This window comes from Leucopleurus acutus (genome assembly GCF_964270905.1).
Source record: "Leucopleurus acutus genome assembly, chromosome: 8".
NCBI classification, from domain to species: Eukaryota; Metazoa; Chordata; class Mammalia; order Artiodactyla; family Delphinidae; genus Leucopleurus; species Leucopleurus acutus.
In genome coordinates this window covers 102209964-102277301 of record NC_139151.1, presented here as the reverse complement: position 1 = coordinate 102277301, position 67338 = coordinate 102209964, and the positions used below count along the sequence as shown (strand labels likewise).

Genomic DNA, 67338 nt, shown 5'->3' with positions numbered 1-67338 from the left:
CTTGCGTAGTAGGAGACCACCCCCTGGAAACATCCATTAGGATGTCTAACAGGCCTCTCACACTTAACCAAAACAGAACAGAAAGAGAATGGCAAATCTTTTTCTCCAGAATCCTTCCCCATCTCAGTAAAGTATGTGTACCATTACCTTCTAATAGCAGCGGCCAAAATCAAGAGCCATCCTTGATTCCCACATCTAGTCCATCAGTCTAAAATATACCCCAAATCTAACTAGTCACTAACTACTAAGACCTCAAAGTCCAAATCAGAAGCGTCTTTCTGCTGGACTACTACAAATCGTCCTAACTAGTCTCCCTGCTTCTACTCTTGTACTCTTAACTACAGTTCATCTTCTTCTTGGCAGTCAGAGTGCTATTTTAAAGCATAAATCAAATAATTTCACTTCTTTTTATAAAACCCTTAGCATAAAATCTGAACTCTTTACAGTGACCTACAGGCCTTATATGATCTAGCTCCTGCCTATCTCTCAGACTTCATTTCTTTCTACTCTGTCTTCATTCTCTGTGATCCAGTCACACTGACCTTTCTGCCCATTAAACCGGGGGTCCCCAGCCCCCAGGCCACGGACCGGTAGTGGTCTGTGGCCTGTTAGGAACCGGGCCGCACAGTAGGAGGTGAGCAGCAGGCCTGTGAGCGAAGCTTCATCTGTATTTACAGCCGCTCCGGATCGCTCACGTTACCGCCTGAGCTCCGCCTCCTGTCAGCATTATGGTGAGTTATATAATTATTTCATTATATATTACAATGTAATAATAATAGAAATAAAGTGCACAATAAATTTAATGTGCTTGAATCACCCTGAAACCATTCTCCCCCACCCCCGTCCGTGGAAAAATTGTCTTCCACGAAACCGGTCCCTGGTGCCAAAAAGGTTTGAGACCGCTGCGTTAAACTACCATCATCACAGGACGTCTGTGCTTGCTGTTTTTTCCTGCTTGGAATGCTTTTCCCCTTGACTTTGTTGTTTCACTTTCCACTGAGGCCTTAATTCAGTTGTGATCTCTTCTGAAAGGCCTTCGCTGGCCACACTAGCTAAAGCAGCCTCCCAGTCACTCTCTACTACAAAACCCTGTTTTACTTTCTTCATAATACTTACAGTACTTCAAATTACATTTATTTATTTATATGTTTATTATTGCTCCCCAAACCTCCTGAAATCTAAGCTCGTAAAGACAAGGAAACATGTCTTTCTTGTTACCCACTCTTCTCAGTACTCAGAACAATGCCTGATGCATAGTAGGCTCTCAAATGTGTGCTGACTCACTGCTTATCTTTGTAGCCTTAGTTCGTAGCACGGTCCTTGCCGACTGTGTTCTGAAGTACTATACTTCTCTCTCTTGAAATTACCACACTCTCTTTCAACTGAGGACTCTTGTATCTGCTATTTCCTGTACCCACATCAGACCCCACACCCACTCTCCATGTGTGTCTCCCCAACTCATACTCATCCTTCAGATATGAGTCACTTACTTAGAGTTCCCTGACCTCCATTCTAAGTTAGGATTCTCTGTCATGTTCCTACATCATCCTATCCTTTTTTTTTTTTTTTGCCGTACGCGGGCCTCTCACTGTTGTGGCCTCTCCCGTTGCGGAGCACAGGCTCCGGACGCGCAGGCTCAGCGGCCATGGCTCATGGCCCAGCCACTCCGCGGCATGTGGGATCTTCCCGGACCGGGACAAGAACCCACGTCCCCTGCATCGGCAGGCGGACTCTCAACCACTGCGCCACCAGGGAAGCCCCATCCTATCCTTTTTTGTAGCAGTCATCACACTTAAAATTATTTGTAAGCTCTTTGTAGGCAGTGACCAAGTTCTTATTCTTCTGCACTTTATCTCCAGCACTTAAGTTTCTGGAACATAGGAGGCATGCAGATATTTGTGAACTGAATGAATGAATACTGAGTGAACATAAGATTGAGAGGATCAAATCAGGTAAAAATTAGGAGAGCAGTTAGCATGGAGTGTAAGTTAGCTGAATCTGCCCTGCCTACTTCAATAGATGTTTTTGAATCTTGTGAGATAAGGATAGGAAAGCACTGTATAAACTGAGAGTGCTTTTATAAATATAAGATTTTTTTTCATCAGATCCCTGTGGTCTGATGGTCTTTCAAAGTACAAAGCTTTATGTTTCTTAACAATAATGCCTGATTCTGTTACTTTGGAGCTATGCTTAGGTGGTAAAATATAAAGAATTGAGGCTAATGTTGAGTCTAGGCTAACTCATAAGGTAACTGTGTTCTTGACACCCTTAATTCAGCCGGACCATCTTGCTTTAGCAGTATGTCTGAGTTTTAGTCTTGCCCTTGATGTGTGACCTTGGTCAAATTAGATGATATCCTCAAGTCACGTTTAATCTTTTTGTAAACCTAGTGAATACAATTCTTATCTCCCCAGTATCTCACCAGAGTTAGATTAAAGTCAGTAAAAGTGTTGCAGGTTTCCTGTGTGAAATTTGCTCTCTTTATATAAAAAGTAATATAGTTTTTTATTAACTCAATTTCTTCAGAATCTGCCATTGTTTCATGCCAAGAACAAAGCTATATTTTAGAAGCTTTCTTTTCACACTTTCCTATATCTGTCTTCTGTCACTAAGACCCTTGAGATATGTACATCAAGAACTCAGAGTTTGTAGCTCAAAATTGTAAAAGATGTTCCTTTCTCTCTAGCTAAGGATATTCTCTCCACCATTTGCCCTTCTGAAACTACTGATGCTTTTTCATCATTTTTAATCTTCTTTCTTACATTTACTGCTTCAGGGCAATCACCCAGTGGTGTAACCAAAAAATAAAATGTCCCTCATTGCCTGCAATTTTACATCCAAATGCTTTTAGGGCTCCTGGGATTAGTAGGATTTTTAGAGTGCTGCAGTGAATTCAGTGTGATGTGAATGCTAATAGGCTGATCATCATGTAACAAGCCACAGCTAATGGGCAGGTGGTGAGATGAGATACCATTCTGTTGCTTTTCTAGAATAAGGAGTACAGTCCTGGACCTATTGACCAAAGATAGCTTTGCTATTAACTTTTAGGATGGTTAAAATGGAAGTGGAAGAGCCATTTAGGTATAAAGAGTAACTTAAGAGGTTGACTTAATCTCCTTTCTGGCCTATTGAGTTGTTCACTAAGGCCTTTTGATTTCATTTCAGGGCATCTTCCTACCGCTCTGTTAGAAGATTTAGTTATTCCTCCCCTCCCAAACAAAACAAAACAAAATCTGACACAGTTCCAATTGCAAATATATTTCTGAATAAATACCAGTGGTGTTTTAAAGATTGTGTCTTACCAGAAAGAGTAGGTAGAAATCTAATGAGAAAGAGAATGATATCAATAAGCATGGGAGTATCTTGAGTAGTCTTAGATCAGCCTCTTCTTGTCCTGTATCTTAACACTTGGATTTGTTTTGCTTTTAAAAACGCTATTCTTGGGACTTCCCTGGTGGTGCAGTGGTTAAGAATCTGCCTGCCAATGCAGGGGATACGGGTTCGAGCCCTGGTCTGAGAAGATCCCACATGCTGTGGAACAACTAAGCCGGTGCGCCACAACTACCGAGCCTATGCTCTAGAGCCCGCGAGTCACAACAGCTGAAACCACGCACCATAACTACTGAAGCCTGCACGCGTAGAGTCCGTGCTCTGCAGCAAGAGAAGCCACTGCATGAGAAGCCCGCGCACTGCAACAAAGAGTAGCCCCCGCCTGCCACAACTAGAGAAAGCCTGCGCGCAGCAACGAAGACGCAATGCAGCCAAAAATAAATTTTAAAAAAAAGTAATAGAAAATAGTAGCTGCTTATCAATGTGAGAAAATATTGACACATTAAAAAAAGTGCTATTCTTGTGGGATAAGGAGGGTGGGAGGGAGACGCAAGAGGGAGAGGATATGGGGATATACGTATGCATATAGCTGATTCACTTTGTTATACAGCAGAAGCTAACACAACACTGTAAAGCAATTATACTCCAATAAAGATTTTTTTTAAAAAAAGGCTATTTTTTTAAAATTTAATTTAATTTTTATTTATTTATTTTTGGTTGCATTGGGTCTTCGTTGCTGCACGTGGGCTTTCTCTAGTTGTGGCGAGCGGGGGCTACTTTTTGTTGTGCGTGGGTTTCTCATTGCAGTGGCTTCTCTTGTTGCGGAGCCTGGGCTCTAGGCCCACGGGCTTCAGTAGTCATGGCACATGGGCTCAGTAGTTGTGGCTTGCGGGCTCTAGAGCGCAGGCTCAGTAGTTGTGGTGCATGGGCTTAGTTGCTCCGCGGCGCGTGGGATCTTCCAGGAGCAGGGCTTGAACCCGTGTCCCCTGCATTGGCAGGCGGATTCTTAACCACCGCGCCACCAGGGAAGTCTAAAAAGGCTATTCATTATTGAGTAACCTATGCATGGAGCACTACAATAGCAATTATACATGCATTATTTCATTAATCATCCTAGTCACCCTGCAAGTGAGGAAACTGAGAAGAGTTCCTTTTGAAAATAGAGCTTGAAGACAAACATGTGACTGTAACCCCTGCACCCCAAGATATAACCCTAAGAAGCTTTAATCAGGAAATCTTCCATTTTGGCTTGATGGCTTTGTACCCAAATTGAGTTTGCCTTGAGTCATCCAGAGTTATGAGAGTGACCAGGGTTACAGTTTAATAAAATGACCAGTCGATGTGTTATAATGGAAAATGTATGGGCCAAAGGAGTCAACAATCTCAGGGGTGCTAATCCTGGTTCCATACTGAGTTATGTGACCTATAGGAGTCGTTTCCTTCTTTGATGAATCTACTTCCTTTTCGTCCCCTCTAAAATGAAAGGCATTTCCAGCCATAGGCAAGCGTGAATCTCATTAGGAATATAGATTTTCAGAGAGTCTGGATCTACTTCAGAAAAGGCAGACAGACCGACAGACCTCTGAAACTAGCCAGGGACTTTTGAAGGTAGAAGGAGGAGCTGAGCGTCTGTCCTCAAACTCAGTTCTAAAACTTGGGTGTTGGATTCATAGCATCAGTGGGATTTCCCTGGTTTTTTGCCCACGCTCATTAGTGGTCAGAGAGCCTGACATGTTAGATTTGCTCAGTAAATGTATTTTTATTAAATGCTTATGAAAGCTCTTTTATTCTTTAACACTGTGGAGGGTTTTCCCATCAAATATCACCAGATATATTTAGTGACAGTACTTCTGTATGATCTTCTCCTTCAGCTTCAGTAGTCAATATCATTATCCTCATATCACATTCAGCCTTGCTTCAGGTTCTGTGCATTGACCCAGATGTTTCTTTCCGTGAGACAAATTACTAAAACCTTGAAAAATCTTTCCCTTTCTAACATCAGTGCCTATGTGTCATTTAAATCTATTACTGGGGATTTTCAAGGAAAGATTCTTAATTGAGATTTGTCAGATTTTGTACTGCTATTAAAGCTAATCAGTTTTCTTCTCTTGAATTTGCTTTTCTAGTAAAGCATTAAGAAACACTTCAAATCTATCAAAATGGCTAATGTTAACATAATAATCCAGAGTTTATGAAGTGCTTTTTACAGCTTTATCTCATTTAATCCTCACGACAATTCCAGGGGTAGGTGTAATCCCTATTTATAGATGTAGAAACTGAGAAATGAAAAGGCTAAGTGACTTGATCAGGGTCTAATGACTGATAAGACACAGAGCTAAGACTCAAGCCTTGGTCCTCCAATTCCAAATCCTGTGTCTTTCCCACTATACCATATTGCCTATAACTTCTCTTCTTTTGTCTTAAAGGCATCATGTTTTATGATCACCTAAAATTGGTTGAGAGTCTAACCCTTCATCTGCAAGATCTCATCAACTTAATGATAGTCCCTGGGACAGTGTCACCATGACTGCAGTACTCGTGTTGGAAAATAACCTTGTGAAATCTTTGAACCACTACTACTATGTGGTTGTTTGGGATTGTGCTGTCTAATCTTTATTTTCAAATAGGGTAATTAGTGTGTAGTGTTTGTTTCCGAAGCAGGCAGCCAGCAATTAACAGGAACAGGCCCCAGCTAGAAGAGGGTTGTTTTTACTTCTTTCAGCCATCCAGCTGTGGCACAGCACATGAAGTTTCCTCTCTGGATCGTCATTTCCAGCAAATGTTCTTCATTTCCTTTGCTCTGATGCCCCCAGTCCTCAGTCTGTGGGGAAAGGTGACTGCATTTTTGAAGAACCCTCTGAATAATTAAGGGCTCAATTTTTGTGACAGCACCCTAAGTTTTACCAAATGGACTCCCCGCTTACTTAGTAAAGTCATCTAGGACCAAAAACACCATCAAATCTGGCGTAGGTTCCTGCCATGCCTAGGACATGGGGAATCTGCAAGTTTTTCTCAGGATATGAACGGTATTTCCTCTCTGGTAACTTTGCAGTTGGCACCAACTATTTCTTTTCACTTTTGACTGTAGTTCTAGTCTAAATAGTCTCGGGCTCTGGCTCCAGCCTCCTGTGATTCTAATCCCAAGCAGCCAAGATCAGACCCTGGGATATCTCTTTACTGGCAGCCCCAGACTTAAGCTTTGGAAATTGTGGGAAATTTCATTCTTTGGGCACATAGATCTTCTGATTCTACTATACTAGAGTTCTCCCTTCTGAGTAGACATGGAATCAAGGTAATATGAAGGAAAGAATAATGAAAATAGTCCTTTATGTGTGTATAATATTGTAGTACTTACAAAATGATTTTATATTCATTATCTCATTTTTTTCTTCCTAATAACCCCAGGAAAAGTGATTAAGACCATCGAGTCTGGATTTACACTGCCTCAGTTTGAATCCCAATTCCAACATTCATAGCCATGGGAAACTTGATCTCTCAGTGCCTCAATTTCCTAATCTATCAAATTTAGACTACTTATTTCATAGGCTTTTTGTGAGGATTAAGTGAGATATATTTATAAGGCACTTAGAATAGGGTATTACAAAAAGTTGTTGTTGTTGTTAGTTGTTGTATAAATAAGTTGTTATTATTGTATAAATATCAACAAGAAAACCAAGGCCCAGAGAAACTAGGTAGGGACAATGGAGCTGAAATTAAAACACAAATTATTCTTACTTTATGCCTGTTCTATCTACCCCATCTCAGCTGCCTCTGAAGTCAATACCTTGCATTGTATGTAGGTAGATTTGATCCTAGGAACTCTGGACATTTTACTCTCATTGTTTATTATTTAAACTTCCATATGAAGAGACAGAAAGTACAGGGTTTATTATCTATACAAATAAAAAGAGGCTTAGAAAAGTCCTAGTGACTTAGAAAATCACAGTGTGCTTGATTCTTACTTCTGAGTGCATATCAAATGCTCTCTTGGAGTAGAAGAGACATGCTGTACTTCTTTTTCCATTTCTTCCTCTCCTGAGTTTCCAGCAGAGAGGACCTTAAGTGAGCAGAGATTCTGGAACAGGAAAAGTAAAACTAGTAAGTGCTAGGAGAAGAGTGGGCACTCTTATGGCACAGGGCACTCTCATAAGTGGTGAGGAAGAAGAGTAGTCGAGAGGTAGGGAAGATAAGGCATTCCTTGGCAACACTGGAAAACATTAGTGTACATCCTTATTTACTGCATTGGCTGTAGCAGGGAGGTGTGCTAATTCCTAAACTTCATCTAAAATTAATAGCAGAGGTGTTCCCAATTGTGCCTCTTATTGGTGCATCCTGTTTCATTATTTGATTTGAGCCCTCTTCACCTTGACATAGGTTCCAGGGAAAGTGGGGGCAAGGGACAAGAACAGATTCAAGAGATATTTGGGAGATAGATTTAATCCTAACAAAAACCTTGTTAGTCATCAGATGTTAGTATCATTAGTCTCATGGGAGAGAAGTAATTTGCACAAGGTCATAAGGTAAACAGCAAAACTTCAACTCAGGTCTTTTGACTTCAAGTATAGAGATTGTCCCAGAATATCATGTATCCTCCCCATTGCAGGTGGGGAAATGGTCCAGGTAATTAATATCAGAACTGAGCCTGGGACATAGGCAGTGTCACTGAGAATTGGACATTATACTGATGAAGAGATGCTACAGATTAGGCAGGCTCTCTTTCCTGTACATAAGGAACCATATTTAGCTTTTTAATAATTCTCTAATATTTCTATTTTCTTTAGGTTATTGTTTAGAAGCAATGAGTTTAAAACCTTTCACCTACCCATTTCCGGAGACGAGGTTTCTTCATGCAGGATCCAATGTGTACAAATTCAAAATTAGATATGGCAACAACATCAGGTAATTTTAAAACCAGGAGGGTAGTCTTTGCAAACACAGGTTAGTACCTTCCCACAGGTCATTCCTTCTCTGCCTTCACCCAGTCCAGGAGACTGGCTGAAGCAGCACCTTGTAGGACTCTTTCCCAGGTATTTTGTGTTCTATATATTTATTATTCATGTAAGTTTTTAAATTAGCAATGGCATACCTTTGGGGCAGTGGTTCTCAAATTTTTTTATCTCAGGACCCCTTTGCACTCTTAAAATTGAGGATCCCAAAGAGTTTTTGATTAAGAGGGTTATACCTGTCAATATTCATCATATAAAATTGAAACAGAAAAACTAAAATAATTACTTATTAATTTAAAAATAATATAACATTTTATTAAAATAACTATATTTTTGAAAAATTAATGAGAAGATTGACATTGTTTATATTCCCAGGACTTACCCTAGGAATGCAAGGATAGTTCAACATACAAAAATCAATCAACATAATACACCACATTATTAGAAAAAAAGAGAAAAAGAAACACATGATCATCTCAATTGACGCAGAAAAGGCATTTGACCAAATCCAGCACCCTTTCGTGATAAAAATACTCAAACTAGGAATAGAAGGGAACTTCCCCAACATAAAGGCCATATATGAAAAACCCACAGCTAACATCATGCTCAGTGGTGAAAAACTTAAACTTTTTCCTTAAGATCGGGAACAAGATAAGGGTGCTCACTTTCATCACTTCTACTCAACATAGTACTGGAGTTCTACCCAGAGCAATTAGCCAAGAAAAAGAAATAAAATGCATACAAATTGGAAAGGAAGAAGTGAAACTTCTCTGTTTGCAGAGGACATGGTCTTTTTTTTTTTCTTCTTTTTTGGCTGTGCTACGTGGCTTTGCGGGATCTTAGTTCCCTGACTGGAGATTGAACCCACGCCCTCAGCAGTGAAAGCACAAAGTCCTAACCCCTGGACCGCCAGGGAATTCCCGACATGATCTTATATGTGGAAAAACCTAAAGAATCCACACAAACTAACAGAAAGTTGTTAGACCTTATCAATGAATTCAGCAAAGTTACAGGACACTAAATCAACATCAGCTGACTTATACACACTAGCAACGAGCACTCTGCAAAGAAGATTACGAAAACAATTCTGTTTACAATAATATCAAAAAGAAAAAATACTTGGCAATAAATTTAACCGATGAGGTGCAAGACTTGCACACTGGAAACTACAAAAAAAATATATTTCTGAGTGAAATTAAAGGAGACCTAAATAGAAATGGATCTGTGGGAATTCCCTGAGTGGATAGGACTCAGCACTTTCCTGCCAGGGCCGGGTCTAATCCCTGGTCAGGGAACTAAGATCCCACAAGCTGCGCAGCGAGGCCACTTGATTTTGTAACCTGAAGTGTTTCGTTGGTCATTTGGAAAATATTGGTTCACTGGCTTATGCAGATTGTTCAAATGTCAACACATTTCATTATATAATATCAAAAAATCATATTTGCTAATATCACTACCAAACTTGTCAGAAAAATGTCTAAGTATTTGGAAGCTGTCAACCCCACAGTGGTGGATAGAAGTTTTCCAAAGTTCAAAATTTTGCTTGAAATCCCAAAATTTATCCTTGACAACAAATACTGTCAGTTGTTTTCCTTAAATTGATGAGCTCACTGTTCATTTTTGAGAAAATGTCTGTCACATTCCCAAATGTCATAGTTTATCTGTCAGCTGATCACTCAAGTAAAATATGAAAAAGCAAGTGGTTCAGTTTGCAACTTAAAGCGTTGTACAGGTGCTTTTTCTCAAGACAACCATCATCTTCTGGTATGCAGCAGAAATGCTTTATGCATGCTTCCTGTTTTATCACATAATATTAAAAAGACATGTATTCAAGGCTTGAGATGTATAAAATTATTAATTTTTCACTGTTTCCTCTAGGATATTAAATGAAACTGGATTTTTTTTCCTGTGTGGTGGTAAAGATGACTACAACTGCTAGTACAGTTTAGTGCAACTGGCTAGATTTGTGCCAAGGCACCAGCAGTTTTGCCCACCATTGATTGTGCACTACAGATTATAAATGTTAACATAGTGAAAAAGGCAAATAACATCTTAATATTATTATGAAACTAGTTTTGCCCTTGGAGACTCCGTGAAAGGGTCTTGAGGACCCCTAGAGGTCCACAGACTGCACTTGTACAACGGGTCTAACAAATTATTAACTTTCACAGTGGAAATTTCAGGTCTTGGCAGGTTAATGGAGAAGATATTTTGGTACAGCCTTGTACCAATTCTCAGACCACACCACCTAGGTGATCACTTCTTCCCTTGAGCACTGGGTCAGCACACACAATTGTTATTTAGTTATGTTTCCTTAGCTCAATGGAAGTTTCATTTTTGCTCTAGTAGAGTCTGTTGTCTCCAGAGCTTTCCTTCTTGGCTTGCTTATCTCTTGTCTGTTTACCTTCTAGAGGGGAAGAGGTAGAAAACAAGGAAGCCATCGTCCAGGAGCTAGAGGTAGGGAAAGAAGCAGACAAAGTCTGGGAATGTTATTCTTTGAACTGAGGATGAGTCCATATTCAGATTTTAGTTATTTCCTGCAAACTGAGTCACAACCTCCACTCGATTACTTGGCTTCTCCCTGCCACATTTCCTCTGCAAAGAAACTTTACTGTTTTTTCAGGGAAATTAAAGCCTATACTCTTTCTCAATTCTCCTAGTTGAAATGTCAGCACCTTTGAGGCCAGGAGTTATTTTGTTTCCACTAGAGTTCCCAGCCATGGGGAGCTCTCTTTTGTGGCAGCTGGCACAGAGAAAGCTTCCGGAGGACTGCAGCCTTCCAGGGCTCTGGGAAACCTCACCATCCCAACCACTGCCCGGTACTTGACGTTCAGGAAACTCAACTGTAAATACACAGACAAGGCTGCTGTGTCTTCATTTTAATTGGAAACATTTGCAATTGCCTTATTCCCACTTCATTTTCATTCCTTTGCTACCCAGCTCCTCTAGCTTTAGATTCTCCCACAAGAAGACAGAGAAGGTGGGCAAATTCGCAGATTGGTGAAAGCATTGGAAAAGAAATTAGAGTTCTGGGGGATGGCCCTGGATTCCAGTCCTGACTGAACCACTAATTAGCTGTGTGAGCCTTGGCAAATCATTTATCTCTCTGGGTCTTAATCGCCTCATTCATAAAATGAGAGTTTTAAACTAGCGTATTCTCTTCTAACTTCACAACTGAGTGATCTATGACTGTTGTGATTTATGAAGACATATGTTGCCACATTTCAAGGAATTTGAATGTGAAAACTCTGTGAAACCAAAGTCTTAAAGGTACCTGTGGCTCTTCAGCTGTGTGTTTTAAGATACATTAGGATCTTTGAGGACTTCAGAGGCATCAGTATAAATAAAAATTATTTTAATATAGGACCATGACAGTTTTCTGCTTATTTTAATTATGAGCAGAGCAGAATTTACTTCATTTTGCTTCACTTAATATGGGCAGAGAAAAGCTCAAGGCAGCATAGTAGAGTGGAGAGAGCTTAGACTTCAGGGCCAGTGAAACCTGGATTTGAACTCTAGTTCTGCCTTCACAGTGTGACTCTGGGAAATCTGTCTGCCATCTCTGAGTCTGTTTCCTTACCTGTCAGTGATATTGATAAATAATATCAGTTTTCAAGGTTGTGGTGAGGATTAGAAATAGATGTATGCAATGCCTGCCACACAGTAGTTCAACTAAGAGTAGCTAGAGAGCACTTATATCCATTTATAATCATACTTAAAGTTTTTGAAATGCTTTTTATATGTTCTTTTTCTTACTCTCATTAGTTCTGAGGCAGATGTTATCATCCTTTTTCACTCATTTCGAAAACATTTATTGACAGGCAGTTTAGTCTAATGGTCAGGAGTGTAAGCTCTGGAGCCCCACTGCCTGGGTTCATATCTTAACTCCATCCTTACTACCTGTGTAGCCTTCCATGAGTCATTTTACCTCTTTGTCTTAGTTTCCTCATGGGTAAAATGGGGATAATAGAAGTGTTTATCTTATAGGGTTTTATGAGTGTTAAATTCATTAATGTGTATAAAAACAAAAATATTTGCCATAATGATTACTCAATAAATACTAGCTATTAAAATTATAAGCTAGATACTATGCTAATAGAGATCATACAAAGATGAACATGACACAGTTTCCGTTTTCTGTGAGCCCAAATATGAGGAAAATAAGGCTTAGAGAGATGAAATGACAAAACTGAGACTGAGGGCTTCCCTGGTGGCGCAGTGGTTGAGAGTCCGCCTGCCGATGCAGGGGACACATGTTCGTGCCCTGGTCCGGGAGGATCCCACATGCGGCGGAGCAGCTGGACCCGTGAGCCGTGGCCGCTCAGCCTGCGCGTCCAGAGCCTGTGCTCCGCAACGGGAGAGGCCACAACAGTGAGAGGCCCGCGTACCGCACAAAAAAAAAAAAAAAAGAGACTGAAATTCAAATTTTTTTTCCCATAGAAATTTAATAGTCTTTTCATGATACCAATTGTTTAACTAGTGTATACTAATAAGCATAGGTTAATTAGAGACTAATCAATTCAGATTTAAAGAGAGTAGAAGAAAAGATTTGATTTAAGCAAAAGCAAAGTAAGTATATGTAAATAAATACCAGTATTATTCACTAATCCAGTATATGTTTGTTGAGGACCTGTTATGCTTCATCCACTAATGGTAGACACCATAGAAGGGATGCTAAGATAAATCAGGTGTATATTCTACTTCAAGAAGATTTCTCAGTAAGGAAAATAAAAATATGTACATGGAGGGAATTCCCTGGCAGTCCAGTGGCTAGGACTCAGCCCTTTCACTGCCGGGGCCAGGGTTCACTCCCTAATCAGGGAACTAAGGTCCTGCAAGCCATGGGGCATGACAGGAAAAAAAAAAAAAAGTACATGGAATATAGTAAAAGCCCAAGGCTAACTGCTCTGAAATTTGAGACTAATAGTTAATAAAACTCGGGAAATCAGGGAAAACTTTCTGGAGGAGGTGGCTTTTGAACTGTATCATAAAAGGATAGGTCGAATTTGGTCATATACTGATGTGTTGAAAGGGTATTTCAGGCAAGAGCATAGAAATAGAGAAGCAGAAGGCATATTCAGGGAACAGCAAGTAGTTCAACTTTAAAAGTGTATAGAGTATGTGAAGAGCAGTGATAAGGATAAATTGATAGATTGACTGAGATTAGATTAAAGTCATTTCAAATTTTTTTTTTTCAGGATTCTATTCGTGTAGTCTTGGGAAACCTGGATAATCTGCAGCCGTTTGCTACAGAACACTTCATTGTATTTCCCTGTATCCTTTACTGGGTGGAAATGAACTACAATTCACACTGTATATTCAAATGGAAGCAGCAAACCCATAGGCAGTTTGGAGGGTAGGTCAGGGAAACCAGAGGGAGTCTTTTCCCTAAAATAGTACTCAGGGATTTGTACTGGCTTCTTTCCTTACTCCTTAGCACATTTCCCAGATAAAAGCAAATGGGAGAGAGTGTCCCACCTGAAATTCAAACAAGGAGAGATTGTCTTGGTCCCTTATCCATTTGTTTTCACTCTGTACGTGGAGATGAAATGGCTTCATGAAAACCTGTCAACTGGTAAGTAGAATGATAGAAGTGTAGGTGGTGGAGAAGAAAAAAGGGAAGGTTGAACATCCATGGGTTAGCAGTGCAAGCTGAATATGGTGGAACAGTCAGCCAGATTGGGCGCCAGCACTGACAGTGCAGAAGTCAGGAGCATGTGTCCAAACTAGACTGCCTGCTTCAAATCTTGGTGGCTTTGCCACTTAATAGCTCTGTGACCTTAGATAAATTACTCATTCTATGCCACCTTTGTGAAATGGTGAAAAATAATAATAGTAACTATCTCACTGAGTTGTTAAAAAGATTAAATGTATAAATACCGGAAGATGGAAAGTACAGTGTGACTTAGAATAATCACTCAATGAAAGATACTTATTATATAAATAATTCCTCCATTTTAGAGTATTTAATGACTTTCACCTTAGTAGTATCTTAAAGATATCTCCCAATTTTTAATCTCTGGGGGCCACCGCTATTTTTACAAATAGAGGGATAAGGAGACACCTGCCACTTTGATTTGAAAAAAGGTACAAAGGCCTTACCTCAAAAGATCTCCTCAATTCATTTGTCACTGCTGCTGAAAGTTCCACTTTTTTTCTTTCATAATAGGGATCATCCCCTTTTAAGTGACATATAGTTAGAATATAGTACGAATCAAACTATTTTTAGCTTGTAGATGGCAGTAGTTCTAAAATAAGGGAGGAAAAAGTTTGAGGACACAGTATTTGTAGGAAAAGTGGTACTGGGCGGTAGGGAAAAGGGTACGCACCAAAGTTTTGTCTAGGACCAGTTCTAAAATGTCAATGATAGTCAGAAAGTCTTGATTTTCTGTTGCAGGAAAACCAATAAACAGCAGTCCTCCTGGGTTGGTAAGTTTGCCTTTTCTGTAAGAAATGAAAATGGCCTTATTGCCTTCTGTTGTCCCAAAAGTCCTGCTCTTGTCTCGTCTTTTATGCCCCTTGGTCGTTGCCCAAGTCCAATCAGAACTGTATACGTGAGACATTCTTTTTCCCCTTGGCTAGATTTCTGAGACTATGTCTATCCTTACTTGCAAAGCTGGTGCTAAAAGTTGCCTTTGGCAATTTAAAGATGGGAAGTTCTCTTCACTGTGCCCTCATGTGAGCAACTCTGGAAAAGGAAGAGTCACAGGAAATGTGGTTCCTCTCTATAGGTCCCGGCAGAGAGGAAAGCAGCAGGAGCCATGATGAGGAAACGAAAACACGCAGAAGTGCCCAGCTCCCCAGCCAGGCCAGGGCTGGACAGGTCAGTGGTTTTGAGAGAGGGGCTAAATCCTGCATCCTAGTTAGGCTTTGCCAGCTGTTGCTGCTGGTTGATCTTGTCCTTGGGCGTGTCACTCTCTGTCTCAGGGCTTCATTCATACCTGCCTATTCTAGTGGGTGGACTAAGAGAAGGAAGCAAGTTGATGTTTGCAGTGTAATTAGAACACGGTCCCTTCCTCAGCAAAGTAGAATTCTTTTGTTCATCAAGATGAAGACTGAGGGAATTTCCTAGCAGTCCAGTGATTAAGACTGCACTTCCACTGCAGGGGGCACGGGTTCGATCCCTGGTTGGGGAACTAAGATCCCACAAGCCGTATGGCACGGCCAGAAAAAAAAGATGAAGACTGAGAGGAAATGTAAACATATCTGTACAATTGAATCCAACAAATATTCAGTGAGTACTTACTATGGTCGCACTATAGGAAAACACAGAAGGCACAAGATATGAAGTCCCAAATATTATCCAAGAACATAGAGAAACCCTCTTTAGAGGGTTTCTCAAAAGAGTGAGAGTGAATAAAATATAATCTTATTTTACCCAGTTAGCAGTAAGCTTTTGGAGCTCTACCTTAAGAGGTAGTACAGGCGGCAACATAAATGTCTGCAACAGGATATGCATCAATTACTGGGTGAGGTGCTGCGAATTAGGGGGGGTGTTGAGCACAACCCTTAACGTGTTGAAGTTGCTGTTGTAGAGGCTTATTTTCTTCTTTTGATTCTCTGTCAGGGACAGAATGAGTCAGTAAGACAATTCAGTTGTTCACGTTAGCACCCAGAGAGAGATGCTGGAATAATCCAAGGTGTGGTTTGCTCCCAGCCCAAAGTGCTTTCAGCCCAGGTTCACAGAAAGCAGCTGTTCTTTTCCTGGTACTGTGTGGGCCCCAAGACATACAGGAGCAGTGAGGGTAGACCATGAAGGAGCTGACCCCTACATCCTCCAAATGCACACATCGGTGAAGAGTTAGGAAATTCCTTTCCCAGCCAGGTGGGATGTGAGGGTACTTGGAGGTATGAAGCTTTGGTCAGTTCCATTTGACTGAATTATCCATGGAGAGGAGGCCTCACATCTTCCCTTTCTCTGTGTTTTGATGCACAACCAAGTATTTCAAAATCTGATACCTGCTGTCAATCACATTTTCCCTTTCTCAACCCCTAGATCCCAAAATGTCTCAAATTGTGATTCTACTGTGAATTAAAGCAGCACCCAAAGAGAGTTTGGCCACACGATTTATTCTGCAGGCCAGGAGTGGCATAAAAATAGCCAACCTGCTGAAATATTCATTTGGGCCACATTTGCTTGAATGTGGTGATGTTGCTGCTGCCAGTAACACTTCCTGGGCTTTTTTCTCCCACCTCAGGCCCAAGAAGGGGACTTCCAGCCAAGGGCTCAGCAAAAAGAAGGCCCCTATGGAAACCAGGAGGGTAAGCACCGAAATGGAGACTTCGAGACTCGTAGCTATTTCTGCTCAATTACAAGTCAGGATTCCTGTTACCAGCACATCTTGATCCTTAGTACAGGCTGAATTCACTGGACTCATTCTCATCTTTCACCATCTGCAGAACAACTTTCAACCATTCCACCCTCACCACAACCTGTCCTAAATGTAGCTGCATAATACATACAATGGTAAATCCTTTTGTTAAAAGGTCTTCTCTTAGCTTAAAAAGCTGCCTGCTTATACTCTGCAGTTGAAAAAGAAAATAGATCTGTTGAATTGAGGTAGGATCCAGTTTAGAATTTTTTTTAGAAAACTTTTTGCTCTCATCTGCACTAGACCTGAGTCTGGGTACATCTAGTTTTTTTATTTTGTTCTTTTTTTTGAAATTTTGAATTTTATTTTATTTATTTTTTATACAGCAGGTTCTTATTAGTTATCTATTTTATACATATTAGTGTATATATGCCAATCCCAATCTCCCAGTTCATCCCACCAATCCCCCACCACCACTTTCCCCCCTTGGTGTCCATACATTTGTTCTCTACATCTGTGTCTCTATTTCTGCCCGGCAAACCAGTTCATCTGTATGGGAACATCTAGTTTTTACAGATAAAATAGGTATATATCAGCACAGGATACTGGTAAGAGAAAACTTCATTTAGAGCAGTGATGGTCCGGCCCTAATAATATTTCATTTCATTTTGTGAGGTCTGCTCTCCATTTAGATATTCATACATCTGCTACTCCTCCGTTTCAGGACTCCTTTTCCATAGTAGTCTCTAAAATAGTGCCCTTTTTCTTGAAATAGCTGTTATTTGTGACTTTTCTTACTTCTCTGCCGTCGCTCCAAAGCAGCTCTGACCTTAGGTATCCAAACATTCCCTCCCTCACCTTCCCAGGATCTATAACATGATCAGTTATCGAACAAACGTTTACATATGCATTCATTCCACAAACATTTATTGAGTGACTCCTATGTGCCAAGTACTAAAGCTATCACACACACTCTCCCCGAAAAATACCAAAAGTGTAAAGCTGGGTAGACGTTACTGATAAATGTGCTACGTACAGGAATAAAGGAAGCACAGGGTACAAAGGGACCACAAAGGAGAACCTCATTCAGACCAAGTGGTGTGAAAGAGAGTTCCCAGAGTAGCTCAGAGTAGCTCAGAGAACTAAGGCTAAGAGGAAAGAGTACAGTGCTTTTGGTGACTGGAAGCCAGTGTACCCGGCGCTTAGAGTACAGTGTTGAGAACTGTCACTGGAGAGGTCAGCATGGGGTGGATCCTAAAAGGCTTTAAAGCCACCTTCAAGATCACAGGAATTCCCTAAAACATTTTAAAGTAGAAAAGTGAAGTGATTTTCATTTCTAAACAATTCTGTCTCCTGTTAGCAAGGCATTGTGTTAGGTGCTGGGATGCACCCAAACATATAAAACCTAGTTTTTTTCCAGGAGCTTAGCATTTAGTTGGAGTAGAGTGAACCCTTAAAGATGAAGACCTCTGCCTCTGTGGGCGGGGGCAGGGTACAGAGCCCTGTTGTGCCCATGGCCAGCTGGCCCATGGAGTGATTTAAAGCAGATGGTTTCCCTCTTCTATACCCTCATCCTTTAGAGAGGGAAGAAGAAGAAATTAGAAAGTACAAGAAGAGTACACGAAGCTCTGGAGAACAAAGACACTTTATACAACCAAGATAATTACTATTAAAGGAACATTTCCCTCACTCTCTACCCTTTGTACCGTCCTATTCTTAGTTTGACGCATCATCTCCCTTAAGAACCCACAGTTCCTTACTCAACATAATTACCTTTTCAACCTGATACTGGGTTTAGAAAAAACTCTAAGGAAAAAAAAAGGAGCATGTTTATTGATTTTGACTCACAGCCCAAGCAGTCTCCATTGTAGACCCTGTTCCCAGAGAGCAGACTTCTCCCAAATTAAAGTAATCACAGGGACTCTTAGTGTAAGTCACTTGAGCTGGAAGAATTGAATTTACTCCTCTGGTCCAATGCCTAATATCTTCTCTTCCCTTTGGGGGAAGTTAAGGTGTAGAAACGCAGTCAGTGTGGATGGTGCACATCTGTACACATAGGGAGCCTGTGCAGGGAAAGCGTAGAAGAACACAACATATACCTGAATACGGTCTCTGTTTCATAAGAGGTGTTTTGAGGAGAATGGGACGGAAGGACAGACTCATTCCCTTTGTCACTTTAGCTCCCAGATCTAGAGATCCAGACTCTAAAAAGATTAAAAAAATGGGAGAGAGCAGATGAATGGACCAGAAGTGAAACAGACTGCCGTGCACGTAGCTTTTTTTTCAAGCCTCTGCTTGAACTGCACTTCTAAGCAGATCTGACCCTGAACATACAGCGGACAACCTTGCATCAGGTTTTCAGGGTATTATGTGTTGTTGGATGTCCTAGATGGTACCCTCAGTCTTAATTCAGGCTATAATGGTTTTCCTCTCTTAACAACATTTGCCTGAGGAAACCTCTATCAAGATTTCAGGAGAGCACAAAGGCTGCCTTATGAGGGAAACTTCCCCTGGTTCAGAGGTAGAGGCTATACCTCTGCCCAGGGCCTTCGCCCTTCTGGTCCCCACTACCAACCTTAGTAGATGATGCTTCCATTAGGGCCAATGCAGCGGTATTTAAACCCCAAACCATAGTTTCCATACCTCACCATAGTAAGTTTGTGAGAATCATTCCCTCAAGCTAGAAATCAGACCTGGGCCCTCTAAATTTCATCTCCGCCCTGTCTGGAAGAGATAAGAGATAGTCTCCTTCCTCCCGAGAGTTACCTTTCACTTTTATAGGAGGTATGATTTAGGTGGCTGCCTATGTGGTCTGGGATTTGAGGGGTTTGTGGAATAGCTTAACAGAAATGTCAGCTTATGCTTAGGATGGGGGATCTGTCCTAACTTTCCTGGGATTGCTGTGCCTCTGCCTCCTAGATACACCCTTGCTATAGAATTCTTCACCAGCGGGACTTCCCTGGCCGTCTAGTGGTTGAGAACCTGTGCTTCCACTTCAGCGGGCATGGGTTCAATCCCTTGTTGGGGAACTAAGATCCCGCATGCCGCGTGGCATGGCAAAAGCAAAAAGAGAGAGAGAGAATTCTTCACCAACAAAATGGCTCAAGGAACTCCCCAGCACTGCTGGGCAGTCAAGCCCTCAGGTTGTGCCTGGGTGAGGGAAGTGGCCAGCTGGCAGAGATTCTCAAAGGAAATATATCAACCATGTTTCTGGCTACCAGGGTGTCTCCTAGAATATTATAGGCTTGGAACCAGGTTGTAGGATGTCCCCTTCAAAGTACAAAGGAAGGTCTATAGAGCAGTAGACAGAAATAATAAGATTGCTTACGCCATAGTCAAGTTTCTGCTGCCCTGGCTCTAGCCACGTTGATCATATTTACATGTTAATGGCAATGTGCCCTTGTACATCATGTCCCTTTCTGGAATGCCCTGCTGTCTCTGACCCCTTGATGCCATCCACCAAGGCCCCATTTAAATAACACTTTCCCTGTGAATTCTTCTTTGACTAAACACTACCCACTCTATTCATGTCCTCCTCGGTAACCACGGCACTCTATATAGACTGATGGAGTAGTCTTATCACACTGACTTATAATATTTAGTTTATACGTCAGTTTTATCACATAGATTATACTTTTCTCCAAGGTAAAGTAAAGGTCCTCCTGATTTCTGAAACCTCAATATTCTGTCCTTGGCAATAGTTGGCACTCAGAAACATGGAATGATAAGGTATACCCAGCTTGGTTTGTTCTTGGCTCTTAAATACTATGATTTTAGAGAGACAGTGTTTGGGAAGCTGATATGAGAAAAGGACAGTCCTATAGAAGGAAAAACAGAACCTGCCTGGGCAGTCAGAAGGCAGGCCCCAGCACTGATGTGATATCACCTTACCAGCAAATAGCATTCAGACCACCAAGCTGTAAAGGAGTAACGTTTAAGACTTTTCTTGGTCTTTTTATCAGAACAGAGAAAGAAAAACCCAGCAGGAATGGCAGGAGACCCCAGCACTTGATATCACTGATGTTCAGGACCAGGGTAGGTTCTGGGAAATTCATATGTATTCTCCTCTAATAATCATTCTGTCCTCTTTAGTCGTCTGATGAGCAGAGCAGCACAGAGCTCTGAGTCTGGACACGCTCAGTGGGTGATGTACCTCACTCCCGTGGAGGTGCTTGTTGGCTATCCTCCAGTCTGGGGGCAGGCTCTTGAGTCATAAAAGCCCCCGCAGTTCCCAGAAGGAGTGAAGGAGGCAGCGTATGTCCTTCTTGTACTTCTGATAGCGAAACTGATGCTCCCAGTTTCAGAACATTTCCATATTGTGTGATAAGTTTTACAGAAATGTTGGGAGGGATGTGTTTCACGTTTCTATCCTGGAGAACAATCTCTGGGAAGCTGTCTCTCCTCCTCTTCCCTTTGGGGCACTAGTGTTAATATTGAAGGTGCAGGTGGATGCTTGGCAAGGGCTGGGAATGCATGTTGAGGTATCGCCCTTTCAACTTGCTGATCTTTCACTCAGCGTGAGGATTCGATATGGATACAGTTATCACAGATGCAGTCCTGTGAGCAAGTGAGTTCTTCAGTAAGTTGTCATTCCATGTGCAGACACACCAGCCATGGTAGGTGTCTAGGATTTGAGCAGTGTAAAAATCTCAGGGGCAGGGCTTCCCTGGTGGCGCAGTGGTTAAGAATCCGCCTGCCAATGCAGGGGACACGGGTTCAAGCCCTGGTCCAGGAAGATCCCACATGCCACGGAGCACGTAAGCCCGTGCGCCACAACTACTAAGCCTGTGCTCTAGGGCCTGCAAGCCACAACTACTAAAGCCCACGCACCTAGAGCCCGTGCTCCGCAACAAGAGAAGCCTGCACACCGCAACTGGAGAAAAGCCCACGCAGCAACGAAGACCCAGCGCAGCCAAAAATAAATTAAATAAATAAATTTATTTTTAAAAAAAATCTCAGGGTCCTGACTTTGAAAATACTCCAAGGTCAGAATAGCACCTTACTGAGCTCAAATGAAATTGGGAAGGTCAGAACAAGCAATTCACCTGGCTTTGAATAATCCTGGTTTGAGGCTGCCCTGAGCTCAGGCTCTGTGTCCTGCCTTCTGCTCACATAAAAGTAGCCTGAGGACTGACACCTTTTCCCTGCCTGAGTGTTTTCCTTGCAGATTCTAAGTGGGGAGACAGCCGAGCAGGGAAGATTATCCCATCATTGCAGCAAAACGATCCACCTCCTCCTGAAGGACGCACGGAGCTGGGAACCAGTGGCTTCTTTGGGTTTCTAAGGTAGGATAGACCTCTCCTGCCATCGAACTGAGACCCAGGGCAGTCTAGCTCCAGAGCCTGCCCCACTGAGTCTCTCAGGGAAATTAGAATACAAAAGAAAGATTACCTGCATAATCTCTATTTTGTACGGGATAAATGATGGAAATGAAGTGAGCATTAGGGCCCTAACTGAATTTAACAGAGACTGTGTCTTGTTCATTTGTACACAATCTACCCCACCCCGCTGTGCCCAGCATTGGACCTGATTCCACAAATGCTGCTTGGACAGAAACTATTCTGATCGTGCTTGGGTTATTCAGATGATTTCATTACCAAAATTTTTCCATTCTCCCCTCTGAATCTAGGCTGTCTTCAGAGTCCTTTTTGCAGAGCACAGTTAGCAAATCGCTTTCTCTATCTAGAGCTCAGCCATACCGTTGCAATTGTTCTTCTTTATTTCCACCTCCCGAGTATACTCTAACTTGGGTACCTTTTCAAATGCTGTTTCAGACTTGAATTTCCATTCAGTGGTCTCAGAGCAAAAATGCCCTAGCTAATAATGGAGCCCTAGTGGGACCTGGGAGAAGGGAAGTGGACCTCTAGAGTCTCACCCTGCTCTGCTCTTCTTCCTGCAGCTCTCTCTTCCCGTTTCGGTATTTCTTCAGGAGGAGCAGCCAGGGAGCCTCCTAAATGCAGCGGTGGGAAGAGCGTTTCTCTTGCAGCGACTCTTCCCGCTCCACTCCCTGCTTGTGACGTTCCAGTCTTGGGGAATGAGAGCCCCAAACTCCATGAGTCCTCTTGTGGGTTTGTCCTTTACAATGGATTGTCCCTCCCCAATTTAAAACACTAAGAATGTAACTTTCTAAAATGCTCTAGTCTGAGAATTTTACTGCCCTATGAGCCAGTTAGGTCTTCCATCTGCAGCACTTAGATTTCTAATGAAAATAAATTATTTATGAAGAGTTATTGACTGAATTTTAGTGGAGTAGAGAGAGAGAGCGCGAGAGAGCAAACTCTTTCCTCAAGATACAGGGAAACAATGCCTGAAACCTCCCCTGGGTCTCCCTGGTTGTTGTTGACAGAACAGTTTGGGTAGGTGGGGTCTGTACCTGACTTCAAACCTTAAACTCCCCTGGCCAGGTTAGAGAATGGGGTTTTGCAAGACTCAATGTCCTGAGCCCTGCTGACCCTCAAGAAATCATGTCTCCTCAGTTCACCCAGTTTGGCCCCAAAGTGCAGTCTCTTAGTAGGTAAATGCTTCTCACCTAGCTACCCCTTTGGCTTTTGACAGTAATGCAGATTAGTTTATTGGATCAACTGGAAGTCAGTGTAGGTTAGGGCCAAAGGAATCATTGTGTAACTGTAGAGATGTCCAGTATTAGAATGGGCCACCTTGTAAGGTAACAAGCCTTTGTCAACCCTAGTCTTTAAACAGAGCTGATTGTCTGTCAGATGCTGGAAGTTACTCTCGGTGGATGGGACGCTGGGGCTGGACTGCTAAAGTCCCTCAGAGACCCCTTGTTCTGACGCCTTTCCCTTGGCTGGGGAGGAGAGAAGAGGTGGGCTGCTGAAGGGCCTGGGACCTGAGGGGAGGAGGGCCAAAGGGGAAGTCGCCGTGTGTGAGGACTGGAGGACTAGGGACAAGTTGTGTTTACAGCCTTTGCCCTGCTGTCCCAAACACAGCCCACTTTCCAAAGCTGTTCAAAGGCACAGCTCCAGAATCTGGAGATCTGAGCGCCATTCTGACTTACAAGCTTATAATGAAGGCTTGGCAAAGTCACTTTCCTTTCTGGTTCTTATTTTTCTCATCTGGAAAATGAAAGGGTAGGATCTGATGAGCTCTCGGTGCCTTCCAGCTCTGGCAGTCTGTGGCTGGCTCTGCCTCTCGGAGCAGGTCATTGAGCCAGTAGCCCTGGGGTGTGTGGGGACAGAACCACCACAGGCCTCCTTCTGATCGCTACCCTGCCCCGGCCCCTGTGGCTCCTGCTGACTAGGGGTCTTTTTCTAACTTGCCACATTCTTGCCCCAAGTGTAATTTAGCGCCAGGCATGAATAGCAGGAGATCTGGGTTCCAAAACAGCCCTGACATGAACTAGCTGTGTGACCTTTAGTAACTTTCCTTCTCTTGAGCCTCAGTTGCCTCACCTGTAAAACCAGAGCCAGGGCTGGACTAAATGATCGACTTGCTGGGGTTGATAGCTTCAGGCACTTCCAGGAGCCAGGTCCCTGTTAGTCCAGAAACTAGGGGAAGCCCCACTCCGTAGCTGACCCCCCAGAGTGAGAAGTCATCCACTTGACAGTGAAAGTGAAGCTCTGAAACTGACTTAGAACCAGCCCCCTGACTCTCCCTGACTCTGCCACCAAGCATCTCTCAGGAGACCCCCCACTGATAGCATTTCCGTTGTCCATAAGAATCTCCTCTCCACCCTTTCCTTTGCAGTGGGTAAAAGAGACAGGCAGGGCTGAGTTTAATAGTTTTAAGGATGGGCTGGCAAGGCCCTAAACAGAAGTGTCCTGCCCGAGGTCACATAGCAAGGAAGAGAACCCAGGTGGCCACAACTCAGCCCAGTGAGAGTCCTCCCTCTCCAACTGCACACACGCTGCCTACTCCACCAGCTCCTGGGCTTTTCTCTACACCTCACTTCCCAGCCCTGGGCCACCAGCAGCTTTTGGACATAGGGGAAGCAGAAACCGCCCTAGAGGACCACACCTCAGAGAACAGCAGGATCTCCCAGGTGGTTTTGCTGTGAGGCTTCAGGCAGAGAAGGCAGGCCTGAAAGCCGACCTCCAAGAAGGCGTGGCTCCAGAATGATGGCAAATAAAAACCCGGAGAGCCAGCACCGCCTGGAGACCAGCAGGAGGCCAGAGGAGCCACTCAACAAGCCACTCAGCTCCTGGGCCTTGGAAGTGGTGAGCTCACTGAGGCAGGAAGAGCCCTGGGAGGGGCTGGGGACTGCAGATAAGGGTCCTGCGGGCAGATAGATGGGGCAGATGGAGGGAGGCAGAGGTTCGTGGTCCAGATGGTGGAGGAAGTTCGGGAGGAGAATCACGGCAGTGGGCTGACACACAAGTCTCACTGGGACAGCTGTGCACACTCACACGCATCCAGAGAGACAGACACGCACATCCACATGCACACGCACCCAAAGGCAGGTACAAGGAAAAGACAGCCCCTCACAGGCAGGCCTCACCCCAGTCAGACAGACCAACCTAGCCCTGCCTCATTCACCTGGAGGCATGCAGTGTTGAAAGAACTCCCCCTCCCACCTGCACACCCATCTAGAGACATCTATCTACCTATCTGTGTTTCAGATGCCCATGGCGTCCCCCCAAACCCTGCTCCTCTGCCTGCTGGTCCTGGTGGTCACTGAAGGCCAGGGTCAACAGGCAGCCATCCCAGGCTGCTACTTGCACTGTAAGTAACCCTGGGAGCAGAGAGCTGGGTGGGAGCAAAGAGCTGGTGGACTGGACAGAGGGGCAGGCAGCACCCTCGAGGGACCCAGTGAGGCTCAGGCAACAGGAGCTGGGCGAGCCTTCTCCAAGGCACCATCTACCGCTCTTCTGTCTTCTTCTAGCCTTCAATGTGACAGTGCGAAGTGACCGGCAAGGCACCTGCCAGGGCTCCCATGTGGCACAGGCCTGTGTGGGCCACTGCGAGTCCAGCGCCTTCCCTTCCCGTTACTCGGTGCTGGTGGCCAGTGGCTATCGACATAACATCACCTCCGTCTCTCAGTGCTGCACCATCAGCAGCCTGAGGAAGGTGAGGGGGCCCAGCTCGGTGGTGCTCGTTGCGGGTAGGGGAGACAGAGGAGATGGGGATCTAAGATGGCCTGAGGAAGGGGACTGGAACAGACACCCACCTCTCCCACAGGTGAAGGTGCAGCTGCATTGTGGGGGGGACCGGAGGGAGGAGCTGGAGATCTTCACGGCCAGGGCCTGCCAGTGTGACATGTGTCGCCTCTCGCGCTACTAGCCCATCCTTCTCCCCCCGCCACCCTCCCCTTGGTCAGAGGGTTTAATGTTGGAGTATATCCTACATATCCTGAACCTCAGCAAGGACAACAGCTCCAACCCTGTGAGAAGAGGGGCGTTTCTGCCTCTTCCCCACCTCTGCCTGGCTTCCTACCCAGTCCTTCATCATTTCATCTCCCTCTTTGTCCTAAATAAAGCAAGCAGATCATGAGTTTCTCTCTTTATTAAATCTACCCCCAGCCAGGGAAAGAGGAACAGACCATGGTTACTGTGACCACCCACCCTTGCCCCAGGACACAGGGAATCTGCCTGTGCCCTCACCCCTCCCCCTGCCCAATAAATAAAAAGGGGACAAGGATGTACAGGGCAAGGGAGGGGAGGGAAGGAAGGAGGGTGCCCCAGGCCCAGGATAATGTCTGTGTTGCAGGTGAGCTGGGGCAGAATAAATAGACCATGGATCCCATGGTGGGGTGAGGAAGGACCTCCCGCTGGCACAAGGTGGGGCAGGTGAGGGGCCGAGTCCCCTTGCCCTAGGCTGGGAGCAGGGGGTGGGAACCTGCCTGCAGTCTGTAGCCCAGCTTTGTGGGGCAGAGGCAGATCCCTGATGGCAGCTTCCTGGTCAAGCTTGCCCTGGTCAAGTCCTGCCAGGACGGCCTGAGAGTTCTGTTGCCCGGACCCCCATCTCTCCTCCTCTCCCCCCAGTGGAAACTGCCCAGGCTGGGCCAGGCAGGAAGCCCTCCGAGCCCCCTCTGGCAAGGCCAGGAGTAGGTGTGTATCTCTCTGGACCCCTGGGCAGGAGGGAGGATGGAGGGACTGACAGCTCTGGGTTTAGCTCCTCCCCTTCTGGGGATCTTTAGCTCTGACCTCCACCGGTGGCCACCTGGGGTGTAAGCCGCTGGAGCGGGGCCTCTTTGGCCCCCTGGGTCCCCTGTAACCGGCGTAGCCGTAGCTCCTCCAGGCCTTGCCACAACTCCTGACGTTCCTGGGCCTTCTGCTGTTCCCTGGGGAGAGAGGGTGAGGCAGTTCCCTTACCTGGGGCCCCACCTGCAATTCAGCCTCCCTCACCACCACCCCACCTGCAAAGAGACTCCACTTAGGGGAGAAGGCACTAAGGAGAGACTGGTCCCAGCCTGTGGTCATGGAGTAGATGGATCAGCCTGGCCCTGAGAGGCCCCAGCTGAAGTATAGGATGCTCCATACCTGGAAGAAGTACTTGGGAGGATAATTGGAGGATGCAGGGGATAACTGGGCTTGGATGCCCCAGCACTTGGCAAAAACATAGGGAAAGACTTTAAACATCTGATGAGGTGGGATGTGGGTTGTCCTCTTCGGTTCCCTCCAACCATTAGGAACTGGTTCTTTTCTGCTTTTCTCCCCTCTCCCTCCATGTCCAGCCTCCCAGCACTCACTGCTGCTTTTCCAGCTTGTAGGAGGCTGTGAGCTCATCAAACAGCTTCCCATTCATCTCCATGAAGGTCTTGAGCACATTGTAGATCAGAGACACAATGGTTCTTGGCAGGGTCAAGGGAGGGAGTGAGAGATGAGAGCAATTTCAGTTGGGTCCCACCTCCCTCTCTGGCATTCTGCCTGTCCCTGTGTCCCAAATACAGCATGCAGCCCTGAACACCACAAGCACCGCCCTCTGCCTGCCCCTTTCACCACCCCTCTGCCATCTTCGGATGCCTTCCCTGATCCTCTCCAGCTAGCAGTAACCCCAGTTCTGGACTGGCTGGCCCTGCCCTAGGTTCTGTGGGTTAGGTCAAGGCCTGGGCACTCACTGATTCCAGTGCTCCTTGGAGACTTGGTAGAGGGTCCCAAACACAGCAGGCAGCACAGTATGGCAGTTGTCCTCAATGAGGCTCAGGATATACTCATTGTTCCAGAAATACAGAGCCCGCTCTGCAACCTGGGGCAGCGAGATGGCAGAGTAGGCGCCTGGCAGTGGCTTCCCTGCACATGCAAGGCCTGGTATCCATCCCCAGCCCCAAATCCAGGGCGCCCTGCCCTCCACACACCCCGTCTTCAGGGCTCATCTGACCCACGGGAGGAAGCAACATGGTGAGGTGAAAAGAACACTGGATTAGGAGTCCAACGCTCAGAGGAGAATCCTGGCTCCACTACACACTGGCCACGTGACTTTGGACAGGGTATTTAACCCCTCAGCCTCTATTTTCAAATCTGTAAAGTGGGGCTAATAATAGCTACCTCCATACGGCTGTTGTAAGCATCAAATGAGGTATTCAGTAAACTGAAGGAAAAATTGACAACCACCAGGTATGGCTCATAAAAATGAAAGTCTGCACACACGTGTAGGAGAACACTGGTTACAGCCAGCCTGGATGGTGTGGAGAAGCCTTGCTGGGCTCTGAAGTGGGCCTAATGAAATCTAAGGCCACTAAGGAAGCGGACAACCATCCGTCCCATTCATGGACGTTTGCTAAACATCCATTTCAGTTTACGAAATGTGTTTATGCTGCCATCTCTTCGGCTCTCATCACCACCTGTTGGCCCATTCTACAGATAAGGAAGCCTAATCTGACTCAGAGTGGTGAAGTGATTTGCTCAAGGCTCCTCAGCCAGTGGGAGGTGGATCTGAGGCTTGACCCCAGGTCTCCTGACCCTAAGTCCAGCATCTCCCCATTATTAGACCCAGGAAGGTCCAGAGGAGAAACTGAGGGCAGAGGAAGCTGTGTTAGGTCAACTTGCCAACCTTACCAGTCCATACCCTGGCTCTCACCCCCACCCATTCCAGCCCCATACCTGGAAATGGGGGCTGGACACACAGCGAGCCACCTGCTTGAAGAGGGGCTCCTGGATCTTCACGAACTGGGAGGGCTCAATGACATCCAGAATCTCTTCCATCTCCCCCAGAAACATCACCTGGGGTGGGGGAAGGGACACAGGGAGCAGCAGTTCCCACCTCCCCTGACACACACCTGCCTGCCCTCTGGAAGCTGAGCCCTCCCAACCTCCCTGTGGTGGACATCAAAGCCCTTCTTCATACCTCCTTCTGGGTACAGGTTTTTGGCCAGTATTTGAGCAGCCCCCGGATCACCTGTGGGAGTTGAGGCAGAAAAGAGTCAGACCTGCAGGGGTGGGGGCTTGCCCTTCCCCCCAGAGGTACTCACATGCTCTGTCAAAGTGGCATCCTTCTCCAGGAACTGTACCACACAGTATGCCAGCTGCAGCGGGGCGTGGTGGGGGAGGAGGAGGCACAGAGAAGGAGGACAGGGGTCAGGAGGGGACCAGGACAGGACGCTAGACATTGGCTCATTTCCTATGTCTATTCTCTTAGTCACCAATCATTTACTGACCACCTAGGATACACCAGGCACCATGCTTGGTGTGCAGGGACACAATAATGACCTCACAGGGGAAACATTCAGCAAACTAGTCCTTACAAATTTTACAAAAGGTTCCTTAACCGGAATCTGTATCATGATCTATGGGAATACAGGAGGAGAGCTCAAGCCTGCACAGGCAGGTCGAGCGGGAGGGGGCTGGGAAGTCTTCAGAGGCCAATGTCTGAGATCGGCCTTAAACGGTCATGGGGATTCTCTACGGTAGACGGAACAGAATTAGTCAAGAAAAAGGTGAGAGAGGATCCCGTGAGTTCACGCTTTTAGTGTGGCTGAAATCAGAGTGTCAGGCTGGCTCTGCGGGCCCGGGTGGCTGCCCTGACTCTGTCAGGACCTCTCTGCCGTGGCAGGACCAGGCCTGGGCCTTACCTGGGCGTGAAAGACAGACAGCGACTTGACAGAGTGCAGGGGAATCAGGACTCGAACCAGAAACTGCTTGTGCTCGGTCTTCAGGGGCAGCGCAAAGCCGTTGATGATGCTGAGGAGGGGGCAGAAGAGATGAGGAGGGTTGGCATGACTGGGCCTCAGTCCCTCCTCCCAGAATCCTGAGGCTCCAGCTGATGCCCAGAGAGAGTCACCTTCCTAAGATCTCCAGCAGCTCAGCCACGCCATTGAAGTGCTCGAGTTCATAGATGAACCTTTGAGAGGAAGAGAAGGATGCAGAAGGGCTCAAGGCAGTTGGAGCAGGCCCAGCCCTCCTCTCTGTCACCCTGCCTGCCCACCCCCAGCCTGCACATCAATCCAACTCTCTCCCCACCCAGAGGCTGTGCTCCCTTTCCCAAACCCCAAACGAGGCCCCACTGAGATCCACACCCACCTCTTTATTACCCTTCTCAGCCCAGCCACCAGTGCCACTCTGGGTCCCAGCTCAAACCTTTCTTCTTCTTTTTTTTTTTTTTTTTTTAATTTTTATTGGAGTATGGTTGCTTTACAATGTTGTGATAGTTTCTACTGTACAGCAAAGTGAATCAGCTATACATATACATGTATCCCCTCTTTTTTGGATTTCCGTCCCATTTAGGTTACCACAGAGCATTGAGTAGAGTTCCCTGTGCTATACAGTAGGTTCTCATTAGCTATCCATTTTATACATAGTACCAATAGCGTATATATGTCAACCCCAATCTCCCAATTCATCCCACCCACCCTTTCCCCTCTGGTATTCAAACCCCTCTTCTATGAAGCATTTCAACTCGTCTCTTCCTCCCCGAGGCCCTAACCCTCATTACCTGGTCCCCATCCAGTCCACAGGCACCTAGCCTGAGTCCTCCGCTCCTCATGCCAATCAACCAAAAGAATGGCAAACACTTACAGTGTCTATTCTGTGCTATGTACTTCTCAAAGTTATCCCAGGAGGTAGACCTTATTAGATCCATTATATAGATGAAGAAATCAAGGCTCAGCAGTTCAATGAAACTTGCCGCAAAGTTAATAAGCAAGGGATCAAATACACTGAGCTCCTGGAGGAGAGGGATCGTGCCTCACCTATTTTTTAGCTAATAACGATAAAAGCTAATGTTTCAGAGTTCCGGCCTTGGTCCAGGAGCTACACTGAGTGCTTTGAAGGCACTGCCTCATTTCATCTTGATGATTATCTCTGTGTAGTATAGTTATCATTCCCATTCTAGAGACGAGGAGACCAGGAGAGAGCTTAAATAATTTGCCCAAGTTCACCCAAATATTTGAACCAAACTCAAACACAGACCATCTAGCTCAAGAGCCAGTCTCAACTACAAGGCAATGTGGGTCCCTGATGCCCAGTGGGCACTGGAGCTCAATACATATTTGCAGAAAGAATCTCATTCTTTGGGTCCTTAAGGCCTGGTGTGACATTAGATCCTAGGCCCCCTGAACTGACCTAGTCCCTGCAAACCACTTCATCTCTCAGCCTCAATTTCCTCATCTGTAAAATGGAAATAAATACCCTTTCTCTACTGATCTCACAGGATTTGTATAAGCAAAAATTATATAATATGTTGCCAAGAAAAAACTGGGCCCCCCAGCCCAGAAGCTTTTGCTCTGTCTTCTCCCCATAGCTCTCTCCCTCCCTCCCCAGGTCCCAGCAGGGGAGGCCGCAGGCACCCACCGGAGGAAGATATGGCTGCACTGTTTGCGGATGTAGGCCCGGAGCCCCAGGAACTTTCCATAGACCCTGTGCAAGATGGTCTTGAGGTACTCACGCTCCCGAGGGTCCTCGCTATCAAATAGCTCCAGGAGCTGTGGGACACAGGATCAGGGGTTAGGAAAGAGGCCAAGCCAGGTTGCTTCCATCCTATCCCCACGCCACTCAGAGAGCCTGCCCCTGCCCCATGACACCACCCAGCCTGGGCTCCCCACTTCACCATCAGGACAAACTTTTGATCCACATATCTCTTGGCCACGGAGGGCTGGAAGTCTGGGCTCTCCAAGAAACGCAGGAAAAACTCGTATACCAGCTGGAGGAGGGGAACAGACAGAAAGGTGAGTTCAGGAGCAGCCTCCCCCATCATCCTGCCCTGTGGCCCTCATCCAACAGTCCTGGGCCTAAGGAGACCCTCTACCCTCTCCTCGGATCTCTTCTGAAACTCAGATCCCTGTCTTCCCCAGCCCTCATACCTGAAGATGTGGCCATGAAGGCTCAAGGTTGGGCTCATCCTCTTCAGGGTCAAATTCAGGGTTCTCACTGGGCGGCAGCGTCCGGAAGATATTCACTGAGATCTGAGGGGACAGAGTCAGGGTTCTCTACGGAAGAACCCTTGAAGGTGGAAACCAGGACATCCCTCATCCAAAGTTTAATGGGCCTCAGCACCTACCCAAGCAACCAGTTCACTCCTTGGCAATCATTACCTGAACATCTAGTTCATGGACAGACCTGGGCCCAGGGTTGGGGACCCAGGGGTGGATGGGATACATCCCTGCCCTCTATCAGGTGCAGTCCAGCAGGGAAGACGAGATGGAAAGTGGCAAGGTCTAAGGACATTCTAAGCAGCAAAAGGGAGATTTCTAGCTTGGGCATTGAGGCTTCATGGAAGAGGCAGCACCTGAGCCAGGCCATGGCGGTAAGGAATGTGGTGGGAGTGCACACCAGGCCTCAGGAGAGCATAAGCAACAGCGCAGGGTGGGACAAGCCCAGGAGGCACTGAGTTACCCACACTGGCTGGGTGCTGGGCAGCAGTGGGGCTGGGACAGGGGTTGCGCGGGAGGAAGATGTGGGCCTCGAAGCCAAGCCAAAGACTGTGGGTTTATTCTCCGCACGGGGGCTCCGCAGGCAGGCTTAGGGTTCCCATGGGCACCAAGCCCTCCCCCAGAGGCCAGGTGCCAGGTGCTCACCATGCGGATGATGTCTGGGTAGACAGGCTCAATGAGGACCCCCCGAGTGCTCCCCACACACTCCACCAGCTCATTGAGCGCCGCCCGCTTCACCTCCTTCCCCTTCAGGTCGGCCACACAGTCCAAGAAGTCAAACATCACCCCACACTGGGCCAGCTTCCGGCTCAGCAGCTCATGCAGCTCAGAGGCTGGCACATCTGGGGAGGAAGGAGGGGGCTGAGCCTGGGCCCCAGCTGCCACAGCTCTGGGCAGGGGCGGGCCCTCCTAATCCCTAAGGCTGGCTCCTCTGCCCCCCAGACCCCATGCTTTTGTGCCATCTCCCACTCCTTGCAGAAAGCAAACAACTTCTGTCCCGTCCTCCATTCTTGTGAAGTAAAGGAGCTTCATCTCTTCATCCTAACCTAGGCTCAGAGAACACGATAGCCTGACTTTAAAGCATGGGAACAGACCCTGGCTGCCTGGCCTTTCCACAGGTGCCCAAACAGCCACTGCCTCCCTCTCATAGGCGGCACTCTGTTCTAAGAGCCAGAAGTGGGGAGGAGAGCCAGCACCGAGGACCTCTCGGGTGCCTCTGCCTCAGCCAGTTGGGCCCTGTAGCCCAGAGTTGGGGGGACCTCACGGTGGCTGCAGGGAAGCATGCTAAGCACCTGCCCCAGGACCCCGGCAGCAGCTGGGCTGGTAGTGGCCTCCTGGAACCCAAGCTGTAGGCCCCACCCTTGGCCCTGGTCTGCCCCCCAGGGTGGCGCCACCTCCAGATGCCCCACCTCCAAGGATGACAGGCCAGTCAGGCCATGCGTCAGCAGAGAGGGTAGAGGGCTGGGAGGTGGCGGTCAGGTGGTGGAGTCCCTGGCCTGGAAGGGGCCGTCCAGACACCCTCTGATCGCAGCTGCCAGCTGCTTCCCACCACCCCACCCCCAAACCTCACTTGCCCACTCCAGGACTCAGGTAGCCCCGGAGCCAAGACCGGGCTCACCTTTGAGCAGGGGCAGTGGGATGAGTTCCTGCTGGTTGCTCTGATAGCGGAATTGAGAGGAGCTGTGGGACCGCCGGGGCCGGGCCCTGCGGAGGGAACGGCGGGAGAAGCCGTCCACCTTGTCGGGTGGGGGCACCGGGGACAGCCCTGGGGACGAGGGGCTGCCGGGGGTGCTCGCGGGGGGCAGCTTCGTCTCCATGGTGGTCAGGCGGTGGGCCAAGCCTTCAGAGCCCCTGAGCTTCCCTCTGGGCCTGCAGGATGCTGCGTGAGGCTGGGCTGACTAACTTGGGCCCATCCTGTGCGGTGGGGAGGAGCACAGCACAGTCCTGGCCCCCCCCCCCAGGGCCTCTGGCAACTGCCCAGTCCTGGGGGGCAAGCACGGTAGAGAGGAGGATGGCTCAGGTCTCAGGTCCTTCCTGAGGGTCGGAAGAGTCCAGTTAGGGTTCCCACCCTGGCTCTTTTAAAAAAGAAGTCAGGGCAGAGAGGTCAGCAAGAAAGAGACAGAGAGAGCCTGTCAGTTCTTTCAGGACAGCCTGTGGGGCTGCGGCGGAGCGCCCAAGTCTTCTTTCCCTCCTACCCTGGCCCAGACCCTAAAGAGAGGTGCAGCCCTCTCCCACAGGAGACAGGGCCCTCCCTTCTCCCTGACTGAAAGGCCCCAGACTCCAAAACAACCCATCTCGAAATAGGGCCTCTCCCGCCAGCCAGACCTTACCTGGAACGGGGACCTCGTTCCTCATCCCTGGCCCCTAACAGAATGGGGCCCCCGTTTCTGCTCCACTAATCCAGTCACCAGGGACTTCCCCAAGAATGAGGGTCCCATCCCCCTGCCCCTCCACGACCCGCAGCCTCCCCCCGCCTCAGTTTCTCCTTCCTCGCTCCCAGATCTCATCTGCCTCTCGAGGGGGGGGCCACTCACTTCTCAGATGCCCAGACTTTGGTCGCCGACCCTCCAGGGGCTGCCGGTGGGGAGGGAGCAGCTGTTCAGGGCTCCCGAGCCGCGGTCCGGTTCAGGGCGCTGGCGCTGGGCGGCGGCGCTCCTGGGTTCTCTCTCTGGCTCCGGGGGGGCCGGAGCGTGCACCCAACTCAGCCCCGCGTCGGGGCGCGGGCGCGCGACGGGCTCTGGGCTGGCCGGGGCAGCGCGCAGACCTCTCCTCAAGTCGTGGCACCCGACCCGCGCAGCACCACAGGAGCCCCGGCTCTGTGCGCACCGGCACCCGCCGCCCAGCTGCTCACGATGACATCAAGTCACCTCCCCCAGTCGGCCCGCACATCCCCGCGGGTTTGGGGGCCGGGGGCGGGGTGGGTGGGTGGGGTGCTGCGTCAGGAAGTTCCCGCCCGGGGCAGCTGGGAGATGTAGTCCCCTCACCAATAAAAGCGGCTGCCTGACCAAAGGGGTAATCCCTGCGGGCACCCAGGGACAAGACTGAAGCTGAGCGGGAAGGGGTCCAACTGGCGCTGGGTTCCTGCTTTCTGCAAGGGAGACTGCATAGGGAGAGAGGAAGACTCAGGAGTCTGCACCAGGAAGCTGGGGGCGATGCCAGGACTCCGGCAGGAAAGAGGCCCAATCCTATGCCAGGCCCAAAGATTTGGCCTGCTCCATCTGTGCCCCAGGCATTCCACCCCCAAGGGAACCCCACCCTCACTCCAGAATGGCTGGACGCTTCAAAGCCCCAGTAGAAACTGGCACTGGACTGGTTAATAGTCTGCAGTGAGCCAGTGCCTGCTGGGAGGGGTGTGGTGCACCCAAGGCTGCTGGGAAATGCAGTCCTTCCTCAGGCCTGCAGTCCCCCTCCCGTCCCTTGCTGTCTAAGGTGACATCATGATCTGGGTTTAAAGGGCCAGCCTAGGAGTGGCAAAGCATCAGAGCAGGGGGTGCTCCCTGGTGCTGCCACCCCACCCCAGGCAAGCTAGCCTCCCTGGATGGAACTCCCAGCCCCTTTGGGACCTAAGATGTGCTACTGGGGTCTCCTGTTCAAAATCCTGCTGCAGGGTATCCAAGGCACAGGTGGACTTCCAGGAGTTTGGCGTTTCTGCCAAAATTTTCCAGCTTGTAGTCCGGGACCCCCTTCCTAGCACTCTGGACCCCAACACCTTTCATTCCCCTGGACTCCATCCCCTACACTATGCTGTGAAATCTCCACCCAGCAATTTTGTTTTGTTTTGTTTTTTGAATTTTATTTTATTTATTTTTTATACAGCACATTATTAGTTATCTATTTTATACATATTAGTGTATACATGTCAATCCCAATCTCCCAGTTCATACTACCCGACACAACCCCACCCTGCCATTTTACCCCCTTGGTGTCCATATGTTTGTTCTCTATATCTGTGTCTCTATTTCTGCCCTGCAAACCAGTTCCTCTGTACCATTTTTGTAGGTTCCACATATATGTGTTAATATACAATATTTGTTTTTCTCTTTCTGACTTACTTCACTCTGTATGACAGCCTCTGGATCCATCCACGTCTCTACAAATGACCCAATTTTGTTCTTTTTTATGGCTGAGTAATATTCCATTGTATATACGTACCACAACTTCTTTAACCATTCGTCTGTCCATGGGCATTTAGGTTGCTTCCATGACCTAGATATTGTAAATAGTGCTGCAATGAACATTGGGGTGCATGTGTATTTTTTTTTGCATGTGTATTTTTGAATTATGGTTTTCTCTGGGTATATGCCCAGTACTGGGATTGCTGGGTCATATGGTAATTCTATTTTTAGTTTCTTAAGGAACCTCCATACTGTTCTCCATAGTGGCTGTATGAATTTCCATTCCCACCAACAGTGCAAGAGGGTTCCCTTTTCTCCACACCCTCTCCAGCACTTTTTGTTTGTAGATTTTCTGATGATGCCCATTCTAACCGGTGTGAGGTGATACCCCATTGTAGTTTTGATTTGCATTTCTCTAATAATTAGTGATGTTGAGCAGCTTTTCATGTGCTTCCTGGCCATCTGTAAGTCTTCTTTGGAGAAATGTCTATTTAGGTCTTCTGCCCATTTTTGGATTGGGTTTTTTTTTTTTTTAGTATTGAACTGCATAAGTTGTTTATATATTTTGGAGATTAATCCTTTGTCGGTTGATTCATTTGCAAATATTTTCTCCCATTCTGAGGGCTGCCTTTTCGTCTTGTTTGTAGTTTGCTTTGCAAAAGCTTTTAAGTTTCTTTAGATCCCATTTGTTTACTTTTGTTTTTATTTCCATTACTCTAGGAGGTGGATCAAAAAAGATCTTGCTATGATTTATGTCAAAGAGTGTTCTTCCTATGTTTTCCTCTAAGAGTTTTATAGTGTCTGGTCTTACATTTAGGTCTCTAATCCATTTTGAGTTTATTTTGGTGTATGGTGTTAGGGAGTGTGCTAATTTCATTCTTTTACATGTAGCAGTCCAGTTTTCCCAGCACCACTTATTGAAGAGACTCTTTTCTCCATTGTATATCCTTGCCTCCTTTGTCATAAATTAGTTGACCATAGGTGCATGAGTTTATCTCTGGGCTTTCTATCCTGTTCCATTGATCTATGTTTCTGTTTTTGTGCCAGTACTATATTGTCTTGATTACTGTAGCTTTGTAGTATAGTCTGAAGTCAGGGAGTCTGATTCTTCCAGCTCCATTTTCTTCCCTCAAGACTGCTTTGGCTATTCGTGGTCTTTTGTGTTTCCATACAAATTTTAAGATTTTTTTGTTCTAGTTCTGTAAAAGATGCCACTGGTAATTTGATAGGGATTGCACTGAAGCTGTAGATTGCTTTGGGTAGTATAGTCATTTTCACAATATTGATTCTTCCAGTCCAAGAACATGGTATATCTCTCCATCTGTTTGTGTCATCTTTGATTTCTTTCATCAGTGTCATAGTTTTCCGCACACAGGTCTTTTACCTCCTTAGGTAGGTTTATTCCTATGTATTTTATTCTTTTTGTTGCAAAGGTGAATGGGATTGTTTCCTTAATTTCTCTTTCTGATCTTTCATTGTTAGTGTATAGGAATGCAAGAGATTTCTGTCCATTAATTTTGTATCCTGCAACTTTACCAAATTCATTGATTAGCTCTAGTAGTTTTCTGGTGGCATCTTTAGGATTCTCTATGTATAGTATCTTGTTATCTGCAAACAGTGACAGTTTTATTCCTTCTTTTCCAATTTGTATTCCTTTTATTTATTTGTCTTCTCTGACTGCCATGGCTAGGACTTCCAAAGCTATGTTGAATAATAGTGGTGAGAGTGGACATCCTTGTCTTGTTCCTGATCTTAGAGGAAATGCTTTCAGTTTTTCACCATTGCGAATGATGTTTGCTGTGGGTCTGTTGTATAGGGCCTTTATTATGTTGAGGTAGGTTCCCTCTATGGCCACTTTCTGGAGAGTTTTTATCATAAATGGGTGTTGAATTTTGTCAAAAGGTTTTTCTGCATCTATTGAGATGATCATATGGTTTTTTTGTTTGTTTGTTTGTGGTACACGGACCTCTCACTTTTGTGGCCTCTCCCATTGGGGAGCACAGGCTCCGGACGAGCAGGCTCAGCGGCCATGGCTCATGGGCCTAGCCACTCCACGGCATGTGGGATCTTCCCGGACCGGGGCACGAACCCGTGTCCCCTGCATCGGCAGGCGGACTCTCAACCACTGCACCACCAGGGAAGCCCGATCATATGGTTTTTATTCCTCAATTTGTTAATATGGTGTATCACATTGATTGATTTACGTATATTGAAGAAACCTTGCATCCCTGGGATAAATCCCACTTGATCATGGTGTATGATCCTTTTAATGTGTTGTTGGATTCCGTTTGCAAGTATTTTGTTGAGGATTTTTGCATCTATATTTATCAGTGATACTGATCTGTAATTTTCTTTTTTTGTAGTATCTTTGTCTGTTTTTGGTATCAGGGTGATGGAGGCCTCATAGAATGAGTTTGGGAGTGTTCCTTCCTCTGCAAATTTTTGGAAGAGTTTGAGAAGGATGGGTGTTAGCTCTTCTCTAAATGTTTGATAGAATTCACCTGTGAAGCCATCCGGTCCTGGACTTTCGTTTGTTGGAAGATTTTTAATCACAGTTTCAATTTCGTTACTTGTGATTAGTCTGTTCATATTTTCTGTTTCTTCCTGGTTCAGTCTTGGAAGATTATACCTTTCTAAGAATTTGTCCATTTCTTCCAGGTTGTCCATTTTATTGGCATAGAGTTGCTTGTAGGAGTCTCTTATGATGCTTTGTATTTCTGCGGTGTCTGTTGTAACTTCTCCTTTTTCATTTCTAATTTTATTGATTTGAGTCCTCTCCCTCTATTTCTTAATGAGTCTGGCTAAAGGTTTATCAATTTTGTTTATCTTCTCAAAGAACCAGCGTTTAGTTTTATTGATCTTTGCTACTGTTTTCTTTGTTTCTATTTCATTTATTTCTGCTCTCATCTTATGATTTATTTCCTTCTACTAATTTTGGGTTTTGTTTGTTCTTCTTTCTGTAGTTCCTTTAGGTGTAAGGTTAGATTTTTTATTTGAGATTTTTCTTGTTTCTTGAGGTAGGCTTGTATTGCTATAAACTTTCCTCTTAGAACTGCTTTTGCTGCATCCCATAGGTTTTGGATCATCGTGTTTTCGTTGTCATTTGTCTCTAGGTATTTTTTGATTTCCTCTTTGATTTCTTCAGTGATCTCTTGGTTATTTAGTAACGTATTGTTTAGCTTCCATGTGTTCGTGTTTTTTACGGTTTTTTTCCCTGTAATTTATTTCTCATCTCATAGTGTTGTAGTTGGAAAAGATGCTTGATATGGTTTCAATTTTTTTAAATTTACTGAGGCTTGATTTCTGACCCAGGATGTGATCCATCCTGGAGAATGTCCCGTATGCATTTGAGAAGAAAGTGTAATCTGCTGTTTTTGGATGGAATGTCCTATAAATATCAATTAAATCTATCTGGTCTATTATTTCATTTAAATCTTGTGTTTCCTTATTAATTTTCTCTCTGGATGATCTGTCCATTGGTGTAAGTGAGGTAAAGCCCCCCACTATTATTGTGTTATTGTTGATTTCCTCTTTTATAGCTGTTAGCAGTTGCCTTATGTATTGAGGTGCTCCTATGTTGGGTGCATATTATAATTGTTATATCTTCTTCTTGGATTGATCCCTTGATCATTATGTAGTGTCCTTCCTTGTCTCCTGTAACATTCTTTATTTTAAAGTCTATTTTATCTGATATGAGTATTGCTACTCCAGCTTTGTTTTGACTTCCATTTGCATGGAATATCTTTTTCCATCCCCTCACTTTCAGTCTGTATGTGTCCCTAGGTCTGAAGTGGGTCTCTTGTAGACAGCATATAGATGGGTCTTGTTTTTGTATCCATTCAGCAAGCCTCTGTCTTTTGGTTGGAGCATTTAACCCATTCACGTTTAAGGTAATTATCGATATGTATCTTCCTATTACCATTTTCTTAATTGTTATGGGTTTGTTTTTGTAGGTCCTTTTCTTCTCTAGTGTTTCCCACTTAGAAAAGTTCCTAAAGGAACTTTGTTGTAGAGATGGTTTGGTGGTGCTGAAATCTCTTAACTTTTGCTTGTCTGTAAAGCTTTTGATTTCTCTGTCGAATCTGAATGAGATCCTTGCTGGGTAGAGTAGTCTTGGTTGTAGGTTCTTCCCTTTCATCACTTTAAATATATCATGCCACTCCCTTCTGGCTTGTAGAGTTTCCGCTGAGAAATCAGCTGTTAACTTTATGGAAGTTCCCTTGTATGTTTTTTGTCGTTTTTCCCTTTCTGCTTTCAATAATTTTTCTTTGTCTTTAATTTTTGTCGATTTGATTACTATGTGTCTTGGCATGTTTCTCCTTGGGTTTATCCTGCCTGGGACTCTCTGCACTTCCTGGACTTGGGTGCCTATTTCCTTTCCCATGTTAGGGAAGTTTTCGACTATAATCTCTTCAAATATTTTCTCTGGTCCTTTCTCTCTCTCTTCTCCTTCTGGGACCCCTATAATGTGAATGTTGTTGCGTTTAATGTTGTCCCAGAGGTCTCTTATGCTGTCTTCATTTCTTTTCATTCTTTTTTCTTTTTTCTGTTCCATGGCAGTGAATTCCACCATTCTTTCTTCCAGGTCTCTTATACGTTTTTCTGCCTCAGTTATTCTGCTATTGATTCCTTCTAGTGTATTTTTCATTTCAGTTATTGTATTGTTCATCTCTGTTTGTTTGTTCTTTAATTCTTCTAGGTATTTGTTCTTTAATTCTTCTAGGTGTTTGTTCTTTAATTCTTCTCGGTTTTTGTTAAACATTTCTTGCATCTTCTCGATCTTTGCCTCCATTCTTTTTCTGAGGTCCTGGATCATCTTCATTATCGTTATTCCAAATTATTTTTCTGGAAGGTGCCTATCTCCACTTCATTTAGTTGTTTTTCTGGGGTTTTATCTTGTTCTTTCATCTGGTACAAAGTCCTCTGCTTTTTCATTTTGTCTGTCTTTCTGTGAATGTGTTTTTCCTTCCACAGTCTGCAGAATTGTAGTTCTTCTTGCTTCTGCTTCCACCCAGCAGTTTTGCCTAAATAAACAACTGGTCCATGTGAGCATCAGGAGTGGGCAGTGAAACCTCGCGAGGAAGTCAGGGAGTGGGATGGGGCCCTTTTTAGAGTCTTCCTCACTCTGCCTTAGGCCTTGTTGACCACTCAGTACCCCAGTGGAACCACCCAGCCGCCTTCCCTGCTGCAGAGGCAGCCTGGGTACCCAAGAGGTACTCACCTACTGGAGCAATAAAGAGCAAAGGCCACAGTTTAGCCAGGCTGAGATCCAGGATGAAACCCCTTGCTCAGCAGGTCTTGTCCATTTGGCTCTTGGTGACCTCGCCTGTCAACTGGAAACCCATAATCTCCTCCTTGCCCATCTCCCAGGCTCAGGAGATGAAGCCTCTCCCACGCCCCTGCAGAAGAAGCTGGGGGAGGGCAGGCCCACCAAGCCTTCTACAACCAGGTGAGGACCCCGAGGCCCAGAGAGGAGAAGTGCTTTGCCCAGGGTTACATAGCCTACCATCAAAGCTGGGACCACGGTCCAGGCCCCCACCTCCCAGCCTAAGTCAGGTGCACGCCAGTGCCAGCCCCCCATCCCAGGTCCCCTGGGGGCTAGTGCCCTGAACTCTGAGGGTCTCCAGGCCAGGTTGGCCATGGAGGGTTGATGCTTTGTACAAAGGGGGTGCTCGTTTGAGGACTGGGGCACTGAAGTGTGGAGGACACACATAAGACTTCCTGCAAGAAATAGCCTTTGAACTGTGTCTCAGAATAGATACAAAGTCACATGGCGGGGGAGTTGAAAATTACTTTTTAAATCATCTTTCTTGGGGTATCATTCACATACCACAAAATTCACCCAGTTTGGTGTTGTTGTTTAATGAGTATAGAATTTCAGTTTTGCAAATGAAAAAGTCCGGGAGATTAGTTCCACAGCAATGTGAATACACTTAGCACTACTGAATTGTACTTCTAGAAATGGTAACATTTATCATGTATATTTTACCACAATTCAGACAAAATGCAAAATCCAGGCCCTCCACCATGGCCAAGTCAAAAGCCACAGCCCCCAGGCTACCTTCCGTGATCAATTTTACACCTATCATGATCCCACTGAGGACATTGCCAGAGGGGCTTCTTCTGGGTGGGCCATTCCTAGGGAAGGGAGAGCCTCCCCCTAGGGTCCCTGAGGCCTATAGAACCTGGTTTGCCTTATAAGTTCCCACCTATCTGATGTGGGGAGGCCCCCAAGAAGCCCCACAAAGCCTGGCCCTCTCCTTTTCGTTCTGTGGGGAGGAACCCTGGCCCCATGCTTTTCCAGACCCCTTGAGTTCTCTGAGATCCCGTTGTCCAGTGCCCAGGGCCACTGTATTTGTTGGATTTCTGTGGAGTTCACTGTGTATTGTCTAGGGGGAGGTGGCAGGAAGGAACTTTCTATCCGTCTGAGTCCTATCTACTTCTCTGTTGTGGCACAGACACTGCACTGTGTCCTGGTCACAGAGGGAATCAGGCTTAGGAGTGGACTCACAAGCACCCACTTCTGAGAGACAGATGTGGCTCCTAGTAAAGTTACAATGAAAGACAAGATCTGAGTGCAGCCTCAGTGGCAGGAAGCCAACCTAGGAAGCAGCCACCCCAGATTGGAGGTCTGTCTGGATATAGGGAATGGCCCGGTGTCCCCACCCTTTGCAGGTGGTACTCTCCATTCCCACTGCAGGGGAATGGTAGCTCCCTCCTAGATGGAACATAAGGACAACTTTTCCTAGACTCGAGAATCTGCCTTTCTATTCCCACTGTCTTTGGGAGGAGAAGTGATGCTTGTTCATTCACTTGCTCCACAGGCACTTAGGCACACAGCCTCAGTTTTCCTTTCCATAAAATGGGGGTATTAATAGTGCTGTTGCCAAAATCTTGGCTCCCTGTACACCAATGCCGAATAAAAATACGGAGACAGAGATTTGGAAGGTAAGAAATAGAGAGGCTTTTAAAATTTTCTTTGCCAGGCAAAGGGAAGACACAGTAGGCTAGCACCTCAAGAACTGTGCCCCCCTTCCTGGGGAATTACAGGGATCCTTATAGGGGAGTTTGCAGTCCGAAGTAAGTGATAAGGATCAAAATGGTGAATGTCTTGCATTCTTCTTGCATTATTTCAAAACAGTCACTGCTGGAGTCAGGCAAGCTGGTAATTGGGTCCAGCAGCCCAGTAATTGGGTCCGTTAGTCTCTGGGTTATTGGTCTGGGACCTCCTTTCTGAAATGCAAACAGCTACAAGGGGTGATTTGCTACTAGAGATTATAGGGAGAGCAAATACCAGGTGCAGAATGTAAATTACACAGGATTAGTGGTGACAGGTTAGCTTTGTGAAGGGCAAATCTAACTACAGACATTACAGTTTAGTAACAGTTAAAATAAAACTAGGATTGACTCACTCTTTCAGGCCAGGTTATGTTTCTTCTCTAGCCTGTTCACTGTTCCCTTTATTTACCTTGTTCTCAGGAGAGGGAAAACTTCATTTCTATTTCTGCTGCAACAGTGCCTCCCTCATGAGCCTATGTGGTAAAGAGCAGATGAAGTCATGCATGTAAAGTGACAAGCCCAGGGTCCAGGACATCACATGGCTCAACTCATGGTGTCTATTATTTTTATTATTAATTTAATGAACACTCGATGAACACAGCTGTTCCCCTGGCCTGTCATGGGGGTCAGGCAGACCTCTTGATTCATTCCACAAGCATTTTCTGAGCAGCCATCTTATTAGCCAGTCTCCTAGAAAGGGGCCTTCCTAGTGTTCCCCACAATTCTCTCAGAGGCTGTTCTTCAATCCCTTCCAGGTAATGAGCCTTCCGGCCTACTAACCCGACCCCAGCCGAAGGGGAATAAAACAGTCTCACCAAAAGGAGCAGTGACTTGCCTGAGGCCACACATAGCTGGGACTGGAATCCAGATCCCTGACCCCTCAGGCCAGGGTGGTTGCCCTTGCTTCCGGCCAACTTTTGGCTTTAGATTGCAGTAGAGTCCATCTCCCTAGTAAGGCTAAAATGGAATTATAATTACCTGTGGGTATCTCCTAAGTCATCATGATGTAAGGGAGCTTGTGTGACTAAACCTGTAGAGCAGGAGTGGGCCAACTCTTCCTGTAAAGGGCCAGAAAATAAATATTTTAGGCTTTGCAGGCCTCTGTCTCAAGTACTCAACTCTGCTATAGCAAGAAAGCATCCCTAGAGAGTCCTTAATCAAATGAGCATGGCTGTCTTCTACTAAAACTTTATTTGTGGACACACTGTGAGTTTCATATGATTTTCATGTCATGAAATCACATTCTTCTTTTGATTTTTTTCCAACTATTTGAATATGTAAAAACCATTCTTCCCTGGTGGTCCAGTGGATAAGACTCCACACTCCCAATGCAGGGGGCCTGGGTTCGATCCCTGGTTGGGGAACTAGATCCTGCATGCATGCCACAACTAAGAGTTCGCATGCCGCAACTAAAGAGTCCACGTGCTGCAACTAAGAAGTCCTCATGCCACAATGAAGATCCCATGTGCCACTACCAAGACCCGGGGCAGCCAAAATAAATAAATAAATATTTTTTTAAAAAAAAATTCTTAGCTCAAGGGCTGTGCAAAACAATAAACCTCTGCTCAAGGGGGTTAGAATCCATTCTTTATTGAATTCTAGGATTAGAGATATTAAAAACCATTATTATTATTATTCCAGGGACGGGCTGGAGCCCTGACCAAGTACAGAGAGAAGGGAAGATCAGTTAATCTCCGGTCAAGCATTCCAGGTGAGACCTCCTTCACGGTGGACTCACAGCAACCTTTATAAATCTGTTTCCTTATCTGTAAAATGGTGACAATAATCTCCACCTTAGAGGTTGCTGTGGGGGTTGAATGAGATAGCGGAAGGTTAAGCGTTTTGTAAAATGCAAACGTTTTCACTTAATCGTTTCTAGAGATGCGTACTGGGCTCACACTAAATATGCCTCTGAAAAGCTTTTTACGAAGTTTAATGGGACACTGTCCCTTTAAATCCTCGCCAACTACCTCAAGTACTAGTCGGACGAGTCAGCACATGCGCATTCCTTAGAGAAGCTGGCACCTCAAGCAACAGCCTTCCCGGAGCCCGTAGGAGAGAGGTTAAAGGTCCTCCCACACAGAATTTATACGCAAGCGTAAATTAATATTGGGAGCCCTATATCTTACCGAGAGCCCAGTCCCTTTTTTGCGCCTGAAGGCTCCGCCCCCGCGGCCAATCAGTAGGCCTTGCCCTTTGCAGTGACCAATGGCAGTGAGCGTGGGGGCGTGGTCAGGCGTCCGGGGGTGCGGCCTGGCGCTAAGAGAAGCGGCGGGGTGAGCCGGGGGCTCTAGTGAACAGCGCAACCGGACGGGGAACGCCGGCGGCCGGCGAGTGGAGGCGGCCCGGGCCCGGCAGTCTCCGAGATGTCACGATGGCTATGGCCGTGGTCGAACTGTGTGAAAGAGCGGGTCTGCCGCTACTTGCTGCACCACTACTTGGGTCACTTCTTCCAGGAGCACCTCAGCCTGGACCAGCTCAGCCTCGATCTGTACAAGGGCAGCGTTGTCCTGCGGGATATACACCTGGAGATCTGGGTGAGGATCCAGGCCCGAGCCCTGGAAGGGTCGGACTGGGGGGCGCAGCATCCTGAGTCTCCCTGCGAAAGGGTCGGACTAGGGGACCAGGCACCGGAGTGGAGAGGCCTTGGGCGTCCGGCCCTTTCCAGGGGTCAGCTGATCGCCTCCAGAGCCAGAAGCTGGACAGAAGGGGCCCCTGCCTCTACTTCACAGGAGGAGAAACTGAAGCTGGGGAGCAGGATGTCACTTGTCTGGAGAATGCCAGAATTAGTGTATCAAATTGGGGGCCTGAGCTGAGCGTGGTGCCAAGGGGCTAAGGAGAGGGTGAGGAGGAACCTCGGAAACTAGGGGGCTCTGGTGGGACCAGGCCAGGGAAGTGACAGTTGGGGCACACAGCTGGTTAGGGAAGTCTGGCAGGGGTCCAGGGCCCTGCTCTGGGCACCTGTGGGAAAGGTGCCCTGACCTCCTGACCCCACGACCCTGGCTCGGTGGGTGGCGTTCGTCTCCGGATATGGATGTCAACAACCGCGCCAGCACCCCTGTTGATCAACACGTTGTGTGACTTGCCACCGCTGCCTACTTCCTGCTTTTAGGAGAGTGGGATGGACTGAATGGGTGTTTGGGGAGGAGCTTGGGCATCAGCATCCCCACCTAGAGGAAAGCCCTTGAGGAAAGGTGGAGAGATCTGGCTTTAGGCAGAGAGGAGTGAGATGCTGGGGAAGCAGAGAGGAATAAGCTCTGGGTCAGAGGCCTGCGGCTGGGGGCAGTGAGGAGCTGTGTCTCACGGTTCAGCTGACTTGGGAAGTTGCAAAGGAACCACCAGTTAGGGGCGCCAGACCAGGGCTGGCACTGGGTCAACCCTCCAGTCCAGAGCAACAGGGGTGGGCATAGGGACAGGGGCTTCGCAGTTTTCTGGGGGAGCAGACAGGGTGCCTGGCCTCAATACAGTCTGGGCAGGAGAAACTGGGCTTTAGGGTAGACCAGGTCTTCCTGAGCAAACGTGGGGCAGGCGGAAACCCCTGAGCCCAGACTTGTGGCACCTCTTGCCTGTGAATCCCAGTGCGGGAGACCTTTTCTGACCTCTGACTTCAGCCTCTTAGGCTGGCCCAGACCTCTAGGCTGCCTTTCTATACTTCCACCCGCCCTGCCCTCTGGTTGGGGATTTGAATTGGCTCCTAGCTAGGCTGCTTTCCTGCCCGGCCTCCAGGGAGGAGTTGGGCCCTGGTGGAATGCAAGTGCTTTCCCAATATGCCCGCCCTTCTCCAGGCTGCCACGCCTGCAGCCTCTCCCTTGCAGACCCCCAAAGAAGCCAAGTGCCTGGGTCTCAGTCTCAGTTCCCATAGTACACTGGGTGACTAGGCTAGTCCCTTCTCTTTAGGCCTCAAGTTTCCCCATCTGTGGATCTGTAGGTGAGGAATTTGCACGCGATGTCTGTGGGCCCTCTAACTCTGCCGCGTATTTCATTCGCGGATCCAACAGGTGTTCACTGAGGCCCTCTCTGGGTGGCACCACACAGAGCACCTGGAGTCACACAGAGAAGGCAGGTGGGCTCCTGCCCTCAGGGAGCTTCCAGACTGGTGGGGGGGCTGCTCCCCTATTTGTCACCAGGGGCTCTAGCCTTGTGCCTCGGAGAGAGTACAGCTACCCCAAGTGTTTGGAGTTGGGGGGCCCCCGCCAGCTCAGGTCAGCCCCCTGCCTGCCTCTCCTGGACACTCCCCTTAATCCACGCTCGCCCAGGTAAATGTGGGCTGCTGCTCTCTCTGCCAGGCCTTTGCATGTGTTGTGCCCATGCCTGAAACCCTGCCTTCCATCCCCTCTGCCTGGCTCCCTCCTCTTTGTCCTTCAGCTCTGCCCTCCTCTGGTTTGAAAGACTGGGCACGTTGGACTGTACGGTAATAGGGCGGGCCAAGAGTAGGGATCAGTTGAGCCAAGAGTAGGGATCAGTTGAGCAAAGGTAGGATCTTGTAGGTAGCATGTGGACGGACAGGGGGAGTGAGGGTGCTCTCCGAGGTGGAACAGCCGGGCAAGGAGTGCAGCAGCCAGCGAGACGGCTAGGTTTGGGGCTTCCCTGAGCTGGCTTTGTCTCCTGCCTGCTCCCAGTCTGTGAATGAGGTGCTGGAGTCCATGGAGTCGCCACTGGAGCTGGTGGAAGGCTTCGTGGGCTCTATCGAGGTGGCCGTGCCCTGGGCCGCGCTGCTCACCGACCACTGCACCGTGCACGTGTCAGGCCTCCAGCTCACCTTACAGCCCCGCCAGGGCCCGGGTGAGGACAGAGCAAAACTGGGGCGGGGGTAGGGGTGGGGGTGCGGGAGAAGGCGGTGCGAGTGGGCCTGGACACCCAGGAGCCGACTGGGCCTGCCGGCCCTGAGACCCTCTTCCTACCTGCAGGGCCGGGGGCTGCCGACTCACAGAGCTGGGCCTCGTGCATGACCACGAGCATGCAGCTGGCCCAGGAGTGCCTGCGGGATGGGCTGCCCGAGCCCTCTGAGCCACCACAGCCCCTGGAAGGACTGGAGATGTTTGCCCAGACGATTGAGACTGGTGAGCAGGCCCCGCCCGGCCACTGTCGCCCCTCCGTGGTCCGCAGGGCAAAGGCCTCAGACAGCACCCTGCCGCCTGACAGGGAAGCTCTGTCTGGCCCTTGCTGCCTGCCTGACCTGAGACCCCTTCCCACCTCTCAGTACTGCGAAGGATCAAGGTGACCTTCCTGGACACTGTCGTGAGGGTAGAGCACCCAGCCGGTGCTGGGGAGCGTGGCGTGGCCGTGGAAGCCCACGTGCAAAGGTAGGGGCGGGCTGAGCGGGGGCGCTGGCGTGAGGGAGAGGGGGAGCGAGGGGCTGCTGAGTGGCCCTGGCCCCACCTGCACCCCCAGCCTGGGCTCCTGGGAAGTGTCAGGGCAAGTCTGGGTGGGCCTGGGCTGTGGCCAGGGCAGCGGGCGGCGAACTGTGTTGTGAGCATGGAGTGGTGTCCCGGGGCCAAGTGGTAGAGGCCTAGGGTAGCTGGGCCCCCGGGGTCAGGTGACACGCTGAGGGTCTGGGGAGCAATGGCCATGGAGGTCCAGGATGGCCTGGCTATGATGGGACGGCTCCGCAGGCCAGACTTCACTAACCCCAGACTCCTAGAACAGAATGCTGTGTGGGGAGAGGGCGGCCTGGGCAGGAGCTGATCCTACACTCCCCAGACTAGAGTACTGCGACGAGGCCGTGCGAGACCCAAGCCAGGCACCGCCCGTGGACGTGCACCAGCCCCCTGCCTTCCTCCACAAGCTGCTGCAGCTGGCGGGGGTCCGCCTGCACTTCGAGGAGCTCCGCCCACAGGTGGGCCGACTCTGGTCCGACCGTCTCTTTCTCCTTCTAATCCCTGTCCTCTCTGGCCCTTGACCCATCTTTCCCTCTCCATCCCTTCTGACCGTCTTTGGCTGCATCTTTTCAACCCCTCCCCTCCCATGTCTTCTTGTCTCCCAGGAAGGACCCCCAGAGCCTCCCTTGCAGATTGGCAGCTGCTCAGGGTGCCTGGAGCTGACGGTGAAATTGAAGCAAAATGAGGCCTTCCCAGGCCCCAAGGTGGGTCTCCAGGCCCCTGGGGAGGAGGGATTATGCCCCATCTCAGAATCCTCCTCAGCAATGCTGATCTTCCCTGGGACAGAGCGGGGTCGTTGAGTGGGGGAAATTACTGCCTTCTAGGCAAGTGGAGAAACTGAGGCTCAGAGGGGTCAAGTTGGAGCCAGGGTCACACAGCTAGTTGGTGGCAGGGCTTAGCCTGGCGACCGGCGTCCTACCTCCTCAGGGTGAGGGCACGTGGGTGGCGGCAGTGGCTGGTGTAGGCTCCATGGTTGCTTCCTCCACCCCCAGCTGGAGGTGTGTGGGCAGCTGGGCTCCCTGCACCTGCTCCTGACCCCACGGCAGCTCCAGCAGCTTCAGGAACTACTTGGCGCACTGAGCCTTGCAGGTGAGACCTCTGGGCGGTCCAGGGAGTGGGGTGGCTGGGAAGGCACCGGCCAGACTGGACTGACACAAGGAGTTGTCCTCCCCCGTAGACCCCGAGGGCCTGGTCGACAAGCTGAACAAGAGCCGCCCACTAGGTGCTGACGATCTGTGGCTGATTGAACAGGATCTGAATCAGCAGCTGCAGGCGGGGACCGTAGCTGAGCCCCTCAGCTCAGACCCCCTTTCGAACCCCCTTGTCAACTTGGAGAGCACTGGTGGGTGTGGAGCCAGAGCCAGCAATTGGCGGGGTGTCTACTGTGGGCGCAGGAGTCAGGGGGCCGAGCCCGGCTGCCTCTGACCCCCTTCCCCTGGCCCACAGACCTCTTCTTCTCCATGGCGGGCCTCACAAGCAGTGTGGCCTCGGCCCTGTCTGAGCTCTCCCTCTCCGATGTAGACCTGGGCACCTCTGTGCACAGCAACATGGCCTCCCGCCGGCTCTCTGCTCAGGGCCCCCCAACCGGTGAGTTCTCCAGGGGCAGGAAGAGCTGGAAGAAGGCTTGGTGCCGGTGTCATCTTTGCTACGTGCATGTGGGAGGCCTCCAGCGCTGCCTGGAGGTCCACCGTTGGTGACTTGGTTCCGTGGGAAACGCTCAGGGGAGGTGGCGGTGCGATGGACAGAACCTGGGTTTTGGAGTTAGAGACCTTGGGCCGAGCACTTAAACTCAGTTTCCCCTTCCATAAAAAAGGGATGAGATCTGACCCTGCCAGGCTGCACGTTTGAGCTGATGTTTATTGAGAGATCGCACGTGTCAGGTAGTGAGTAAGTGCTTCGTCACTTCCAGTTCTTCCAGCTTCCTTGAGCGGGTCGAACTGAGCTTGGACTCAGTGTCTGGCATAATAAGGCTTCACGTCACCCCTGCCTGGCCAAGCCCCTGGCCAGAGTCACGATCCAGCTAGGCCAGGGCTTCTCCTGGCCCCTAGGCCACTGTCTGACTGTCACTTTACCTGGGATGCCTATGAGCTCTGGGGAGCCTCTGGTGAAGCCTTTGTCCTCTCAGGCAAGACAGCCCCTGCACCCCCCTCGAACACCCTGCGCCCCGACTCGCTGCTGAAGATGACCTTGGGGGGTGTGACCCTGACCTTGCTTCAGACATCTGCCCCGTCTTCCGGACCACCTGACCTCACCACCCACTTTTTTGCGGAGTTCGATGCCACCAAGGATGGGTCCTTCGGCTCCCATGACTTCTGCCATCTCCGACCGCGCTTCCAGAGGGCCTGTCCCTGTAGCCACGTCCGGTACAAGCCCGAGGCGGGCCTGAACTAGAGGGGACTCCCTGAGCCCCTGAAGCCCACCTTCTGATGCCCAGCTTCTTCCCGTAGGCTAACGGGTGCCGCTGTGCAGCTTTCCTGGGAGCTGAGGACAAGCAGGGGCCGGCGGGTTACCAGCACGGAAGTGCACTTCGGGCAGCTCGAGGTGCTGGAGTGTCTGTGGCCCAGGGGCACTCCGGAGCCCGAGTACACAGAGGTGAGGGCTGAGAGCCAGTGTGTGCACGGCAGGGCCTAGAGGTGAGGGTGGGCTTGGGGGCTCGGCCTGACCCTGTCGTCTTCCCTGTCCCGTCCCAGGTCCTGAGCTTCCCCAGCAGCCTGCGGTCCCAGGCCTCAGCTCAGCCTTGTGCTCACCTGCACCACACGCAGACCCTGCGCCGGCTGCCCAAGGTAACCTGCCCTGCTCCAGGCCCAGGGGCCCTTGGCTGTTTCCCACGGTGTATTGCCCCCCACCAGCCTCCCCTGGTGCCTCCCTGCTCCCACCCTCCACCCGCCTTACGTGTGCTCAAACCAGAGCACACCTCCCCATCCCGGAGCCCTCGAGTACTTCCGGGCCATATACATGCCATTCTCTTAGCCCCTCTCCTGGCTCATCTTGGCAAACCCCTGCCAGCCTCCAGGGCTGGAGGTGGTAAGTATTGGGTGGTTCTCGTTAAACGGGCATGGTTGTCTGCCCCGAGCAGGCGGTGAAGGTCTCCGGGGCTCCTCACCCAGGCTCTTCTCCTTACAGCTTTGGGGGGCTCTGTGTCCTTTCTGTTTTTGCTCAAGGGGAACCCTGCCCATCCTGCCCTCACCCACCCCACAGCCCTCGCTGACCTGAGCACCCTCACCCTCAGAGCCGGCCCCGGCGCCCAACTGCCTGCCATTGTCACTCAGAACTGGCCCTGGACCTGGCCGACTTCCAGGCAGATGTGGAGCTGGGGGCCCTGGACCGGCTCGCTGCCCTGCTGTACCAGGCCACCACACCCCCTCCCGAGCAGCCGGCTGGCCTGCTGGTAAGAGGCGCAGCCAGGGTGGAGAGCAGGCCGTGGGCCCTCTGGCTCTCGGCCACAGTTGGGTGGGGGCGGGGGGGCTAGCAGCAGCTCTGACTCCCCCCTCCCACAGACAGAGCCCCCGCCAGCAGCTGAGCAGCATGCAGTGGTGCGGCTCTCGGCACCCCGGGCCACACTGCAGCTGCGCTTCCCCATTGCTGACCTGCGGCCTGAGCGGGACCCCTGGGTGGGCGGGGCCGTGCGGGCCGAGCAGCTGCGCCTGGAGCTGACTGAGCCCCAGTTCCGGTCAGAGCTGAGCAGTGGGCCTGGCCCCCCAGCCCCCACCCGCCTGGAACTCACCTGCTCCGACCTCCATGGTAAGAGCCCCCCCAGGAGACAACCCCTTGGGCAGCGGGCTCAGGCCTCTAGGAGAGGTGGGCTTGGGGCCACGGAAGGGGCTGGGTCACGATGGGGGCAGACCCTGGTCCAGACCTCATCTGCTTCGTGAGGCACCAGCATTGGGTATCCCAGGGCTCCTCTGGGCAGCGGGCAGAGTGGGCCGCTTATCCCTGGGCCGCTGCAGACTGTGGGCGCGAGGGAGGGCACGGGTCTGTACACAATAAAACACAGCTGTCATGGGGGTGCTCCCACTGACCCACCTGGCCTTGAGGAAGAAATGGGGAAAGGTGGCAGTGACGACCCCCCGTCCCTCCCCATCCCGTCCAGTCACCTACGAAGACGGAGAGAAGCCACCTATCCCCTGCCTGCGGGTCTCCAAAGCCCTGGATCCCAAGAGCCCTGGGCACAAGTACTTCCTGCCCCAGTAAGTTGGGGCTCTAGGAGGAGCAGACAGGAGGGGAGGGCTTTGCTACTGAGGGCAGTGGGAGGCCACTTGGGACCAGGGGCTGGGGGGCCCTGCAGGCCAGTGACAGGCCTGTGCCCTGGCAGGGTAGTGGTGACCCTGAACCCCCAGCTCGGCGCACAGTGGGAAGTGACCCCGGAGAAGGGAGAGGAGCTGGAGTTGTCGGCCGAGAATCTGTGCGAGCTTCGGGAGCCTGAGCCCTCCCCCTTCTCCTCCAAAAGGACCATGTACGAGACGGAAGAGGTGAGGTCCAAGGCCTTCTGGGTCTCACGGGAGCCACTTGGTGGCTCTGGGTCAGGGGGACAAGACCACATGGGGCACCAGAAAATGTGAACCAGCACCAGTGAGAATTTCATTTCTTCCATTGTCTCTGGTCAGTGGGGAGTCTCAGGGGGCCCAAGAGTGAGGGCAGCACCTGGGGGACACGGGCCCTCGATGGGGAAGATCATGACCCGTCCCATCAGCCATTTATCAGCAGGGTACATTTGGGCCTCAGGATCCTCTTCTCTGAAGGTGATGAGGGTTGAGTGAGAGGTAGTTAGGGGCCTGGCCTCTGGGCCAAACGACCTGGGTTCGAATCCAGCCTCTGCCACTCAGTGGCTGTGTCATCTGGGGAAGTTGTCTAACCTCTTGGAGAGTTACCTACAGATGAGTTTCCTCATCTGGAAAGTGGGTATAATGACCTGTCTCATGGGCCTGTCGTGAGGATAAAGGGGTTAACCTAAACGAGGCCCTTGGAGCAGGGTTTGCATGCAGTCAGCGCCTCAGACAAGATGGCTGTCATACATCCCAGCAGAGAAGGGCTCATGTGGATGAATGATAGGAGTTCAGGAAGCAAACCTGGGTCAGATTCTAAGGCCGGCAGCAGGCCCTGACATCTCTCGCATCCCCTTCCCTGCTCCCACACATAGATGGTGATTCCTGGAGACCCTGAGGAAATGAGGACCTTTCAGAGCCGGGCCCTGGCGCTGTCCCGCTGCAGCGTGGAAGTGGTCCTGCCCGGCGCCCACGTCTTCCTGCCCAGCAAGGAGGTCTACGAGAGCCTCTACAACAGGTGGCGACGTGGGCAGGGCAGGGGGTGGCAAGGGGCTGGGCCGGGCCTCCCTCACCGCCGTGGTCCAACTGTCCTCTCAGGATCAACAACGACCTGCTCATGTGGGAGCCCGCGGACCTGCTTCCCACCCCCGCCCCTGCCACTCGCCCCTCTGGGTTCCCAGATGCCTCGGGCTTCTGGCACGACAGCTTCAAGATGTGCAAGTCTGCCTTCAAGCTGGGTAGGAGGGGCGCCCTGGTGGGGCCCTGGGGCCGGGGCCGCCCTCCCAGGTCTCCTTCCCACTCGGCTCCTTGATCTCCCCCCAGACTCGGACTCGGACGACGAGGACACCCACTTCTCAGCGGGGGCATCAGGCACCCCCCAGCGCCTTGCCCCTGAGTCCCAGAGCCCTCACTCCCAGAGTACCTTCTCTACGCTGGTGACGGTGCTAAAGGGTCGGATCACGGCCCACTGTGAGACCAAGGTGAGCACAGCCCAGGGGAGGTGAGCCCCTGACTCCAGAGCCCCCACTGGCAGGAGAACAAGGCCGGTGTGAGCAGCTCCAAGTGGGGAATGTGGGAGACAGAGGCCCCACCGGGGGCCGAGTGCGGTCTGTCCAGCCAGTAGCACCCACCTGCCACCCACTGACCCACCCATGCCCCCCAACCCATCCCATCACGCCCCGTCAGCCACTTACTGGCACCTGCTGTACGTACGGTACTATGCCAGGGGCCCGAATGGACACCATCTGATGCTCGGAGGTAGACAGGGCAGGGATGACCCTTCCCCTCTGGCAAAAGAGAAGGTGCTGCTCCGGACCTCCAGCGCTCTGGGTAGGGGCTGAAGCCGAAGCTAGTCAGGCCCGGGCTCCAAGAGGTGCCCTCCGCCCTGGGGGTGTGGAGGCTGCTGAGTGTAGCTGGTGAGGCTGAGCCACACGCTGCCTGCAGGACGAGTGCGGGAAGCGGCTGGAGGCCACGCACGGGGAGCTGGTGCTGGACGTGGAGCAAGGCACCATCTTCAGCGTCTGCCAGTACCGAGGCCAGCCGGGACTCGGCTACTTCTGCCTGGAAGCTGAAAAGGCGACACTGTACCACCAAGGTGTGAGGGCTGGCGGTCAGTCGCCGTGGGGTCTCTAGGGTACATGGGGAGGGGTGCTCCTTCGGGAGGGACATGTGCCCTGGATGGAGTGGGTGACCAGCCAGCTTGGCAGGGGGCTCACCAGATGCCTCCTCAGCGGCTGTGGATGACTACCTGCTGCCCAGTCGCCTGGAGCTGCCCACCTTTGCTCCTCCGGCCCAGCTGGCCCGAACCATCTACCCGTCGGAGGAAGGGATGACTGAGCAAGGAGGCGTGGGCCGCAAAGGCCAGGGCCGGGGCCCCCACATGCTGTCCACCGCGGTGCGCATCCAACTGGACCCTCACAGGAACGTCAAGGTACAGCCACGCCTGCTTCTGGCCCACCTGTTTGGCCAGGGCCATTGCCTCCCTGGTGCCTGGAACGCTGGGCTGCCGCCATGCTGACTGTGCCCTGCCCCCAGGAGTTCCTGGTGACACTGCGGCTGCACAGAGCCACCCTGCGCCACCACATGGCCCTGCCAGAACAGAGCTGGCACTCCCAGGTGAGGGAGGGTCGCGTGGGGGGCGTGGGCTGGGCCAGAGCTGACCTTGGACCAGAGCCGACTTCTGGGTGGAGCCCCTGGGCAAGGGTGTGACAGACAGCTGATGGGCAGCAACTGGAGAGCTGTGCTGGGGTTGGGGGGCTTGAGGAAGAAAGAGGCCCCCTCCTCCCCTGGCCCTTTCACTCTGGCCCCCAAAGCTGTTGGAGTTCTTAGATGTCCTGGATGATCCAGTGCTGGGCTACCTGCCTCCAACGGTCATTACCATCCTACATGTACACCTGTTCTCCTGTGCCGTGGACTACAGGTACCCCGGCTCAGGGGGCTGGGGGCCAGGGGCTGGGGCCCCTGTGAAAGGAGCCTGCCCCAACCCAAATGTGACCCACCCCTCCAGGCCCCTCTACCTCCCTGTACGTGTCCTTGTCACTGCTGAGACCTTCACCCTCTCCAGCAACATCGTCATGGACACCTCTACCTTTCTGCTCAGGTATGCGGCTCCCCCACCCGAGCTCCCCGTCCATCCCACCCCAAGTTGGCTGCAGCTGCCACTCCCCCAGGGTCCTGTGTACCTGCTGTATATCCTCAGGTCAGTCTGAGCCTTTCTGGACATTTAGGTGATCCCTCCCTGGGGAACAAGATTGGGTTTCACCTTCCCAGAGTCAGTCAGACCTTCAAATCAGAGCCTTAAAGGTGTTTGAGCTCTCTGACCTCATCACCTCACTTCTGGTGGTTGTCCTTAGGATAGAAGGATAAGAAAGGTAGAATATAAGGCCTCTGTAGTATAATTCAAAATAGTCAAAACTTGTAAACAACTTAAATGCCCCCAAATTATGACCTCAGTCGGTAAACATGGCCCATCAACCGTTAAAGTCAAATTTAAGAATAACATTGACAAATATGGGGAAATGCCATAGTACAATATTTATATATAGATATAAAACTATATATATATTTTTTTTCTTTTCCTTTTTAAGATTTTTGGGGTTGTGTTTGTATGCATCTCCGTGTGGCTTCATAGAAAAAACAGGGTGGAGATGTATAGCTGTCCCTTGGTATCCCACAGGGGATTGGTTCCAGGACCCCTCGTGGATACCAAAATCCAGGGGCGCTCAAGTCACATATAAAAGGGCGCAATATTTGCATATAACCCATGCACATCCTCCCATATATATATTTTTTAAATTAATTTACTTAATTTATTTATTTTTGGCTGCGTTGGGTCTTCGTTGCTGTACGCGGGCTTCCTCTGGTTGTGGCGAGCAGGGGGCTACTCTTTGTGGTGCCCTTCTCATTGCAGTGGCTTTTCTTGTTGCGGAGCACGGGCTCTAGGCGCACGGGCTTCATTAGTTGTGGCATGTGGGCTCAGTAGCTGTGGCTCACGGGCTCTAGAGTGTAGGCTCAGTAGTTGTGGCACACAGGCTTAGTTGCTCCGCAGCATGTGGGATCTTCCTGGACCCGTGTTCACTGCATTGGCAGGCAGATTCTTAACCACTGCGCCAGCAGGGAAGTCCCTCCCATATACTTCAAATCGTCTCTAGATCGCTTAATAACATCCAACACAATGTATTGCTATGTAAGTAGTTGCCAGCGCGTGACAAATTCAAGTTTTGCTTTTGGGAACTTTCTGGATTTTTAAAAAAATATTTTGATCCGCGGTTGGTTGAATCCTCAGAAGCAGAACCTGCAGATATGGAGGGCTGACCGTATAAGGTGCTTTTGTCAGAATTCGGGATTAGCTATATTTTTTAAATATTTGAAAGGAGCTTATGTTAGGTTGCCATTAAAATAAGGACTTATTTTAAAAGAACAATGCAGGCTGTAAGGGGAAAACAGGACATTTCCCTCCCAGGGCTGCTATGAGGCCCAGGTGAGGTGGAGAAGCTGGAAGTTTTTGGAGAAAGAGAAATGCTGCCCGGTTGCCTCGAGTGCCTGTTGTCTGGGCCTGTGGTACAAGACTCCAGACCCAGTCTCCCCACTGTACAGACAAGAACACCGAGGCCAGAGAAGACCCAGCACTAGTCTTCTCTTGTGGGCTTGGGACCCCCTGTTGGTGCCCCCGCTGCCCGTCTCTATGAGCGAGCCCCACCCCTGCCAGCTCCTTCGGAGCTGCCGCCTGCAGTGGCTCCCGGCCCTTCTCAGCCCCGTTCCCCCCCAGGTTCATCCTCGACGACTCCGCCTTGTACCTGTCCGACAAGTGTGACATGGAGACCCTGGATCTGCGGCGAGGTGGGCAGGGCCTGGACTGGGCTCCCTCCCGTCTGAGGGGCTGTGGCCCCCGGCCATACCCAGAGCAGCCCGCTGTCCTCACCCAGCTGCTGGCCAGGTCCTCAGCGCCCACGCACACGTTCACGCACACAAGGGCTGCAGCCAGACAAACCCTAGATTCTCGCAGCGGGGCCGGGGCCTGGGTGGGAGGAGGCAACGGGAGCCTCTCCTGCCTCTGCCTCAGATTATGTCTGTGTCTTGGACGTCGACCTTCTGGAGCTCGTGATCAAAACCTGGAAGGGGAGCACTGAGGACAAACTGGTGAGTGTGGCTGTCGCCCAGGGTCCCCCGGAGCCAGATCAGGGACCGGGGCAAGGGAGCCTCCGGGGGATCACTTTTCCCCACGCACCGTCTCTTTGTTTCTGCTCCCTGGGCCCGGACTCAGGTCCCAGTCACTGACAGCCCTTCCCTGTGGTTATTGGCCCTCCTGGGAAGGGCCAGACCTTTGGTGGACATCTCTCCCTATGAACCCTGCCAGCAGAGGGCAGCTGTAGCCACGAAAAAGCAGGGCCTCAGGAGTCAGCCTTTCTGGGTCTCCAGTGTCCTTATCTGTAAAAGGGAGATCCCAGGCCCCGCCTCACTGGAGACGGCGCTCAGAGTCCCTCACGCGGGAGTGCACTCTTGCTTCCTCAGGTGGCCCTGGGCGAAGCCCCTTTTACTCTCTAGGCTCAGTTTGCCCATGTGTTCAAAGGGTAGTTGGCTGACCGCCCCAGGCTGACCGCCCCAGGGGAGACCTGGCCCAGTCCTGTCTAAGTCTGGTGGGGCTAGAACCCAGGCTGATACCCGCCCCCAACCCCGCAGAACCAGCCACTCTTCGAGCTGCGCTGCTCCAACAATGTGATGCACGTGCATAGCTGTGCTGACTCCTGCGCCCTGCTGGTCAACCTGCTCCAGTACGTGATGAGTGAGGGCGACCTGCACCCCCCTCCCCGGCCCCCCAGCCCCACGGAGATCGCTGGCCAGAAGGTACAGGTGAGGCCTGGCCGTACAGGCCACCAGAGCCCTGCCCAGCCCCCTCCCCGCCATGGCCGCCAGGGACCTGGTGATGGGGGAGCCCTGGGGCCCCCCTCCCTCCTGACACGCATTCACCAGTCCTCCCCTGCCTGGCGCAGCTCTCGGAGAGCCCTGCCTCCCTGCCCTCATGCCCCCCAGTGGAGACAGCCCTCATCAACCAGCGGGACCTGACCGACGCCCTCCTGGACACGGAGCGCAGCCTGCGGGAGCTGGCCCAGGCTTCAGGTGGGCTCAGGCTGCTTTGCGGCCAGCAGACACAATCAGACACCCACATCGGGCATCGCCCTAAGCCGGCCTCTTTCTCCCCCACAGGGAGCCCCTTCTTTCAGGCCTCTCCAGTGTCAGTATACCTATTCCCAGGTGAACGGAGTGGGGCCCAGCCCCCCTCGCCCCTGGTTGGGGCCCCCACTGGCAGCTTGGGGTCCCACTCAGAGGCCAAAGAAGAGGAGAAGGAAGAGGAGGGGGATGGAGACACTCTGGACAGCGATGAGTTTTGCATCCTTGACGCTCCTGGCCTGGGCATATTGGTGTGTGGTGGGCAGGCTGGGCAGGGGCCTGGAAGAGGGTGGCTCAGTTCTAGGCCCTTCTAGAGCTCCCACTGTGAGAGAGGCAGGAGGTGGTCAGTATCAGTGGGGAAGTGGGGTTGGGTCCCTGGGGAGGCAGCCCTCACTCTGGGCTTTGAAGGAGTTGACGGATTTCCAGAGGAAGTGACAAGGCATGGAGTCCTGGGCAGAGGGACTGGGACATTCAAGAGTAGGGAGGGGGCTTCCCTGGTGGCGCAGTGGTTGAGAGTACGCCTGCTGATGCAGGGGACACGTGTTCGTGCTCCGGTCCGGGAGGATCCCACATGCCGCGGAGCGGCTGGGCCCGTGAGCCATGGCCGCTGAGCCTGCGCGTCCGGAGCCTGTGCTCCGCAACGGGAGAGCCCACAACAGTGAGAGGCCCGTGTACCGCAGAATAAATAAATAAATAAAAAAGAGTAGGGAGGGATAGGAGCAGGGCAGGTAGCAGGAGAGTGAGGAGAACCACCTGGCTGCAACGGTGCTGGCCTCCTGGCCCCCAAGTGCCAGTGGGAATGACGTCCAGACTCACTGTCACACGCAAGCAAGGCCTGACAGGGCCGACAGAGCAAGGGGCACTCAGGCTCCTCAGGATAATTGCCCGTGAGAATCATCTTTTGTGAAAAAAGGGAGAGAGATGCGAGGATGAGGGATAAACAGGTGGCCTGGACTGGGGAAAGCTTCTGTGGCCTATATGTTCACTTGGCCTCCTCCCTGCAGCCCCAAGATGGGGAGCCTGTGGTGACACAGCTGCATCCAGACCCCATCATAGTGCAGGACGGGCACTTCTCACAGCCGCTGGGCAGCACGGACCTGCTGCGGGCACCTGCCCACTTCCCAGTGCCCAGCAGTCGTGTGGTGCTGCGTGAGGTCTCCCTTGTCTGGCACCTCTATGGGGGCCGAGACTTTGGCCCCCATCCCGGACACAGGTGAGAAGGAGAAGGGCGCAGGTGGCAGCTGTGGCAGTGGGGCCCCCAGGAGATGAGGCCCGGGCTGGGGTCCAGTTCTGACCCTCAGCAGCTGGTAACCTTGAGCCAGATCCTCACCTTCTGGCCTTATTAACTCTTCCTCTTCCCTTGCCCCGCCTACCTCCCAGGAGAGGGTCTCTTGCCCCAGGCTGAAAGTCCTGCTGTGATGGGAGGGAATGAGGCAAGGGGCTTCTCCTGAGTCAGCGTGTCCCTTGTTCCGCTTCCCAGGGCAAGAGCAGGCCTCACAGGCCCCAGGAGCTCCCCTTCTCGCTGCTCCGGCCCCAACCGGCCCCAGAACTCCTGGCGTGCGCAGGGGGGCAGTGGCAGGCAGCACCACATCCTCATGGAGATCCAGCTCAGCAAGGTGAGGCCAGCCGGGGTGGGGCACCGGGACAGGCCCTCGTGTCCCTGCTGCTCAGCTAGCGCTCACTCCACGGGAACTCCTGCGGGCCCTGCTCCTGTACTAGGTCAGCTGCTGCCATGCTGTTCCAGATGCTGGATGTAGCGATGAGCAAAGCAGACAGAAACCCTGCCTTCCTGTCCCTTGTATCATAGTGGAGGGAGCCCAGTAAGACTATATATACAGACGCTCAGATGTGATAAACGCTCAGGGAACGTAAACAGAGGGGGCACAGGGAGTGCTGGGGAGGGCCGGAAAGCCCTCGTGAAAATGTGCCGTTTTGCACAAAGATGTGAGGCCACAGTGAGCCAGGGAGAGGTTTTCAGGCAGAGGGCACAGCGTGAAGGCCGCAAGCTGGGAGCATCCCTCGCGTGTCCCGGGAGCAGCAAGGAGGCCAGCGAGACTGCAGCTGAGGAGGGAGGAGGGCAGTAGGAGGCGAGGCCAGAGATCCAACCCAGACCAGGCCGCGTAAGGCCCTGTAGACCACGGATGGTTTTGGTTTTTACTAGAGGGACGGTGGAAAGAACCACGGGCTGGGCTGCTGGACTGAATGTGCGTGAGGGAGAGAGCAGGCCGGGCTGACCTGAGAAATTGTGCAGGTCAAGTGCCGCTTACTGAGAGTGAGCCCACACAGACCCACTCCCTGAGCTGGTAAGGGCGCTTGTGCTGAGAGGACTCGGGGATGTGCTTCAGAGTGGTGGCCGGGGCTCCTCGGACACCCGACGGGCCGGGGAGCCAGTGCCAGCGCCGGGTGAGGGGGAGACAAGGCTGGGGCGAGAACCCGCCGGTGAGGGAGGCTTTGACCTGTCAGGGGCAGGAGAGAGGCCAGTGTACTCCAGGTCAAGGGCAAGGGCCGAAAGTGGGCTTTGGAGGGGGAAGCACGGCCTCGCCAGGCCACAGTGAGGAGTTTGCAGGGCGCCAGGTGGGTGGGCAAACGCTTTACAAAGATCCCTCTGGGTGGGTGGAGAGGGGCTGGAGGGGACGAGCAGGGGGGCCGGGCAGGGGATGGGTGACGGCAGCTCCGAGACCAGGTGCAGCTGTGGCGGTGACAGAAGTGCGGTGGGACTGGAGAGATGTTCTCAGGAAGCAAAACTGACAGCTGTGGTGATAGAGAGATTGCAGCGGGAGGACCGAACCAACGTTTGCACTTAGGGTCATAGGGGGACAGGTGCCACTCGGGTGACGGGAAGGCTGGGAGATCGGGGGCAGGTGGATTCTCGGGAGGCAGTCAGGGTTCTTCGTGGCCGTGGGGCGTCTGAAGTGCCTGTGGCACAGCTGTGTGGAGGCGTCCAGGTGGCAGCCGCTGTAGGACTGAGATTGGGCTGGGAGAGGAGGGGCCTGGGGTGAGCCCCCTTCGCTGTGCAGCCCTGCCTGCCGCTCAGGCCTCCGTCCGCCCCACAGGTAAGCTTCCAGCATGAGGTGTACCCGGCAGAGCCAGGCCCCGTAGCCCCCGGCGAGGAGCCCGAGGAGCAGCCGCTGTCCCGCCAGGTGTTCATCGTGCAGGAGCTCGAGGTCCGAGACCGGCTGGCCTCCTCCCAGATCAACAAATTCCTGTATTTACACACGAGTGAGCGGATGCCGCGGCGCACCCACTCCAACATGGTACAGGCCTTCCGCACGGTCCACCCTGAGCAGGGCACACGCATGCTTGCGCGCACACACATGCATGTACACATACAGACCCCGGTTGTCTGTGAGCCTGGGAGGGGGGCGGAGCCCAGGCGGGCTTAGCTGAGGGAACAGCATGTGCAGGACCGACTGGGGGAGCAGTGGGGGCCGGGGGCCTGAGCTCACCCTCTGCCTTCAGCTCAAGATCAAAGCGCTGCACGTGGCCCCCGTGACCAACCTGGGTGGGCCCGAGTGCTGTCTCCGCGTCTCACTGTTGCCCCTGCGGCTCAACGTGGATCAGGTGAGTGGGCTGCGTGGGGGCAGAGCCTGAGGTGAGCCCACTGCCTCCAGGCCTCTGAATCTGGCCTGCTCCTTCCCCCGGCAGGATGCTCTACTCTTCCTCAGGGATTTCTTCACCAGCCTGGCGGCCAGCATCAACCCTGTGGTCCCGGCGGAGACCTCCGCTGAAGGTGAGCAGCTGGGCAGGGAGGGGAGGGTCCGGGCCTCCTGCCTCACAGCCATGCCTGGGCCCATCCCTGGTCTGTCCCCCGCCTCTCCTCCAGCTCACCCTGAGACCCCAGTCCAGCCCAGCGGCCCCCAGGAAGGGCAACCCGAGGGTGTGGAGACCACCAGCTCCCAGGAGGCCGCAGGCGGTAGACACGGCGCCTCCCCCGCTGAGCAGCAGCCCATCTACTTCAGGTAGGGCCTTGGGCTGGGGGCCCCAGGCCAGGCTGCAGGGATCAGGCCAGTGACCACAGGACCCCTTTCCCCACTCCCCACCCAGGGAGTTCCGCTTCACCTCCGAGGTGCCCATCTGGCTGGATTACCACGGCAAGCACGTCACCATGGACCAGGTGGTAAGCGGGGCTGTCAGGTCCCCATTCTGCCCAGGTGTGGCCCGCTCTTTGGAGGCCAGGGGGCCAGGGCTGTGTCCAGGCACCATCGGCTACCATCAGCCTCTAGTGGCTCCTGTGAGCTGGGCGGGTCCCTGGGTCCCATCACGGAAACTCCAACTCCTCCTCCCTCCCCAGGGCACTTTCGCAGGCCTCCTCATAGGCCTGGCCCAGCTCAACTGCTCCGAGCTGAAGCTAAAGCGGCTGTGTTGCCGGCATGGGTGAGCCTCCGGGCCTCTCTCAGGGCCCTGTCTCTGTTCCTGACTGTGGCCTTGGCCAAGACATCACCACTCTGGGACCTCAGTTTGTGCTCTGTGAAATGGCCACAGTCAATCCCTCCGTACGGGGCTGGGTGGAGCCATGGGGAGTGTTGGGGTGCCTTGGGTCCTCCTGGCCCTGTGACCCCTCAGCGTGTGGCTCTGCCCCACCCCACCCTCCTCTTCTCTCCCCTTCCTAGGCTCCTGGGTGTGGACAAGGTGCTGGGCTATGCTCTCAACGAGTGGCTGCAAGACATCCGAAAGAACCAGTTGCCTGGCTTGCTGGGGGGCGTGGGCCCCATGCACTCTGTTGTCCAGCTCTGTGAGTATCTGACTTTGGGGGCTCTTGAAAATGCCATACTCTTGGGCAGCCTAGAAGCCGCTACTGGCAATAGGTGGAAGAGTTCCCACAGCAGGGCAGGTGGGGGCGGCCTTGGGCATCTCTGACCACCCCGTCCCCCCAGTCCAAGGGTTCCGGGACCTGCTGTGGCTGCCCATCGAGCAGTACAGGAAGGATGGGCGCCTCATGCGGGGGCTGCAGCGGGGGGCTGCCTCCTTTGGCTCATCCACAGCTTCAGCCGCCTTAGAACTCAGCAACCGGCTGGTGCAGGCTATCCAGGTGAGTGGGCCCCCAGCGTCCAGGCCATGCAGGGGCCCCATTCCATCCCCAAAGCTCTACCGAGGGTAGGCCACCTGGGAATGTGGTATCTTTCGAGGAACAGTCACGGAGAAAAGAGGCCGAGTGACTGGCTTGGGGCCCACCGTGGCTCCCGTGTGGGAGGGTGAGTGCCCCCAGGCTTTAGAGCCCACTGGGTCTCTGGTCATGGCTGTGTCCTGAAGGGGAGGGAAGGGGGCTGGTCTGTTTACCGACAAAGAAACTGAGGCCCAGAGACTGGTCCTGGTTCAGTCAGGCCTCACGCTTTGCCAGGCCCAGACGGGAAGGCGGGGGTTATCCTGTGAGCAGTTGCAGTGAGCGCCCTGGGTTCTGGAGTAGAGGGGGCCGACAGGCAGGTGTTTGTGGTCAGTCCTAGGAGGCGAAGGCATTTGTGGCCAGTCCTCGGAGGTGAGGAGTGAGCTTGCAGATGCACTGGCGGGTGGGGGCAGGGTCTCTAGAGAGGAGGCTGGAGGGATCAGCAGGCATCTGAGGGCCACCCCCAGGGCATTAGCTGGGGTGTAGGACAGCCAGGTGAGGAGGTTGGGGGGGAGGGAGTGACACTGGGGACGAGAGAACAGAGGAGCCAGCGGGCAGAGGGTCACACTCAGTAATGGCTTAGTGATCTGTGGGGGTGGGTCAGGGAAACCCAGGCTTCCGCCAGGGCCGCCCCTGGAGCTGGCAAGGAGCAGGAGGAGGAAGGTCGTGCACTGAGCTCGGGCTGCATCTGTGGCACCCACAGGCGGGCAGGGTGCCGGGTGTGGTGGTCAACAGGAGAGGGGCGGGTCCAGAGGACATTAGGAGAGTCCCCTCAGGAGGCATGCAGTCCCCCTGCAGCCCCCTGGCCTGGGTGGTGGGAGCTTGGCAGGACCCCAGGAGCAGCACAGTAAAGCATGGATGCGGGGAACGCAGGGTTTGGGGGGTGGGCTCCCACCCGGTCGTGGGCTCCCACCCGGTCGCGGGTGCTGAGGCCCCCTCTCCTCATCTGGTGCCCGCCATGCTCCCCCAGGCCACAGCCGAGACGGTGTATGACATCCTGTCCCCGGCAGCGCCCATCTCGCGCTCCCTGCAGGACAAGCGCTCTGTGCGAAGGCTGCGGAAGGGCCAGCAACCGGCCGACCTTCGGGAGGGCGTGGCCAAGGCCTACGACACAGTTCGAGAGGTAACGAGGCCCAGCCCTGCTCCCATTCCTTCCCCATCCTCTCCACCCCGGCCCTCCCCCAGAGACCCCGGCACTGACCTCCAACCTCCGCAGGGCATCCTGGACACAGCTCAGACCATCTGCGAGGTGGCGTCTCGGGGCCATGAACAGAAGGGGCTGACAGGCGCTGTGGGGGGCGTGATCCGCCAGCTGCCCCCAACGGTGGTGAAGCCCCTCATCCTAGCCACAGAGGCCACGTCCAGCCTTCTGGGGGGCATGCGCAACCAGATCCTCCCTGATGCACACAAGGACCACGCTCTCAAGTGGCGTTTGGACGAGGCCCGGGACTGAGCCCCAGGCGCCCGGGACCCCAGGGCGCGGCCTGCCCACCCCGCCCAGCCCGCCCAGTGGCACTTGCTCCCGCGCCTCCCGAGAGCTGGGGCCCACAGCTGGACGGGCCAGGCCTTCAGGGGAGGGACTGGGAAGGACCCTGATTGGCGCACCCACTGCCAATCGCCGTGAGAGTGGAGCCTCCCTGCCTGGGCCCTCGGCCCTGCCTCTGCGCTTTTCCTCTGGAGAGAAAGGACGCTGCCCCCACCCCACCCCACCCCCGGGCCCACACTGCTGCCTTGTTCCAGGGTGGAGGCTCTTGGATCAGCCAAGCGTTTTTCTGTGTCTCGGGGGGAGACGGGGGAATGGACACCTCGTGGTTCAATGTATTTTTAAGCTCCTTGAGCGTGTGGGTCAGTGTCTGCATGCCGTGGAATAAACTGCCCACCGCCAGCCCCCCATCCTGTGTACCTGCACTGCCCAGCCTCAGCCTTGACCGTGACTCGCCCATCCCCACCTCTGCACCCAGCACCTCCCCTGTCACCACCAGAGGTTGCCACAGCCTGTCCGCCCACTCAGCAGGTTAACAGTCCACCACCACCCTACCCACCGCTCCTACCTACCCAGTCACCTGCCCACCTCTGCGCTCCTTCCCTCGGCTCCCCTGCCGCTACGCCGGGGGCTCCTTGCCACACTCCCGGGGGACCACCACCCTGGCCCCACTTCTGGCGTGGCTGGCACGGGGTGGAGGGGGGAGGAGGAATGGTCCCTGAAGCCCACCTCACCCAGACCACGTTTCTTGGCCCTATGCCTGAAAGAGCTCAGGATCCTACCCTACCTGGGGCCAGGTGTGAGGTGCCCTGGGAGGACGCTGGACCAGAGTAAAGGGTAGGGCTGTGGAGTGCCCCAGGGAGGCTCAGACTCTGACCTTGTGACCTGAGGCCACGCCCTTGGTCCCTGAGCCTCAGGTCCCTCCCGGTAATCCCTGCCCAGCTGACCCAGGGACCACGAGGGTCAGTGATGCCGTTCCTGGAAGGCTGGGCCTTCTGAAGGCTGCCGCTGCCTTCCCTAGCAGAAGCTCTTCAGGTGACTGGAACCTCTGCCCTGGGGTCCCAGCTCCAGGCCGCTGGAGGGGGAGGGGCACTGGGGGCAGCACTCTGGCTGGAAGGGGTCCTGACAGTGATGTTTGCACAGAAGTTCACATGGGATGGGGAAATTGCTATTGTCCACCCCCTCTCCCAACACCCCGTACCTTGTTTCTTGTGAACAAGGAAGAAAGGGCTGCTCTGATCGTGCCCCTCCCCGCCCCGCTCCCCAGTAGCACTGGGCTGAGATGGGAGGGCCTGTGAAGAAACTGAGGCCCAGGTTAAGAGGCATGGACATAGAGAACCCTCACCGTGCTGGGGTGTCAGCAAAGCCCCCTAACTCCTTCTTTGTGTGCCTGGTGGCCCCTCCTCGGTGAGGGAGATCTGGGCACCAAGTGAGCAGGGCAGAAGTTTTGTCCTGGTGGACCCCAGGGTCCTCATTGCCCACGGTCACGCAGTGACGGGGGAGAGGGGTTTTGATGGCTGGGGTCTGATGCCACGCGGAGGGGCAGGCGGGGGCCCGGTCTGATTCTTCCTGGAACCGCCCCACCTGCCCGAGCACAGTCCAGGGCTTCATGCCCTTTGAACCTCACTTGTGATCCGTATTGACAGGCGGCAGGATAATCATTAACTGCAGCCAGGGGCTGGGCCAACAGCTCAAAAGGCGCTGGGCTCAGGGTGGCCCCACTTCCTCCTCGTGCCCCGAGGGCCAGCCAGACACCCAGGTAAGAGCCTCCCGCGGGTGGTCAGACCCCTGCAGCCTCTCTGCCCCGGGTGCTCCGGAGCCCAGCCCTTCTGAGCAAGAAAGGAAGGGACCTAGGCAACCACTGAGTGACCCAAGCAAGTCCCTTCTAGCCCCTGGGCCTCAGTTTCCAGCCGTGGGGTAAGGGG

At 51.3% G+C, this 67338-nt stretch overlaps 4 protein-coding genes across 5 annotated transcripts; 3 read left to right on the top strand and 1 right to left on the bottom strand.

Annotated features, from left to right (window-relative positions):
- Window positions 1-8128: 8128 nt before the first annotated feature.
- Window positions 8129-24664, top strand: MAJIN (membrane anchored junction protein; the record flags this gene model as incomplete). The annotated part of the gene is made up of 10 exons (XM_082845031.1): window positions 8129-8229; window positions 10688-10733; window positions 13475-13550; window positions 13726-13851; window positions 14674-14705; window positions 15008-15099; window positions 16475-16538; window positions 20551-20623; window positions 21756-21873; window positions 24502-24664. The coding sequence occupies 10 exons, from the start codon at window positions 8129-8131 to the stop codon at window positions 24662-24664; spliced, it is 891 nt and encodes a 296-aa protein (XP_082701157.1).
- A 500-nt stretch (window positions 24665-25164) lies between these two features.
- On the top strand, window positions 25165-25825 carry GPHA2 (glycoprotein hormone subunit alpha 2; the record flags this gene model as incomplete). Its single annotated transcript, XM_082844381.1, has 3 exons — window positions 25165-25267; window positions 25428-25612; window positions 25724-25825. The coding sequence occupies 3 exons, from the start codon at window positions 25165-25167 to the stop codon at window positions 25823-25825; spliced, it is 390 nt and encodes a 129-aa protein (XP_082700507.1).
- A 246-nt stretch (window positions 25826-26071) lies between these two features.
- Window positions 26072-34706, bottom strand: PPP2R5B (protein phosphatase 2 regulatory subunit B'beta). Its single transcript, XM_082844244.1, has 14 exons — window positions 34382-34706; window positions 33466-33881; window positions 32493-32689; window positions 31779-31880; window positions 31526-31618; window positions 31270-31400; window positions 29762-29821; window positions 29553-29661; window positions 28953-29006; window positions 28829-28879; window positions 28585-28704; window positions 27603-27730; window positions 27234-27335; window positions 26072-26825 (listed from the first exon to the last, which is right to left on the bottom strand). The coding sequence occupies exons 2-14, from the start codon at window positions 33662-33664 to the stop codon at window positions 26678-26680; spliced, it is 1494 nt and encodes a 497-aa protein (XP_082700370.1). The 5' UTR covers window positions 33665-33881; window positions 34382-34706; the 3' UTR covers window positions 26072-26677.
- A 10628-nt stretch (window positions 34707-45334) lies between these two features.
- On the top strand, window positions 45335-65815 carry ATG2A (autophagy related 2A). 2 transcript variants are annotated; one of them, XM_082843767.1, is made up of 41 exons: window positions 45335-45558; window positions 47641-47803; window positions 47929-48081; window positions 48222-48324; window positions 48722-48857; window positions 49005-49103; window positions 49392-49488; window positions 49577-49741; window positions 49846-49986; window positions 50525-50762; window positions 50847-50991; window positions 51090-51182; window positions 51629-51787; window positions 51897-52140; window positions 52490-52586; window positions 52712-52868; window positions 53537-53679; window positions 53760-53899; window positions 53985-54142; window positions 54606-54756; window positions 54893-55092; window positions 55197-55277; window positions 55475-55581; window positions 55669-55761; window positions 57430-57500; window positions 57724-57800; window positions 58341-58511; window positions 58652-58778; window positions 58866-59080; window positions 59834-60042; window positions 60310-60445; window positions 61883-62083; window positions 62289-62390; window positions 62475-62559; window positions 62653-62788; window positions 62874-62946; window positions 63121-63203; window positions 63440-63561; window positions 63704-63858; window positions 64901-65053; window positions 65147-65815. In XM_082843767.1, the coding sequence occupies exons 1-41, from the start codon at window positions 45388-45390 to the stop codon at window positions 65381-65383; spliced, it is 5787 nt and encodes a 1928-aa protein (XP_082699893.1). In that variant the 5' UTR covers window positions 45335-45387; the 3' UTR covers window positions 65384-65815. The 2 variants fall into 2 exon arrangements, with proteins under 2 accessions (XP_082699893.1, XP_082699892.1); XM_082843766.1 differs by having other exon boundaries at window positions 58652-59080.
- Window positions 65816-67338: the final 1523 nt, after the last annotated feature.

Coding starts and splice junctions, on each gene's coding strand:
- PPP2R5B (XM_082844244.1), bottom strand. CDS start 33,664: ATGGAGACGAAGCTGCCCCCCGCGAGCACCCCCGGCAGCCCCTCGTCC. Junction 29,822..31,269: donor TGCAGCCATATCTTCCTCCG/GTGGGTGCCTGC, acceptor TTCCTCTCAAAG/GTTCATCTATGAACTCGAGC. Junction 26,826..27,233: donor TACAAGCTGGAAAAGCAGCA/GTGAGTGCTGGG, acceptor CTCTCTCCCCAG/GGAACAGCAGAAGGCCCAGG.
- ATG2A (XM_082843766.1), top strand. CDS start 45,388: ATGTCACGATGGCTATGGCCGTGGTCGAACTGTGTGAAAGAGCGGGTC. Junction 51,183..51,628: donor CCCTGCGCCGGCTGCCCAAG/GTAACCTGCCCT, acceptor CCTCACCCTCAG/AGCCGGCCCCGGCGCCCAAC. Junction 55,278..55,474: donor AACAGAGCTGGCACTCCCAG/GTGAGGGAGGGT, acceptor TGGCCCCCAAAG/CTGTTGGAGTTCTTAGATGT.